This window comes from Erpetoichthys calabaricus, chromosome 3 (assembly GCF_900747795.2).
Source record: "Erpetoichthys calabaricus chromosome 3, fErpCal1.3, whole genome shotgun sequence".
Lineage (NCBI taxonomy): Eukaryota > Metazoa > Chordata > Cladistia > Polypteriformes > Polypteridae > Erpetoichthys > Erpetoichthys calabaricus.
Window position 1 is genome coordinate 259,313,843 of NC_041396.2, and position 72,089 is coordinate 259,385,931.

Here is a 72,089-nt window from a genome sequence, read left to right on the forward strand (position 1 = left end):
ATCATCGTGACAGTCGTCTAATCTCGAATCAAACGGACTGGCAACACATTTGAACCTACTGCTCTGTTTAGTAATATGAGTGAAAGTACTCGCCTCTACTCAGGGTGTGTGTGCGTTTGTGTGATTGTGTGACTGAATATGAAGATGTTGCAGAGTAATGAGGCGCTCTCGGGAGGTCGTGCTACAGATGTGTGATGCGCATGAACTGGCTGGGTTTGGAATGCCATGCTGGGCGGAGGGGCCAAGTGGGTCCCCTTGTTTATTAAAGATTTGAGGATTTGCGGGGGTCTGTCTTGCGTGGACGTTGAGCGAATTAATCTCTTTCCTTTTTGTCAGAGTCTAGCTGATGGACGCAGAGTCGCGGAACCCCGTGTCACCCCCACCGTGAGAGTATGTGTCGCCTATCCTCTTCCACTGCACTGCCCCGCAGACCATCTTACAACATCCATAAGAAGTGAAAGAAGGAGCCGCTCTTGTGCTGGCCAACCGGGTCAGGACTTGGTGCGAATCGCCACTGAGGCGTGTCAGCTGTTAGAAGAAGCTGAAACAAAAAAGAAGAAAACATTGATAGGATTCCAAGTTTATTATTTAACACGACAGTATATAGCGTTTTATTTTTAGTTGGATTATTTGACCAGCTGCCCAGACTATTCAAATAATAAAAACCAAAAACCGACTTTAAATTGAACTCTTCAGCGAAATTGCCTTTTGCATCCAAGAATTCCCGTACTGCATTTGCTATATAGTCCGAGTTACTGAAACTACCGTAGGATGTCTAATTACATCATAGGATAAGCGAAGAACCATATCTTAGATCTGCTAGTGGAGACGCATGTAGTTACAGGCACTCTGACGAATTCAAGTTATCTAGTATAAATCGTGGTGTCCCGCTGCAGTCGCTATGAGGACGTGCGCTTTCATTTTGGGACTGAAGACGCTGTGGGTTCTTCTCTTCTGTACACTTTCCAACACTCTGGCGGTCAATAACAGCGGGAGATGGTGGTGAGTAATTTATAGCAATTTCCTAATAACAATTTTGACTGCGCGTGCTGGAAAAAGGCAGCTGAAAACCAAATATTTGTAATGCATTACTGCAATAAACTGTTTTCTTTCCCCGTCTCGGATTCGTGGGTAGAGTCCCCGAGACATTAAGCACACCCTTTTTAACAATATGTTACAGCTTGGGGTCGCTTATGAGAAAAATAACGGTGTACGTGAAAAGGTGTCCTTGTGCACCTAGCCGGAGATGAACAATAAAGCGCACAAGACATCATACCAAAGGATAGCTTTGAAGGACATGTATTGGGAAATTTAAGGGTAAAAAGGTATTCTTAAAAGACAAAAGTACATTTTTTAGTTTTTGTGTGGAAATAAGGTGAACGTAATAAGCAATATCTAAAGGGTGTGTAATATTTAACACCATCCATCCATCCATCCATCCATCCATTCAACCATTCATCCAGCTATCTTCAAATCAGCTTTTCCAACTCAGGACCACAGGGAGGAGTTATTATATTATATTATATTATATTATATTATATTATATTATATTATATTATATTATATTATATTATATTATATTATAATGTCACGCCTTTCCTCTTTCTTTTCTCGCATTCATTTAGAAAAATAAATCAAATTTATATTAAAAACGATATACACATACATATTGTTTAATCCATGTCATCCGCATATATACAATTACACGTACAATTTAAATAAATGTTTGTAATATTGCAGAGAGCACGAATATGTGTATGTATTCTAATGAACTTTCCTATTTATTTTTTTGTTTTTTGATTGTACATACAGGAATCGGTTATAGATTTCTGTTACGTTGTCATGTAATTCCTTAAATTTAAAGATTACTAAATTCTTTTACTAAAAACATACTTGATGCTAACCTGGTACTCTTATATCCTTTAGATATGTTAATTTAAAAGATTCTCAGGCCACTAGTTCTGGCTAGGTGAATTCATCTGACTTACTGTATTTTTAACTTCACCCTTTTTGTCTTTATGACCATTTTTAGACCATATTGATTGCATTCGGGCAATTTCAGTTTATCGCAGTGCCAATTCGCCTTTGGCTTTGCACAAAATAATCTTTCAATCCCCTGTGAAGCGAATATGTGAAGCAAATCGAGCAATTTTAACAAGCCGGTTTTATAGAGAAACGGATGAAGGATCTGAGCATAAGCAGCTTATATCTGAGCAATGTATACCCCTCATCCCCTAGAATAAAACTGCTCGTTCTACAATATGCAGAAGTTAGAAGCCGAGGTGATAATAGCTGGAACATTTGCTTATTTATAGACGAACCTGTTTAAGTGTGGTGTCAAGCTTGCACCTGTGCGTTTGACGGCGCCGTGAACTGCTTTTCAGCACCTTCTCTTACAGTTCAGGGGGGTCGCGATGTTAAACGCACTGACTTTCATCTCTAGTGCGCTTTTCCCGATTCCACCCACCTGCTGTATTATTTGCGGTTTCGTCATGCACGCCTTTTCAGACAAACATGGCTTTGTGGTTCAGCCTCAGGCTGCTATGCCGCAATGGTGCTTGCAATCCCTACAGCGGGAGCGCTACAGTAAATCTCTCATCATGCGGACGACCACGGGCACTGAAGATATCCGCTCTCGGTACTCCTTTACTTCGGCTTGTCATTAGTGTCGTCCTTTAGATGACTTAAAACCCAATGATCAGGTCAAAAATTAAATCAAAATGTTATTGAATAACGAAATAATTTCCACATTCTATAGAAATAACATGACAGGCGAATAATAATTGTGATTTAGTGTTGTGGTACATTGAAAGAGTTTGCTGCAGTTATGGGGCATACGTAGTGGTGCTTCTTAAAGAGAAAAGTTAGTGACCGGGGAAATGGGCTCTGAGCCTCCAGTAATGATATTAGTTCAAATCAACACTTTGCTTTTTTGTGTAGATTATACAGCATCTGATAAGAATTGAGGAAAAAGTGGAAATTCCAAATCAATACTCAACTTACCATTATAACTGCTATCTATCTATCTATCTATCTATCTATCTATCTATCTATCTATCTATCTATCTATCTATCTATCCGTCTGTCTGTCTGTCTGTCTGTCTAAATATCGATTCTGTACAGTTAATGACAATATAAAGTACAAAGGTTTGATCTAATTTCCATTTTCTCATAGTTGTTTGGTTTCTTAGTTTTATTTTCTCTCCAGAAGGAAAACCTTCCTCTAACCCATTGCTAATAATATTTGATCATTGAATGTTGTCCTTATTACATAATTTGCATTAGTCCGAGTACTCTTAGAAATGAATGAGTTACATTTTGAGAACTAAAGGGTGACCTCACAGCCACAGAGTCCTGGGCTCAAATCCCAGCCCAGGTCCTATGCGTGTGCAGTTCGCATATTCTCTCTGTGTCTGCTTGGATTTTTCTCTGGGCATTCAGTTTTTCCTCTGACATCTCAAAGATGTCCTTGGTAGGGTAATTGATGATTTTAAATTGGCCTCATATAAGTGAATGTGGATTTGTAAAAGCTGAATTGATTGAGAAAGTAAATATTCATTTCTGTGTGTTTATTTCAATCACTTTTGAGATTCCAAAAGCCATATTTGTATTTGTAAATGTTGTTTGTATCCAAGAAAAATGTAAGCAGAAAATAATTCTCGCTTCACCGCCCAATGAGTTTAGGAAGGCCTTGTTTCTTTCACATATTATAAAAATCAAAATCATATGTAACAGCAAAGTTTATAGCTCTTTACATAACATCTTCGGGATCCAATAATGATACTCTTTTACTTGACTATTTATTGTATAAATTTATTATTATGGTGGCACAGTGTTCAGTGCTGCTGCCTCATTGTGAAGAATCCTGTTTTAAATTCTCTTTTCTGTATAGATTTTGATGGTCTCCCCATGTGTGTGTGGGGGTTTTCCTTTGCATGCTTTAGTTATAAGGTAATTGGCAACTCTAAACTGGTCTAGTGTATGAGTATGCCCAGCAATAGACTGGCATCCTGTCCAGGACTGGTTCCTGTTTTGAGCCCATACTACCAAAGTAAGCTTCACCTGAGGCAACCCTGAACAGGATTATAATAAGTGGATCTGAAAGTGAAGGTTCATTTGTAATTTACATGTCCACAGAACCTGAAGGAGGGATCTGCAGCTGCTTTTCACATTTTTCAGAGGATTCAGCTGCACATTACTGTATGCAACAGGTATTGCATGAAATGATCAGAAAGACCTGTGTTCCGTGTATTTCTGTTTTTGATACCTGCTTATAAGACTAAGAAAGCAGAAAATGGATTTAGTGTAAAACCTGCTAGTGGCTCACTAGAAACCAACTATGGTGTCTATAGAGCTTTCCCATTCTGCTTTGTTCATATTGATTGTTTCAAACTATTCTTGTGTCTTCTACATCCCAGTGATGTTTTAATTAGGTTACTTGGTGACTATGAAATGCTTTATCTATGGTGTATAAAATAATTCCCATATAATATGCCTTTAAAATTTGTGTTCCATTCTCCAGGGGCATTGTCAATGTGGCTTCTTCTACTAACTTACTAACTGATTCCAAAAATGTGCAACTAGTTTTGGACCCCAGTCTCCAGCTTCTGAGCCGCAAACAGAGGAAACTAATCCGACAGAATCCTGGAATCCTGCATGCCATCACCAGTGGCCTCCAGAGTGCCATGAAGGAATGCAAGTGGCAGTTTCGAAACCGGCGCTGGAATTGCCCCACTACACAGAGTCCAAATGTATTTGGGAAAATTGTTAGCAGAGGTGAGTTATGATACATCAGGCTGTCTTCAAGTTAAATCTCTAATCTTGGGTAGCAGATAAAATTATAGCTACTGTCTAGGCCCTTAAACCACAGTTAAATGTACCCCAGTTTAATATTTGTCAAGTCCACTTCACTTTCTTGTTCAGACAGCTTAAATTTACTTAGTTTTTTTTTAATTAGCATATCTCAGTTATAAGCTTGAAATTAACCTTAAACCATTTTCACACATATATTTAAATCTTCTCTTTACTCATGTATTGACTCTGTACCACTGAAAAGGGCATTACAATATTTTAAATTAACACAGTAACTTTCTGTTACTCTTTGCATCTTTTCATATTTCACTGTCTGTTCAGTTCTTCCCAATTTCTCTTTCCTCTTCTCTTACTCCAGTTGTTTACATAACTAAAAACTGATCTTTGCTGCTTTGTACTGTATAGAGAAAGGACATTTTCAAGTTGAGTACTGCTCTTCAGATAGCTAGGCTGATAAATGGCAGCATAACTAAAATTTATGACAGTAATATTTTGTAATTTTTGTAAGATATTAGCTGGATGACAGATTGAATTATCACTTTAGGTAACATCCCCCATTTGAAGTTGGCCACCTTCTCATAATCATACACACACACACACCCACACATATATGTATTTATATACACATATAGTATATACTAACCATAGTACCTGTCAACAACAAGTAATAGAATAATTAAAAAATATTTCCTATCTCGCGCTTTACATGTACCTTTAGCTCCTTTCGTCTGTATTTGTGTGTATGAACATCTCCTAACTGCCGCTCCCTCTTTCAATTACATTCCTGTAATTCTGGCTCTACAGACTCCATCATTATTTTTGAGACGCCTTTCTCACCTTCTGTCTGGTTTTATACTTGCTGTCTTTGAAGGCGACTCTCTCAGCATGCTTCATACAGTTTTACTCCTCCTCATGTGTCTCACGTCAACAAAGCCAACTGACCAATCACACCAAAGCTATATTGACCAATCAGATTGCTCAGAGGGATGGACACATAATCCTTAGTGTTTTATTATATAGTAGATATACATTGCGGTATGTACACCTAGATGTGTCTGAGCACTGCATAATGAGAGAAAGATATTGTCTTTTGTATTGTGTTTGTGGCATGTCCAGCAACTGTTACAGGTAGCACACCTTTTGTGTTTGTGAAGTTTTGCAGCTGAGTTTTGTGGCTCAGTGGCCCTTTCATGCCAAGAGTGATAAAGGAATACTCTCTCTGTTCCACTCTGTACCATGGCATATGGCTCTATTGAACCCTTTTTCACTGATTGTAGGTTTGTTCTGCTCTTAAACACTAAATATACGGTAAATCTGTTTGGCTCTTTTCTATTTCACTGCTTCTTAGTGCTGTGCAGAGCTTTCATTCATCTTACTGAACATAGCTCTATGGTGGTGCTTATCATTACACAAACCTCTGTTCGACTCTCTTCCAGGGCCTATCAGTTGATGCTCATTATCATTGTACAGATAAAACTCTTATTCTATGCACATCTTTTGCACATTCTTTTCTATTCTATTCCATACTACAGCACCAAGCTTTTTTCTACCCTTTATTGATCCCCATTATTTCTTCATGATGGCACTGCTAATGCCTCGTTTTCACTTCCTCATCAAAACTATTTTTTAATTCATCTTTATCAATACTGTTTATTAATGTGTTGTGTTCCTCTGTAGTGCACAGCTCATTTCACTAATGTTTCATCACTTTTCCTCTGACCTGTTTGTAGCTATTTATAGGTGCATTTCTCCCATGTAACAATGGATCGTTCTTTCCTTTCTATTGCTATCTTCATCCAGATATTTCAAAGTACTCTGCTCCCCATTTCATAATTCCTGACTGCAATCTAAACTTGTCCTTAATTGTTTTTTGACAGGCTGCAGAGAAACAGCATTTATCTTTGCCATCACAAGTGCAGGCATAACTCATTCCGTTGCCAGATCTTGTTCTGAAGGTTCAATTGAGTCATGCACCTGTGACTATCGCCGCAGAGGCCCTGGTGGTCCTGACTGGCACTGGGGTGGTTGCAGTGATAACATTGATTTTGGACAAGTCTTCGGAAGAGAGTTTGTGGACTCCAGTGAAAGAGGACGAGATCTCCGCTATTTGACAAATCTACACAACAATGAAGCTGGGCGAATGGTAAAGATTTTCATAAGTGCTGTTGCTAAGTCTAGAATGCATGTGTTAAATTCACTTATTTAGTATTGTGGGTAATAAAATATACTTTGGTGACAATATAACTCCATTAAGATCCTCTCTGCAAAGCTATATTCATAGTCTTTGTTTCAGATCATATTTGGCTGGACTATGTGCAATTTAGAATAATTTTTTCTTTAAGTTAGATTTTCTTAGTTGGTGTTCATTTTATCGGAAAGTTGCAGTCTATTCTGCTCTAAAATTATACACAAACTAGATGTAGACAGACAGTGTCTCCTTAACTGAAATTATTAACAGCTTTCTGTGGACTTTAAAATAATGAAATATTTTTTCACCCTTAATTAGAATGACGATCAAGAACAGCCTGTCTTCTTCATAGTCACATCTATGACTAGAGAGAGTAAGCAGCAGCAAGTGGAGAGCGGGTCATTATTTATTAGTAAACCATGCAGTGTTTTGGATTTGAGCTTCCTAACTAGGTCGACTAAGTCCTAAAATTCCAAAGGGAAATTCCATTTTAATTTCTTTCTGATGCCTATTAAGAAGTGTTATATTGACATGAACTCTACAAAGAGCTACAGTCCATGAGTTAGCAGGTGACTTCTTTACTTAAAGTTGATCTAAGTGCTAGAATGATCAGACAACCTGATTTTTCTTGAGTCAGCTTAAATGCCATTTTGAAGCCTTGCTTTTGCTAATCAAAACTGGGTCTCCTCAGTATTCAAATCAGAGACCTCAATGGGAAATTCAGTTTTCTCCTTAAAGTGGTTTTGGTGTAGGCAAGTAGGAGGTGCACTTTTCTTTTGACCAGATTACACACTATTGTCTTAGGAAAGAGAAAATGCCAATCAATGCTTTCCATATACTGTACATGAACAAATACTCATGCATGCAGACTTAAAGCCATTACTTTCAGATCTTGTTGGATCACTGTACACCTCCAAATTATTCTGTCCACACTGTCTGTACATTTGCATGTGGGATCATGATGGGGACTCATATTACAAGATGTTACTTCTTCAGATGGTGTGTTAAATTAAAGAGTTGACAAACAGACGTCTTTAAATCTTTGCACAGTATTGTTTATAGTGTATCCTAGTGGTCAATAAATTTATGTGGAAAACACTGGGTTTCAGCTATCATCAGTGTTTGTGTTTTATGCTAAATCAAATTATATAGCTTTGTTTCATATTTGTAGTGTTGGAGCATTGATAGGTGGCATGACTTGCTGAGGGTCACATAGTCAGCCAGTGGTTGGGTCTGAACAAACAACTGGTCGTTCGAGCCAAAACTCCTAATTGAAAATGTAATCCTAAGCAGTTTATCTAAATGAAATCCCAATATTGAAATATGTATTTTTGGAAAAAATACCTTGAACTCTACATGTAAAGACATTTTTCATGCTGTTCACAATGAAAGGCCCTATAAAATACTGTGTTGATTGATGAATGCATAGTAGACATCATGGATAAATTCCTACTCTGGTTTCATAGTAATCTCTTAATAGTTAAATTGGCTTTTCATCTCTCCATGAGTTCCTCATACCATCTTTATAGAGTGTATATAGATCAACACTAAGAATTTTCATTTGTATGGCAAAACAAATTGGTAGGCAGTGTCTGTAAGAAAAGCCGAATATGAGTATGTGCAAATACCACCCCTCTCAGTACCAAAGAGGCCCAAATTGTTGTGTTTAGAACTGCAATCAGAAGAAAAGCCATCTGTTTGGAAGATGTTGAGGCAGCAAATAACTTGGCTGCAGTTAAACATTAAACCTGTCTTTGTTGGCTGGGAAAAAAGAAGTTTTGATGAAATTATAAGGGACAGTGTCAGCATGTTAAGATCAGATGTGGGTCGTGGAATTTGGGATTTGCATGTTCTCAAATGCAAAGTGCATGCTGACAAAAGTAGAAAGATGGACTGATGATGCCTCTGGCCATTCAAATGTGGCTTGTTTCTTCTGAATAGTATGAGTACTTCATAGGACATCGAGGGCTAAGTCGTCTCAATGTGACTCATCAGTTCTAAGAACCCACTGAAACTCCTTTCTTATCTTATATATAAACATCTACGCGTGGAAGTGTGGGTGTCTGTCCGTCCCGGAAGTAAGAGTGAAAGGTAACGGCTCCACCTCTAAGGATACACAAGCGAGGCCAGCATGTTGGCAAAACGAAACCTCCGAAGAAAGTCACTTGCTTAGCAGCTAACACAGACGCGAGGCAAGCATATTGCCAAAATGGGATCCCTTTTACTTTTCCTCCTGTTGCTAATACACAAGCGAGGTGAGCACATCGGCAAAATGAAACCTTCGAAGAAAGACAGTCGCTTAGCCACTAATGCACAAGCAATGTCAGGACGTCAGCAAAACGAAACCTCCTAGGAGAGAGATGCCCATAGTAGTTCCTTTCAATTACCTGACATCTCTACATTTCACTGTTTTTTCTGACAATTTCAATAGTTTCTAGGACCCTGTGCTTTTCACAGCAATGGCTTACGCAGCTAGTAAATAAAAAAGTCACTGTTGTATAGATTTCAGAGTCTACACTCTTCTGCACTATACAGTATACTTTCTCTCATTTCTGCATAACACAGTATTGTTTTAAGTGCAAATGGCATACTGTAGTACCACTTGGCATGGCATTGACATTTACTTTCAGTTAATAACAGAAAGTGGCATTTTATGGTGTGCACCTGCATTTATCCATATGATAGATCATTGTAGAAATGGCATAATATGGTATTGTGTATATGTTGTATGTGACCACTTATGTTATGCAAAGTCAAACAAACATGTAATAATGGGACCTTTTGATGACATGAAGACAAATAACTTTGAGACACATCTACCACCAGTATTGATATCTTCAAGACACATACTTGAAATGCCATTGATTGCCCTTGTCTTTTTTGCATCCAAAGGATTTGCTAATAAGGGTGCCTCGTCAGTTGACTGTCTTAGAAAGGCGGCAGATGATTCATGACTTTCCTCGCCTGCACTAGATTCACTACCCCCTCTCCCAGCCTGGGGTATACTTCCTTCTTACATCAGCAGTGGCTCAAAAGGGACCAGATGAAAAAGAAAAAATATCCAACACAATTCAGCACGGCAGGTGGAAAGAAGATCTGCTGGGAGCTTGGAAGTATTTGAGATGCAAAAGTGATTGATAGATTGAGTTAAAGAAAGGGACGGAGCTATTAATCACTGGCCAACACATATACATTTTTAATTCAGTGGTAGTAGCCACAACTTACCTTATAAACAAGGTCTTATTTATGCTTTAGCATTGTAAAAACACAAACAGGTTCCAAAAAGATGTAAATTTGTTTATAAAGCATATCGAAAGATAAAGCAGTATATAAAGTATGTAGACAAATCACATCGACAGATGCCTCACACACAGACACACATCTTGTTCTTGGTCTGTATAGTTATGGCTACAAGATACCTATCAAGTGCCCTGACAATCATCAGAAATAATGGTGTAATTTTTTAGAAGTGTTTTTTTTACTCATCAGAACTCGTTTTATATAATACTTCTTAGTTTTGTAAATCGTGACTTACTCATAAGTAGGATACAGAAGTGTAAAACAGAAGGTTGCCTGTTAAATCCCTTCCACTGAGATAGTACAGTATGTGACAATGAGCAAGAGTTAAACTGCCTGTGTTCCCATTGCAAAAATGATACAATTATCATGATCCTGTTACTCACCTCGGGGAAAGCCATCAGCTGATTAAATAATAATAGTAATAACAATGTTGTAAACAAGTCAAGGTAGATTTGCCTTGGTGGTGCAATGGCTACAATTGCTACCTTATAGATCCAGCTTTCTGGATCTGAATCCTATACCTGTCTGTGGTTTGTAGAGAGTCTGCACAATCTCTCTGTGTCAGCATGTTATCTGCACTGGGTACTCTGGTTTTCCTCCTCACTGGCAAATCTAAAGTGAGTGTGAGCAGTGTACTGAAGACTTATCCCAGGCTGGTTGATTCCTACCTCCCTTGGTGTTGGGAGAGGCTTTGAATCCCTGTGCCCCTGAACTTTGATTAACCATTATTCTAAAATGGACTCACTAAAAAACTATTTTAACATACTTTACATATACATTAGACTTTTAAGTTCTAATTCTATTCTATCCATTGACAGGCAGGCAGACTCAATAACTTGATTGCGACCTTACAGCGACCCTGTGAGGAATCTGAAACTGCACTTAGTGAAGGGTGAAAAATTGTTTGAACATCAGAGCAATCAATAAAAATTAAACTCTGCATTAAGCATATGTTTAGGACTGTATATATCACTAGTATTTATATATTTACTTCTCAGAGGACAGTCTTCTGAATTTATTCTCAAATAGACAAGTGCAATATAGTAATCATACAACAAAATGGTTATGTGGGGTGTTGGAGACTATCCTAGCTAGCAGAGAGCGCAGGGCCTGAACAGTTCCTTGAAAAGGGTTCCAGTACATCACAGAATGAACACACACACACACCAGGGCCAATTTAGAGTCACCAGTTCACTTAACTGGCATGTGTGTGGACAGTGGGAGGAAACTGGAGCACCCGAAGGAAACCCACTGGAAGAATATGCTAACAATGTTTATATCTAAACATAAATATATAATAATGTTTTTCATTTTCATGCTGAGAAACACTAGAAAATAGGAAAAAATAAAGTAAGGTCAGATGAGGAAAAATCAGTTGGCAGTGGAGGCGAGGAAAAAAAATCTCTAATTGATGTAGACTAAATATGTGGAGTTTAATAGTGGTATGGAAAGGCAAATTCTGAGCCTGCCCATCAAAACTGGTGTTGTAGCTCTCATCTGGGATATTCACGTCCTTGACTGTGACTGTATTGTGTGCTGGTCTGTTGCTACATTCATCCATCCATTCTAAGGTTCTGTTCCAAAGACAGGAGAGGTATTTGGTCAAGGTAGAAAAAACAACAATATTATCAAGTAAAATTCAAAATAGGTTTAGTAAGAAGTGGTCATAATGATACCCAAAAGTTAAGTTTAGACAAAATTTACTCACAAACATTATTGCAAAATCAACAGCCTTATCAGCAGCTCTAATAGATCACAATAAAGTAATTATAGGACTAGTAAAGACAATGGTGTGTATTTAAAACTTTGTTTCTTCAAATACATACCAAATTGAACATGATGTTTAAATTCTGACTTTTGGTAACACTTAAAAATATAGTTGCATTAGTTCTTAACAAGAATAGAAGAAAAGAGTCTTCTCTCACCCTCCCAAAATCAAGAATAGAAAGTCAACACTAGAAGCATATATCGTAGCCCAATGTTAAGATTATACACATTTTCAACAGAACATTTTAATATGAAAAAATAAAATGTTGAACTCTTGAGGGAAAAATTACATGAGAATTAACTTAGTACTTCTTAATAAATATGATTATCAGATAAATCTGAGCATTTCTGTACACTCTGCACATTTTCTTAAAGATTCTCTGGAGACTTGCCAATGACATATCTTTGCGGATGCTAATCCTCCTCTAATTTCCATCCTTCTTAAATTAAATTAGTCTTTTTCTGATATATTGAACCAGTGCCACGGCTTCATTTTTATTTCTGGGAGTTAGAACTATTAACAATTATTAGTGGCTATAATAAGGCACCTGTTAGGACATTTAAAGGTTTTTTTTATGTCATTGAAAGCAAAAAAGCAAACAAAAAATATTTACTTACATTAACAACCAAGTAACACGAATGTAACATTAATTGTTAAACTTTTTATAATTTGAGCATGTTCACTAATTCACCCGTTCTCATGATTTAAGTGGGTATCATAATGCTTTGATCATCGTCCTGATTACAAGCTTTTTTGTTTCTATTAGTCTGGTCCTTTGTACAGTCGTTAAAGTTAAAGACGTTATAACTAACGACATCACACTTTAATAATTGAGCTTCCACAGACATACGATGAATGAAACTGAACAGTGTCAAAACTCTGTCATAAGCAGTAAGGGTAAGTTACATCAGGTCAGGTGTATTCAATTCATCCATATGTCGAATTGCTTAACGACAAATACAACTAAAGACGTTCTGGTCAGAACCATATGCTATCGTATCGAAACCTGAAGCAATGGTGGGATTGGTGGTTGCGTATTTTGAAAGTATTTCAGAGAGACTGCAAAAAATGCCCACGTGTAGCTCTTACTTTCAGACATATTTTAATATTTCATTATTGTATTTTGCACTGGGATATATTATTCATTTTTAAATCTTGTTGTTTTGATATTTTTTATTGTTCTGTACATTTAATAATAATAATAAAAATAATAATAATTTTGTCAAAAGTCACCTGCATCTTGTTGCTGGGGACATCGCATGTGGCTAGGCAGCATGGTGTGCAATGTACATGACATTGGCACAATCACACCTGAAAGGAATTTGCCAAGTACAGCAAAGCATCCAAAGTTGGACCCACCAAAACAAAAGACCCTGCAACAGATTAGCACTTGAGCAAACAATAAAACAAACCCCTGTTTAGGAAAGACTTCTTGTTTTCATCTAGTGTAGTCTCCATCCTTGATTTTGGTTTTGTCCTTGATTCCTCTTATCTTTCATAAATTGCTTCCCTTAAGTGATGGCACCCTAGGCAGCCGCCTATGTCACCTAATGGATTGACCGGTTCTGTATGACATCACTTTCTATCCTAGATGCATTATTTTGAATCAATTGTTGGAAGGCAATTGAGCATCATTCTATAGCACAGGGATTAGCTCTGCTACCTCTGCAGCCTGTTTACTCTCTATGTGGTGTATGCAAATTCTCTGAATTTCTATGTGGTTTTTCTCTGGCTACTTGGTGTTTCTTCTCCAAAGCAGATAAATATACATCAGGTTCATTGGTAAATCTAAATTGGTCCAGTATGAATCAGTGTGAAATGAAATGGTGTCCCATCCAATGTAGGTTTCTACTTCTTCCGATCAGATAAGAATTGTATCTGGATCCTCAACGTCCTGTAATAGAAAAAAATCAGGTTTCAAAATTAGGTGGATGTAATTATAACAATTCAAAGAGGCCTGGGTAAAGCAGTACAGTAGTCAGTTCTAGTTGCAATAAACTAATAAACTAGCTTTTGTGTGTCCTGCAAGTTCAGAAAACCATTAAACTATATGATTTTTTTGTTTGCTCTGTATTAATGGTTTTTGTTTCAGGGTCTATTTACATTTTTGGGAGGTTTTTGATATGAGGGAATCTCCCTATATGATTATTACATTTTAATTATTGTTTCTGGATATATGTTAATAATTGTTATCATTGTGTGTTTATTTTAGTGGGTTTCTATTTTGTTGATTCATGGACACCACGATTTTGAGTAGCTTTTATTGGGTGTTGATCTCTGTTGGTAGGCCATGCCACTGGAAATCATTTTGCAACACTTTAAAAACTGGTGCTGCATGTTCATTGACATCTGATACTGGTCTTGGTTATTTTCAGTGCATTTTGACTCTTCTTAATGACTTAGGATTTGTGAATTATAGTGAGCAGTTTGATAAGTTTGCCTAACATTATGGATTTACTTTCTTCATCTCCTGGGTTAGATTTTATTAAGTTTAAGATTTTGATTAATCTCCTTATCCTTTTTTGCCAGTGTATTTTTGTACTAGGGAAGTTTGAGTTTGAAAAAGCAGGGGGTTCTGACTATGCAACGACTCAGCAGTCCTACTAACTTTTCAGCCTGGCAAATATACAACTCGTACACTACAACGTGTTTTTGTAAAACGCTCTTCGCTGCATGTAGGCGCAAAGAGCTATGAACAATTCTAACTCAAGAAACAAGTGCATATTATACTAATTACTAAATACAGAATTAGAACACATCAAAGTACAGATTTGTTAAAACACACGGAGAACAAGGCAGGAAGTTATTAGACATAAATAGAAATCAAAAATATCTGTGCATTAATTAATTAATGGACTATTGCCAGTTGACAACAAAGGAAATTAAAATTGTAAAAGAGAAAGTCAGTGACAGAGTTAGACACAGACAGAATCCTGAAGGTCTCATTCAACTACCCACCTACCCATCTACCTGACATTCCATAATGGAGTCTGTGCTGTGCCATTCAATCTGATGAGAGAATCTTTCCATCTTTATCCAGAATAACTTTTCCATATGTAGGAGAGCAGTCTGGTGGTAGAGCAGTGGCACTAAGTGCCAACTCCAGATATCGAGGAGAGAAACAGACTAGAGGAGGGTTAGTAATAGTTTATAAATATTATATTACTTATATTTTTGTGCAAATACATAATGAACATATATTAAATTTGAAACTAAAATGATTTTTTTCCTCTCTCTCTTTTTTTTTCTATGTGGCAGAACATTAGCTTTGCAATTTTCCCATAAAATGGAGAAGGTCATACAGTATGTTAACAACTATCTTAAAGATCATTGTGTAATATTCTTCATGATTTAATGCTTGGTTTTATTTTTTTCTATATGATTCTTGGGGCTCTGAAAAATAATTCATACATTGTTTTTAAGGTTTTTTGAGACCCAGGGATCTACTGGTCACATTTATTTTATGTTTCACTGCATCTTTACTAAAAGTAGTTATTTTTGGGCTGTCCCACTCTGCCATCGTTTTTTTTTTTTTGGTGACTGCCATTTTTGGACTTTAATGTTGATGGTTGCTATGTTGTTTGTTAAGCGTGACATAAGGGGTTACAGACAGTCAGCCTCTTGGACTTGTTGGTTTGCTCAAGTCTGTTGATTCAACCCAAAACTCTAGTATTAATATTGTTTGTTACAAAGGGTCTCTGGTTACAAATTATTTTTGTGAATATGAGCACAGTTTTAGTCTTACATGTTGGGCCTGGTTATGTAAACTTTTGGCTACTGATCCTCTTGGTCTTGTTCTTCATTACAATTATTGTTTCAAATGCCTGGACTTTGTTCATTGAATTATTTGACTCCTGGTGTACAACCTTGGTTTTTCACAACCTTATTTTGTCTCCTGATTCTAATTCCTAAATCAACTGTCATGCCATTTTAAGTCCACTGAAACTATAATCAAATTCAATAGCACTACAATTTGATCCCTCTAATCTCAGAGTTGACAGTATTATATTGGTTTCTGCAGAATTTCCACAAATCTTTTTCCAAGATTACGGACTAGTTGTTACATTTCATCAACATTTTACTCATTGAGACAGTTAGTTAATAAAATATTGTGAAGCTTTATTGATACTCACAGTTTAAAAACAACATGCAATGAAACTGAATAGTGTGTGATATCTCCTAATGATATCTCCTAATGACAATATATAAAGAAAGAAATAGCATAAGTGGAAACCTTGAGTTTATCTAGCATCAAATGAGAATGAAAGGAGTAAAACAAGAAATTAAAATTAAAATACACAATAACAAAAACATTTAAAAATAGTGTTCAAGCTATGGTTAGCTCTAAAAGTGTAATGATTAGTATATATTAGAATATCCTTAAAGACAAAATATAAGGATGTCTATTGAATATCAAAAGCCAAACTGACAAGTTTTAAATAAGAGTAGTACTTAAGAAGACACTGGAAATGGCAGGGTTAAATTATATTCAAGGCTTTAGAAAGAAACTGTTATTTTTTACCTTTTTATAACTTTGGTGTGCTCAGATTTTAATGCGAATGTTTTAAATAAAGTTCTGACAAGACATATGTAAAGATAATAGGGATAATGGTGACCAGTTACGTCATACTAATTATGTTAAGCGCAGGTTCTGCAAGTTGTTGTAGTTAGGTCTAAGAGATGGGCTATTTGGTTTCATTTTTCAGTAATAACTGGTAAAATTTGCTGCTTTGTTATTAACTTAAAATAGTGCATGCAAGGACACATTGTGTTTAAACCTTCAATATTAATGACATGCATATATACTAGTTTTTAGATTGAACTATACAGATTTTGCTTTTTGAATATTGTTTAATGAGCATAGTCCATTTATTCAAGAAGTTCTACAATGTATGCTTGTAGCATCATTGCTTAGGTTTTCTAAAGCAGCTTGTTGCATACTATATCTAAACTATTAAAAGCCTATTCCAGTGGCATTTTGTGATTATGTGTAACTTAATCAACATTTATGGAAATCACCTTTATTACTATTTCCCAAAAGGGAAGGGACAAAGCCCCCTAGAAGACTTCTTAACTCAATGCTTAAATCAATTAATTTCTTAAAAAAACATATATAGAGAGAGAGGTTAGGAGCACACGCTGATACAGCACATTGCCGCACCCACCACGTGACAAACCAACTCAGGATCCCAGATTAGGACCTGAGTGCAGCCATGCAACGGGTGACACCTCAGCACCACACTAGCTCAGATGGAATGGAATCAGTGGTAGGTTTTATTTATGGTGGCTGGAGTGCCAATTCTGCCATCAACCCCCAGGTTTTTCCCTGCAGGTTGGAAACCTACATAACATAAACATAAAAAACTCAAACTGCCATTAATCATAAATTAAAAAAGAGAAATTAAATACTTCAATTAATGAGTAAACAAGAGAGAAATAAAGAAGGAAAACTGAATTACAAAATGAAAAGAGCTCAAAAATAAAAAGCAATGAAGAAACAATAAACAAAAACTCTAAAAAAACAAAACTGAGGAAAGAGAAAATATCAGAACCCAAAATTCAAAATCCCCTAATTAAAAAAGCTAAGCATTCCAAGCTAATTTTAATAAAAAGAGATTGCTGAACCTTCAAAGAACAGAGACAGCAGGTGTCTTAAAGAGACTTCACAGGTAAATGAGACTCTATGACTGCTGCACCTAGAAGCTACGATTCAATAAAAGCTCTCTGCCCTGCAAAAAAGGACACAATAAAGGGTAAAAGACTGGGAAAAAATACATTCACACAAAATAAAATACAAAGAGCATGAAGGTAAGAAAACAAGTGAAAAATAATAAACAAAAAATCATAAAGAGTTGCTAGGCACAGCAATAATCCTTAAAGCCTTTATTATACCATTCTGCTATTGGACTGGTTTTTAAGTTTAAAAGTTTAGGAAATTAACTTCATATCCAATTCTCTGTACATCTGCAGTGATATGCTTCAAACTCAGGGTGCAAATCTATGAGCCTGCATGATCCTGGGAACATGTGTCAGGCCTAGTTCATGTTAGAAGATGATCCTCCCAACTTCCTTGTCCTAAACTTCAGCCAATATCTAGGTTTGCCAAATTTCTGGGTTTTTTTTCTTACTCATAAACCTACATTATTTGGCAGACAATCCAAATTCTTTTGCAGACACATGTATAACATAAGGCAGTAATAGCACTCTATATTATGCATTGTATATAATCAAAACACTTTCTAAATCTGTGTCTTATTTTATTTTGACCAGTTGCAGATTTTTAGTACTTTGCTTTTCATTGCCACTGTTTCCATTATTGGAGCGAGCTTGGTGCTGCTGGCAAGACTGTAAATGAAGTGGTAGCTAATTTGACCCATGAATCAACCTTGTCTTCTGGACTCATTTGAAGTTAAACTAATATTCCTGGTTTTCAACACAAATGGATATCACTTGTATATAGAATTAGTGAATAATTGTTGACATGGGAAGATATGTGCCTTTATATCAGTGAAGAATAGCCTTTATGTTGAACCTATGATGCAGTCATCATGAAACTATTTAAATTTAAGATGAATCAGGTATAGCCAATGCAAATATGACAGAAGTCTTTCTGGTCTAAAACTTTAAATACTTAAGTTTGGGTGATGAACTTCTTATTCTTTTTTATGTCTCTGTTTTTTGATGTAGGTGGCTATGACAGTACACAACTAAATATATTTACACTCTTCACTTAGCTCTTGCACCCTGCTTAGCATAATGAAACTTAGTACCTTTTCATATTATTACCAAACAAATGGTTACCTTATACAACACCTTTCATACTGAACACTATCAAAAAGCGCTTTATAGTTGTTTCATAATGGCTAACAAATGAAATTATACAAATGGAAGACAGCAGAATTAAGTGACTTAAGTGAACAGAGGGGAAACCCTTCTAATTTTCAGTCCACTTTCTTTGTCACTAGACCAAAAGTATTCTCTAGATTACTGGGTGGATCAACAGAACATGCGAATCTCCACATTGTGTTCTTGGGTTCTCCACTTTTCATTGAAGTTGTTTCACATGCACATTGTCTCTCTCTGAGATTTACTACAGGTCTGCAAGCAGCCATTAGCCTCCCATGGTACAACTAACCCCTCCTTGATAATATGGTTCACATTACATTGTGTGCAACTATGTACCCTGTTCAATCAAGAGATCCTCATATTATACAGCATACCGTTAAAACAAATTGATATCAGCTTCAGCCTCAAAGCAAAGGAAATGTTTTCATTGGATGGATTTTTGGGAGTTTGAAATATTCAGGAGTCCACAACTTTGCTCTAGAAGCTCATTCAGCTTTGTGGTTCCTAATCTCTAGAATTCCTGACACTCTTTTATTGGTGACACTGTATTTTTGCTTTTGCTATGGTATTTAATATATTATTGACTGTATAGCAATCCATGTTTGGACTGATGTAGAACTCACTGTTCTGTTTGGTTCATATTGTATTTATGAGTTGTTTTAAACTTTTACTTACTATTGATGGTTGTAGTATGTGCTGAAGAATCATGGAGAAAAGTTGTGGCTTTTGGGCAGTGAACTGGTCAAGGTTATTTTTTATTTAGAAATAAAGTATCCAACCATCTCTTATTCTGACTCAACATTTTGCATTACAGTCCGAGCTTGTCTTGACATCAGAAATTAAAGCTACCATTCCTCTATCAAACACATGAACAACACACTAAGTCATACCTGTTTAGAGCTGGTATATACCTGTCATGCGTACCTTTGGAAAATAATATACTGTATATAATAAAAAGTAGAAAAATGTGGCAAATGAACATCCCAATACTTCTGGCCTTCCACTTCTTTAAGCCATCTCATCAAATATTGATGGGACATACAAAGCTTAATACCCTCATCTGCCCTCATCATCTTCTACCATCCTATGTCACATACTTCCACATTGTTATGTTTTTATCTGTTAGTTCATTGTTAATTAATGGTTTTTTTTTTCTACTGATTATTAGAACATTAGAAAGATTTTGATAAGAACAGGCCATTCAGCCCAACAAAGCTCACCAGTCCTATCCACTTAATCCCTCCAAAATAACAGGACTAAAGTCCTGCTGACTACCTCAACTACTCGGTACTTTATTTCATTTGTCTATCTTTGACTCGCTGTGTGAAGAAATACTTCCTAATGTTTATGTAAAATTTAACTTTAACAAGTTTCCTACTGTGTCCCCATGTTCTTGTTGAACTCATTTTAAAGTAATAGTCTTGACTCACTGTACTAATTCCTTTTAGAATTTTTAACACTTCGATCATGTCCCTCCTTAATCATCTTTTGCTTACTCTGAAGTTCTTTTAATCTTTCCTCATAACTCATCCTCTGTATCCATGGAATCAACCTGGTTGCTCTTCTCTGGACTTTTTCGAACAATTCTATATCTTTTTTTGTAGCCTGGAGAACAGAACTGCACACAGTTCCCCAAATGAGGCCTCACCAGTGCATTATAAAACATAATCTTCTTTGACTTGTACTGTATACATCATACTGTCTGTCTGGAAGTTGATAGTGATAAGTCCACTATGACTCCTATATCCTTCTCGTAAGCTGTATTTTCAAATTTTATACCTTTCATTGTGTATTCTGATCTAACATTTTGACTTCCTATGTGTAATACTTTACATTAACTTACATTATATTTAATTTGCCACAAATCTCCCCAAGCCTGTATACTGTCCAAATCCCCCTGTGATTATTCTGTGGATTCTAGATTATCTGTGATCCTATTAGTTTGGTATCATCTGCAAACTTAACCAGCTTGTTATTTATATTCCTATCCATATTATTTACATATATGTTAAAAACAGTACCAGTTCTGAAGGACATCACTCTTAATTTGTATATTAAATTATATTATTTTAATTCCCCTTTTCTACTCCTGATGGATTTCACCTCCTCCGAGACTGTTCGTTTTCTACTAAAATACTGAAAGAATCTCTTTGGGTCATCTTTTGCCTTATCTGCTAAATAAACTGCCTTTTATTTTCTCTAATATCCTTCTTAACGATTGCCATCATGTTCTCCCTACGATACACCCTACGATTCACATTGGAGTTATTAGTCTTACATGCCTTACATAGCTGTTTTTTTACTTTGCAGCTTCTTTTTCAACTCCTTAGTAAGTCTCTGCAAAAGTATTTTTTTCAAGGAGATCCATATTTTGGAAATGACCTGTCCTGCATTATATGTAAAATATTTTTAAACCCGTTCCACAGCTCCTCAACTGCCTCCACACTTAAAAGCAATCCCAGTTCATCCTTCTTAGAGTTGTCTCATCTGCTAAACTTTGCCCTACCAAAGATAAACTTAACAGTTTAGGTCTTTGCATCCAAGCTCTTCTACGTCACTGAGAACTGCATTAGATTATGGTCTCTTGACCAAAGTGGCTCAATCACATGTACACTTTCAATTCTATCATGATTATTGGAAATTGCTAAATCTAGACCGGCTTCCCTCCACGTTGGTGCTTTAACATACTGTGTTAAAAAGCAGTCATTGATTACATCTAAAAACTCCTACTGTTGAGCTTTGCTGTTTGTAAACTTAGCACAGACTATATTCGGGTAGTTAAAGTGCCCTATGACTATGTTATAACCTGTAAGCTTGCCTTTTTAATATTAATAAAAAGATGCTCATTGAAATTACTGTGTGCATTGGGGTGTCTATAGGACACTCCTAAAATAAGGCAATTTTCTCTAAAGCTTTCCAGACATCCTCACTAAGATGGGAGTCATCTTCCACTGAAGAAGACTTGCATTTAAATTCTGCTTTACAGTAAATGGCACCCCTCCCCTTTCTGTTCAGTCTATCCTTCCAAAAATGTGTACCCATGTATGTTATACTCATCACCATCTTTTTTATTCAACCAAGTTTCTGTTATTGCTATAGTATCTTAACTATGCTCAGCAACATATCACTCCAACTCATTTGTTTAATTTTTGATACTTCTAGTATTAAGGCCATCTATTTTTAATGTGTTACTCATTTTAGCTTTGCACTTAAACTTTGGGTTAGAAGTTACATTATTATGCATTTTTAGTTTTACACTATTGTTTACCTTCATGTGCAATTCTAACCCTGGCTTGTCCTAAACTACCTGCCCTCTATACCACAGTTTAAACAATCCTTGACTAACCAACTCATACGCCTCCCCAGCACATTGGTGCTCCTCTAGTTCAAATGTAACACATTGCGATGGAACAGGTTCTATTTGTTCCAAAACTAGTCCCAATGCCCCATGAACCTATACTCTTCTATCGTACACCAAGACTTGAGCTGCATGTTAAGCCTTCTGACCACCCAGTCTTACCTGGACTGGTGCATGGCACAAATAGAACTTGTAGAGAAGACTACTTTGTCAGTTTTGCCCCCACCCTGGCAGTTAACTCTTTAAATTTGGATTGCAGAGGTGATATGCTGCCCTTATGCATGCAGTTTGTTCCAACATAGACAATGACAACTGGATCCATCTCTGCTCTGGCCAAGAGCCTATCTACCATTCAAGGGAGGTCTCCCACCTGTGCACCCAGAAGTCAACACATCATGCAAGACTCTCTGTCTCTGGAGCAAACCTATACTTCAATCCCTGTAATGATCAAGTCCCTTACTATTACAACTTCTCTCATTCTGGGAGCTAGTTTTGAAATGGCCAATTGGGGCTCCCCATGCCTGCCTACCATAGTCTTCAGAGATTATCCATTCTCCGCAAGGACCTGAAAACAGTTTGACATTTCCAGTTTATGACCCTGAACAGTATGCACCCTTTACCTTGCACTTTCCAACTGGAACCCACCTATCTCTACCTGTCTTGTCTGAAGTCTCCTCCCATGCCACTATAGGGGTGAACACTATCTCTCTAAAGGTTTTCTGGGTCAGGGACACCAATCCTCTACTACAATGCAGACCAGTCAACTCCTCCTCCAGTTCAGTGAGCCTGAGCATGAGGTGCTAGATCAGCCGGCATCTCCTGTAGACATAGCCTTCAAAGAAGACTAACTCCTCCAAGCCATCCTTCATATAGTCCAACATCCAGCAGGACTTGAATTGCATTGTTCTCATTTTCAAAATATGGCTTTGGATTACTAAATTGCTCAACTGTTTTTATTAAATTTATGTGATTAAACTAAATTAATACAATGAATAAATTAATAGAATCATTATTATTTAACACCTTCTGGCTCTTTAAGCTCATGTAATACTCCCCCCTTCAACTGCATGAATGTCTTTCTTTAAAGTTATTAAACTTATTATTTTCCCTGTCTGTTTTAGTAACATCACGCCACTTGTATTACTTCCCTACTACTGAAACTCTGCACTTACACCGTTTGTACTCCTTAATATTCATGAACCGTTACACTGTTGTCATCTTAATTGTATGTTATATACACCCTGCTTCCTTTTTACTGAGAAAACATGCTTACTGATATCAGCTGGTAGTTATTTTCTTATTCATCTGGTCTGTTTCTACTACCACTTGTACCTGATCAATGTTCTTTCACTTGATGCCTGTTTATGTACTGTGGAGCCCCTCTCGTAACCACTTTGAAGTCAATATATTTGTACTTTTTTCCCAAGGAATAAATGTATATACTTGCTTTCTACTTGTCCTGCCAAAGAATGAACAGGTTAATAACCAGGAGAAATGGGTACAAAAACAAAACCAAACCAAATGAAAATAAACGTAGTTACCACATTCAGACAAGAATTGAAGTTGACAAGACAAGCAGAGAGGTCAAACTGAACAAAACTTGCAACATGCACAAAGCAAAGCTTTTTTGCTTGGCGCCCTTCCACACCATAACCTATCATCTTTGAGGGAGGAGTGAAAGCTTTAGATTAGTCAAAAGGTTCAATCTCCATCTCTGTTTTAGGGTCCCCTGATACCAAAAACATTGATATCTTGATGATGAATGTCTGTGTGTATGTGTCTGTTTGACACAGTTTCGTGAGGACAGTCTAGAGCTAAAATGGCTGGAAAGAAAAATACCAAACTCAAAACTTAAAACTGTTTTGAGATGAGATGTGCTGATTAGCTTTTGAGCCAAATTGTGCAATAGAAAGAGGCACTCTAGAGGAACCCTCAAATACCATAATTCTGCAGTTATTATTAATTCTTCTCGTCAGTTGCTATTGTAATGACCTATTTTATGATTAGAAAGATCAACATGAGAGTAGTAAATAATTACTGAAATGCAAGGAAAAGCATAGGTTCAGGTTAGGGAGCATGCACTGGTATAGTGCATTGCTGCACCCATCACATGACAAAACAGCTCGGATCCTGTTTGGCAACCCCCCAGGCAGACACGTGGTCCAGTCCCACCCTCCATAAATGACCCTCTATCTGCCACAGACAGGTGTTACAGTCACTTGGGAACAAGTAACAAGAAAAGTAATTTTCCAAACGATTCCCCAGCTACTTTTGCCCCTGTGCAGGTGAAAAAATAGCAAAATAAAACCTTCACATAGAGATTGTAAAACTTCGCAACCAATGAAGACTGTTTATCACTTTATCACATAATCCATTAGTCTTTTATCACAAAGTATTGTGAAGCATATGACACAACCGCAGTACAATGGCATTTAGTGGATGTGGGATGTGTAGGATGTGAGATCAGAAAGAAGAAGGTTAATGACAAAGACTTCCTGTACACAAAAAATAATTCACCACATGAATTTTATGAATTTTCCAGTAGGACAGCATGGCATTGTATTGTTAAACTTTTTTTATTTTAGATCTGCTGTTAAGATTTGCGACCGCATAGATTCCTCCACCAGAACACCCTTTCCAAAACTGTCAGCCCGTGCAGCAGAGCAAATCCCCCTTCCAGTACCACTTCAGGCAAAATATATAATGCACAGCTCAGTTGCTAAAAAATGGGCATGTAAAGAGAGGTTTGGACTGATGAGGCATGGGAATTTTACTTTTTCTCATGTAGCAATGTTTAGAATAAAACTAGAATACTAATTAATTCATTCTTCCTTTGGTTTGCATGCATTTCTGCATCTTCTAATTTATGATTAGCACATATAAATGTCTTGGCACACACTAAATGCAATGCAATAAGCACATTTTAGGAAGTACACAACTTGTGCTCCTCTTGAGTATCTTCCAAAGACTTTTAAGATCAGTGCCATGTCGAAAAGGGAATATGAGGGGCACTAAACATTAAACACAAAATGACATCAGGGGTTGGAGACAATCTGGCGTCATCTCCTTGCCATTAAAGTCTTGTGCAGAGGACATTGCCGGCGCATTGCGTGCAAGACGTTTGTGCCTTTCTATGCTGGGTTCAAATGTCTGAAAATAATAGCATTTTGCTTTGTTTTGTTTCTCTGCCACATGTGGCTCCTATTATTATGCACTGCATGATTTATTATTTTATAGACTAAAAGCGACAGCTATCCAATAATTTGCTAACCAATTAAACCAATATGAAGGAATTTTAATTATGAAAATGATTGGTCGTGTACTGTTTGGCAGTCGCTCTCTTATGTGGTACAAATTAATTTAAATTGATCAACAAGCTCTGCAGATTACCTTAATGTTTCAAAAGCAAACAAACAAAACCATATTGCAGGCAGCTAGACAAAGCCGTTGTGTACTTGGGGCCTGGTCTATGCATTTTTTTCTACGTGGTATGTCATTTGCTCGCTTCTGTATGTCTGGATCTTTCCTCTGAGATGCTTGCTGAGCAGTGTGCATTCATGTGGTTCTCTAAGCTCAGTTGTGCCTGCTGGGTGTGCTCAGTATGTGTGGGGTCTCTCTCTGTGACTCTTTATTAGGTCCATGAGTTATGCCCATGGCTATTTGTCCTCTTTTGACTCTCCTGGCCATGTCCCTTCAGTATATGGGGAGTTCATTTCCACAGATTCCATTGGCAAACTTTCCTTGTGTGGTGCATTTATAGAATGGGAATCACACTTTGTTTGATTGCTCTCCTACCTCCTACTGTTGGGCTATTTTAACAATTGCACCTCTCTGTGCTCATTATATACATCTGACTTACCTTGATTCATGCACTCTGCTTCTCTTGATAACCTAACACTCTCAAACCAGCTTAATCCAATTCATGGACAGGGCACTGGTTTTTTGTAGGGATTCTCCGATTGTCCTGCTCTGCCATGCAGATGTTGCTACACTGTAAAGCATGTCTTACATTCAGTATCACTTAACTCGATCACTGTTTGGGATGGTGTGAATGTGTGCACTTTTTCTGTTTGTGTAAAACTGTTGTATATTTGACTAACACCTATATTCAAGTCAAGGATATATTATAACTGTTTTCTTACTGTACAATGTTTTTTGCAGCTGGAGCACAGGCATGTATATTGCATGCATATATATCTTTGCCACTTCCTATAAAGTAAAAAAGTAAAAACTTTTAAGTTTTTAGGAAAAGCTTAAAAACTTACCAGATTTGTTCATTTTTGATCCGCACCTTCCTCGATTCTGGTGCATGTTTGTGACAATAATGGGGATCTGGGAATAATCATTTTATTGCATATTTGTGGTACTGTTGTTCTCATGGTAAAGCTATGTTTTCTATTTACTTGTGTGGCTTCTCAAATAAATACAGAAACAAAAGAAAACAAAACCAGCCATGTGGCATAAAAAGTTTACTGTGATTTGGTCTTTTAAGAGGAAACTACATGCAGGTAGGGTGAAAGGTTATTGCACAGGAAGACTAAGTGCTGAATTATAATGCACTGTTGGTCTTCTTTTAAAATGGCTGAATCTCATATTTGTGTTTTTTTTTTTTTTTATTCGAAAATGACATGTTTAAGCTATTTTACAATGTGTGTGTAATTGTACCACTGGGGTAAATACTCGACAACTGTCTTGGCTTGAAAAATGGACATATTTGGTTAAGATTTTAAGCTTTTCTTCTATACCCCATAAACTACAATGTAAAGCACCAGTGTGGGCATGATTTGTTTTTATTTATTTATAGAAAACACTTGACTTTAGAGCACAATTTCACATGACAAATGCATATATAGCATGTTTATGAAGAAATAAATTTGACTTGAAAAATACCAAACCTTTTTTAAATTAGCAGATAACTGTCTGTGTTCTGTGTCACTTCCCTCATTTCAGCCCAGTTTGTGATCTCTCTCGTTTAACCACCACTCCTGCTGGGAAAGCTCCATATACAGTCCTTGTTGTATTCAATATCACTGTTTGGTTACCACCTACTAGGCAGGCTTGTTTGACTCATGCTTCTGGGGAGGCTTCATATGTCATCTGTCTCGTATGACTGCCCAGCTCTCCCCTATGGAGTTTTACAGCTTTTGGACACACTCAGTTTTCCAGTTCTCATTCTCCCTCCATGTTGGGGCCACTCAATGTGTGTTGCATTTCTGTCTCTATCATCCAATCGCTTTGCTTCACTCACCTGTTTTCTTTTTCTGTGCAGACAGTTTTTTCGGAGATGCGCCAGGAATGTAAGTGCCATGGGATGTCAGGATCCTGCACGATCAAGACTTGCTGGATGAGACTTCCAACGTTTCGTACAGTCGGGGACTTCCTGAAGGACCGATTTGATGGGGCATCTCGAGTCATCTATGGCAACAAAGGCAGCAACCGGGCCTCCAGAATGGATGTGCGGCACCTAGAGCCGGAAAACCCAGCTCACAAGCCTCCTTCCCCACGGGATCTGGTCTATTTCGAAAAGTCTCCTAACTTCTGTACATATAGTGGGAAAACTGGCACAGTAGGCACCACAGGACGCTACTGCAACAGCTCTTCCCCAGCATTGGATGGATGTGAACTGCTTTGCTGTGGGCGCGGCTACCGGACCAGGACAGAGCAAGTCACAGAGCGGTGCAACTGCACCTTCCATTGGTGCTGCCATGTGAGCTGCCTTAATTGCACCAGCACACAGGTTTTACATGAGTGTTTGTAGGCCCAGCTCTTCCATTGTCCCTCATTCCATATTTTCACCTCCTTGGGGCAACTATATTTGCTGTGGTGAATGCCAGACAGTGCTTCCTTGGTGCTCACCTATCACCTTAATACAGTCAGCAGTCATTTGGTCTGTTAATGGAGCTTCCAGCCATGAAAAAAAGGAAAAACAAGGAAAATGGATATGATAAGATGAGAAGAGGAGACCTCCAATCACCAGACCAAGCTGCCACACTGACATCCATTAAGGGAACAGAGAAAGCACTTAACAGGGACTCAGCGTGCCAGAAGAAGTTTCTACTTTGATAGTCCCAGCATTTCCCCCAATCCCTTGTAAATTGACCAAAACCCCTTTCTGTCAATCTGCTGCTGCCTGTAATTGAAATTCTGCCAAAGATTTTCTAGTAACCCTTCAACCCATAATGCCCCCCTCCCCCACAACAACCACCCTGCTCTGCTGGCTCATTTTGGCCGTGCCACTGGGTTTTCCTCTCTGTGCCCTTTGCAACAAACATGACGATGTGGAAAGAGCCAGTGGTGAGGCTGACAGCTCCACTGAACTGTAACAAGTGCTGTGCCAAGTGCTGAGAAACCAAAAAATTTGAACACTGCTACAGACCAAATCGTAGTAACACACTTGCACACACAAGTTGATGCGGTCAACTCAGCTGACGCTGTGGCGCAAAGCTGGCGCCGCTTTTAGGTGCAGGCAAACGCTTGCAATGCTAATGATTTCAGCAGGAACTGGACGATGGAGCAGGGTGCCTTTAACTCCCCGAGAAACCCTTTCAAAAAAAAAAAAAAAGAAAAGAAAAAGCAGGCAGGGCATAGATGGAAGGGAATTCTTTTTTTTTTTTTACTTTGTGGATTTTCCAGGCGGGGCAAAAATAAAGATTTAAAAGATCTGTTTTTAGAATCGTGCTTCCCCTAACTAGATGTTAAAATGCGGATATCACATTGTTGCTTCACAGCAGCTTCATGCTTTTTACTTCTGGAAAATCTACACCTTTAACATTTTCACAAATTCTCATTTCCTACCAGGTGATGATTTCTACTTTTGCCTGAGCCTCTCAAGCTTAGTAATTCTCTGGAAGGAAAAGGGAAAAAAAGGCTTGGAAGAAATTAGTTGTGGTATATCCTGGGGCCTGGTTTAGTTCTGAAAGCGTTCAGTGTGACAAAAATTCTGGGGCATCTGAGGTCACCAAGCTGCGAGTATATTATGGCAGTTGATTCTGCCAATAAAACATCAGCGGTGAGTGGTGAAAGAGGATCCCATATTAGCCACTCCCTCCCCTGTGACACTAGGCCAGGTCACTCCACCTTCATGGGACATATGTGATTGACACTTCAAAAGTAACAGTTGGCCAAATTTTATCCCCTTGCATTATAATGTTCATTGGAATGCTACTGTTTGCTCCAGAAGGTTAAAGACTTTAAATTTTGAGTTTCCCACATTAGCTTCTATCTTCTAGTGTGACACCCTTTATAGAGCTTGTCATCTCACTGCCTCACACTCTGTGTATGCAAAGAGACTGTGCTGTTCAATATGTCAAAGACGTGAAAACCAACAGGCGCCAATTTAGCGGGTAACTACCCCTTATCCCTCTAAACTGGATCCTGTGTCCTTATTTAAAGCCCCTTAGACTCCAGAAATTAATCGCAGCTTCTGGCAGCCATGGTGGCAGTGCAATGCTAAAGGGGTGGCCCAAATCCTTTTTATGGTGGATAAGGGCCAATAAACTCTTTTGACACCTAACCTCTGGCAGCACCTCTCTTGAAGAGTGTGGGGCTCTGCTGTATATGATTCAGTAGCTGATGGCAGGCAGCTCATTCTCCTCTAATCAAATCTCTTTACCTGATTGTGCTGTGCAAAGCCGTACGGTTCAGTGAAAGATCTGGCATCATGCAGCTCCCATGCATGTCATGTCATGCCAGACTTGGTCACTCTCCCTTTTTCTGTTCAATCGAAGTGGTATGTTCTCCTGTTTAGGAAACTCCCACCATGGCCATTGACTTGTTATCTCATGTTAAAGGTGGTCTTTCCACTTCTTTGTGGTGTAGCTCATGCGGTGTAGAATTCAGAGTAAACTAATCTTACTGTATCAACATCCGTTTCATACAAATCAAACCAACTGAAACATACAACATAAGGCCATCAGCAATCATCAGTACCCAAAAGAATTGAGGTGCCTTCAAGAATGGCATAATCCAAAGGCTGATAAGTCTCCCTCCTTCTGCCCCTATGGGTGTATGTGACAGGAAACACAAAAGTAAAATTAAGATGACCATCAGTTCCAACCTTCTCTTCCCATGTACCAAGCCAAACCACTTCAAGTACTTATTTGTCCATTACAGGACACTTTTTCTTTTTTGTTTTTAAAACGTTGCCTCAGTTTCTTGTGCCCCGTGTCTACATAAAGAGTACAATGCTAAGTATGTAAAAGATATGAACTCAGAAGGCACCCAGTTCCATGATGGATTTGTTGTGTGACTATCCTACCATGCACTCCCTGATCTTCAGAGAGGAGGCCTCAAGATGCAAGGGTTTGAAAGTGGCAGCCCTGCAGCTCAGTATCTTTGAGTGCCATGTCAGAGAAAGGACACAGAAGGATTTTGCAGCTGTTTGTTAAGTGCACAGTTCACACCCTGATCTGCGTCAATAATCCTTGATAATCTGCACCACTACACACACGTCAACGCTATTTTATATTTGTAAGTCATCTTGGAAGCATGCCTCTAAAAGTCCATTATTGACTGTTTGGAATCTAGCTGACGTGCCTGGAAATTCAGGCGGACCCTTTTAATGCCAGATGTTGGTCAGATAATATGAACTCGTTTTGCTGCTGGAGAGAAGAAGCAATCATCAGTCTTCTTAAGTACAATGTACAGACAGACGGCCGATATGCATATTGTATTTCTCACCAAAGCCTCTTGTGCCAAACAAATGGATAATGAAAAAATGATTCATTAGGTTTCTGACCAGATTTGGCAATTATTTTTTTATTTTTTTTCTTCCCTGTCAGTATTGGTAAACTTCATGCACTGAAATAACAGGATTTTCATTTCTGTAAATAAAATATTTATTATTAATTTTTATATGCAAATAGAAGAAATACTTTAGTATAAACCATTTCCTTTTATTTTTTACCAAAAAGCCTATACACTGTCATTTTAGAATGTTATAGAATAATAAAGTCTATATTTTCAGTGAACTTGGAGGTCCTTCTCATATGTGTTACCACCGTCGCTGTGTCTCTGTTTTTAAAGTTCTCAAAGCAGGAGGTTTGTCAGATCCTAGGACTTGGGATTTGGAGACAATAACTGGCTCTCTGGATAGGAAGCAACATTCAGGAAAGACACTGTGACAGCAGCTGGATTAAGAAGGGGACACCAGAGGGACAAGGGAGAAATTAAAGAGTAAGTGATTTTCATCACTGCAGTGGGTTGGCACCCTGCCCAGGATTGTTTCCTGCCTTGTGCCCTGTGTTGGCTGGGACTGGCTCCTGCAGACCCCCGTGACCCTGTGTGTGGATTCAGCGGGTTGGAAAATGGATGGATGGATGGATTTTCATCATGTGTGTTTTTCACGTAATCTGTGAGGGGAAAGTGAAATTATTGTGCAACGTTTGGTGGTGGGCAGGTTAAGGGTAGGGAGGTTGTGATGCCCCAGGTTGCCCACAGCTGGAACATCATCCTATTCACAGGACATCAATAGTCATGAAACCAAAATGAACAAGTGCAGTGCAGGCACAAATAACAAAATAGGTGCAAACAGAGCTTTGTGCATTTATTTCAACAACTTTCAGTGTCCAGATAAATGAGGTGTGGTGCAGTCCTTCAATAAATAAATAAATAATGTTCTAAATAGTGTTCTTCCATGGGAGTTAAATCAAATCATTAAATAAATCCATAAGAAATGTTAAAATCAAGGATAAGACCATCACTACCTCTTTGGCATCCATAGGACAATCCCTGAAGCCAATCAGCTGCTCCTGCTCCCTCAGTGTTCAGTAGAAGTGACTTTCCCCCTGACCCCTTTTCCTCTCTCACCATGGGGCCTCTTTCCAACCATCATGCCTCCACCTATAGCACACTACCATTCCTTTAACAAGTATCCTTCTTGAGTTCTTCCATCGCTTTTCTCCCTTCTTTTTCTATTCATCTCTTTTCTGTCCTCTCATCTATCCTGCTCAGACTCCTTTTATCTCCAATGAGTGCAGGTGCAACAAATGACCTGTGGAGCTCAGATGTGGGACAGCCTTTGTGCACATTAAGATCAATTAGCAACTTCCCTCCTCAAGGTCTCTGCAGTCACACAGCTTTACAGTGGCACATACCTACACCCATCAAGCCCGAGCCAAATGTTATTTAAAAATCTTACACCACCATGGACCCCTAACCCACTGCACCACAGAAGTATAAATAGGCAAAAGCACAATAAGATGATGTATTAAAAATACAATAAATAAGAGTAGCTGTAGAGTGGCTTAATGTACATAATGCAAAACAGTGGTGGAAAAAAGTGCAAATAGCAGCACATATGTAACATACAGTAGAATTAGACATAAACCAGCAGGTGGGTACAGTACAGGGCAGGTAAGATCAGGTCACCGAGAGTTCAGTGACTTTTAGGGCCTGGAGAAGGAAGCAGACCCTAAAGCAGATGGATTGGATGGTGAGGCTCTGGTAGAAAGCAGAAGTGAAAACATGGGATAAGCTGAATGACTGGAATCAGAGATGTAGAAAGATTACAATATGCCAGCTTTCGAGGCAACTGTTACCTGAAGAAGGGGCCTGAGTTACCTCGAAAGCTTGCATATTGTAATCTTTCTAGTGAGCCAATAAAAGATGTCATTTTGTTTCACTTCTCACTACATCCAAAATGGCAAGCACACTACAACACCCTAGTACTATTGGAATCAGAGACGATAGATTCATTCCTCCTCTGACAGTGGGTGGAGTAGACAGTATAGAGCTATAGAAAGACAGCCCCGGTTGTTTTAGAAGCATTGTGGGCAGTCTTTAGGAGACAAGTCAGATTACCAAACCACGCAGTGATGCATCTGGTCAGGATATTTTCTGTAGTGCAGTGGCAGAAGTTGACTAGGATTTTGATGCCTTTGCTGAGCCTTTTTGAGGATACAGGGGGTTCTGACAGACCATGAAAAGCTGTCAGTGATCTGGACTCCAAGGAACACAAAGCTGCTAACTGAAAAGATGGGGAGACGTTGATGTGGAATGGAGCATGACTGCCATTGTTCTTCCTGAAGTCAAAAATGACCTCTTTTGTTTTGTTGACATTCAGGGTGAGGTTGTTGTCATGGCACCATACACTCTGGTCTTTTATATCCTTTTTGTGAACAGCCTAATCATCATTGCTGATGAGCTCAGTCATGGAGGTGTCATCCGCAAACTTGATGATGTTGTTGACCTCATGCTTTGCTACACAGTCATAGGTGAATTTACGGTACAGCAATGGGCTTAAGGCAGCAGCCTTACAGACCGCCAATGTTGTTGAGCAGCATAGAGAAGTTCCTGTTGCCAGTCCTCACTAACTGGAGCCTATTAGTCAGGAAGTGAAGCAACCAGCCATGGACGGAGTTGCTCAGACCAAAGTCTCTGAGCTTAAAGCACTAGGCTGCAGGGTTCAATAGTATTAAAGGCATGAATTATAAAAGGTGTAATGAGTGCAATCAAAAACACAGGTCACCAAGAAAGATTGAGACATATACAGTATAATATAACAAGCCATCTAATCTAACAGCATCGAGCACAAAGCAGGAAACAGCCCTGGACAGGGTGCCAATAGAGTGTAGGGTCCACTCCTCATATCCCCACAGTCACAATCACACTGTTCCATTTACAGCACGCAGTAGGAACAGCAGCTTTGTCACGTGTGTATGTTTTTGGATGTTTGCAGATGTGGGAAGAAAAACAGAAGATTTTAATGAAAACCGCAGAGTCATGGAGAGAACATGCAAACTGTATCCGGACAATTATCAGGCATGTGATTCAAGCCCAGCACTCTGGATCTGCACCACCAAGCCACCACAAATCAAAGGGAGACAAAGAAAACAAAGCAGCGAGTGGGCAACATGATAAAAGAGGAAATTGTAGCTATGGAAAGAAATAGATGCATTGGCAACATTTACAATGTTACATTTTTATTGCCATGCCCTCTGCTTGGAAAAAAATCCACAATTCCGTATTCAAGCAAGATTACACATGCAGGCATTATTGTGATATTGGAAAATCACTGGAAGTCTTCATTCACGTGTAATTGCTGCCCGTGGCACTACAACAGGTCTTTCTAGTTTAGGTTGTGCAACCTCTGACTTTCTTCCCAAATGCTGACTTTGGTGTCAAGAAGTTCACTTCTCATCTGGGTTATATTGTTCAGTTTACCACCCTGTAAAACTTTCATACTCTTATGATCAAAAAAGACTGAATCTTTTGCAAATACTGCATGCCAGGGTCCCATGAACATCATGGAAAGCACTGAGATAAAGGATTTTATTTTATTTTTTTAATTTTGTTTCAGTGTCATTTCTGCTTAAGGCCAGTGTGGCACAGCATCACCAGATGTTGTGCAGAAACAAAATAGGTTTCCATCATTAATATAACTTATTATTAAAATTTTTATAACAACCCTCAAGGTTGTCTTGTTAAACATTTTTGTTTTAATTTTCCATCATATGCTCAATGTAATTTGTCATAAAGAAAGATCTTACTTTTGCTGCATGCAAAATTGTATTTGTGCTGGGTGCTGCACGCTGAAGGGTTAGCTCCATTGGCATGCATGTGGAAAAACTAGACAAAAAACTTTAAAAGGAAGTTGTTGTGCTCTTATTAAGCAAAAAAATCTGCCAATGGGGTAAGCAAAATTTACTTGAAAGTAAAGTAAGCTAAATAATCTTTAATGCTATTTTTTGATAACTCAATAAATCTTACAATAAGAAAAACAAGATTTAATATCATGAAATAAATAGTTTTCCACTTGATGTATATCATTTTTTGCAGTGCTGCGTTTACCTGTGTGTGTGTATATGTGTGTGTGAATATCCATTCTGAACTCTTCAGTTTAGCGATGGGGTTTGAAGGTGAGATTCCCTTATTCATGGCATTCAAATAAGGATCACTTTTTTTTAATTTAACATTTGCACTTCATGGTTGAAACATTTCTCAGACAAGGCTGTACAGCTCAAACCAGCAAAGGTTACAAAAAATCCAGTAGCATTGCTTAAAGATAGCCTCAGTAATTAAAAAAACTGGGAAAAGCTCAAACCAGAAGTGTAAATGTCTCTCTGTTATAATAAAAAAATCTTGAGTCGAGACGTGATTTTCTCAGAGACACTTTAATGTCCTGCGAGACAAGGAAGTGAGACAAAAGGACAGCTGCTGTACAGACTTTTAAACGTTCAAAGCGAACATGTAGATCACGCAGCACGGCACAAGCAGCAGCAAGCCAGCTGATCGAGCATAGAGGAGGTAAAAAAATGTTTTTGTTTCCCGTTGTATCACCGTTTAAGAAGGGGTTTCTTAGGAGTGACCGCATCTCCTTAGCATGCGTTCACATCGCGAGAGGCAGAGATGCGAATTGGCTGGTGCATAGCGTGCCCCAAAGTGGAGGAGGGGTTTGGGGAAATAACTCATTCAATACAGCTTTATCACTGGCAAATATCAAGAAATAAAAAATGAAAGAAATAAAAATAACAATATCTTTAAATTCTATATCCGGTTAACCAAACCTGGGGATGGGCGAGCAAAGCGAGCAGGGGGTAGAGCCCCCTAGTGTAAATAAAAGAAATCATGGAAATGTAATAATAAAAAAAATTACCCTCATTTTATTGCTATGAATGAACCTTCAGGCCCCATCGCTAAACTGGAACCAGGAAGAAACTCATTCTTCTGAAGCAATCAAAAAGTTACGAAAAGTCCAGTACCACTGCTTAAAGGTAGCCACAGTAATTTGAAAAAAAAAATGAATAGCACGACCCGGAACTGCAAATGTCTAATTAAAAAAAAACAAAATCACATTCATTTTAAGGCCACAAGAAAGGAGATTCCTAACTGGAAAATGGAAGAAACTCATTCTTCTCAAGCCATTAAAGAGTTTCGAAAAGTCTAGTACCATTGCTTAAAAGCATCCAGTCATTTGAAAAAAAAAAAGAAGAAGATTGGGAAAAGTTCAAATTTGTAGTGCAAATGTGTACTAAATCATAATGAAAATGTGTAATTAAAAAAAAAAAAAAACATAATCACCCTCATTTCATTACCACGAATGAGATCTACCCTTCATGCCCCATTGTTATACAGGAAACTGGAAAAAAAACCTAATTTTTCTCAAGACAGCAAAGAGTTGCAAAAAGTCCAATACCATTGCATAGCTACAGTACCCTGAATAAGAAGAAAGAAAACAAAAAGAGATCAGTATCTGATATCTGTTGAGCAAAAGATGTTACTCTGATCAGAATGGGGCTGAGTAGCATCTTGCTCTTCACCTACACCATATTTGAATAAGCCTGACCAAAGTCAGCACTATAATGCCCCTTTTCAAGTCCTATGTCCTGTTCTGTAAAGAACAAACATATAGAAATTAATATTTTTAATTGTTTGTTGACCTTGCTTTGTACCTCAGACAGCTGTCCAACATAGTAGTCAGCACTGCTTCCAGGCAGCACCAGAGTCTTGTGATCAAGTGTGTGTAGTCTGTGTGTTGTTACCATGTTATTGTGGCTTGTGCTCTTCCACCTCAAAGCTGCTTGATTCCAAGCTTGAGATGTTGCTGTTTCAATCTAGGCAATACATACTCAATCTATTTTCCTGGGTCGCACGTGGTTGAGAGGCTCTCAGTTTACTTAACGTTTAAATCTGTATGGCAGCATTTGGACGGATGATGACAAAGTCAGAAGGTATCAGAATGTTCTGATCTCAACTAAGACACACTAGGCAATTTAATTCATTTCTTCTGAAATGAATAATGTGTGAATGTGCGTGTCTGACTAGTCATTAGTAATAAGAGGGACAGACATCATTGGGTAGGTAAGTTAACGTCAATATTAGGCAAGCCTGCACACATAAAGGAAATTTGTGCCATGGCCCCACCAGAATTTCCATGCCAAGAATGCATCTGACTTATTTTGAAACTAATTGAAATGTAATTGTGTGTGCAGTTATGTCTATTGATGCTGAAGCAAAAAGAAAGATTTTGGATTTCAATAATGCAAATGAATGGACATGTGCAACAATCCATTTGTACACAAAGACAAAATACAATTTGCAGGCATCATGTCCATCTACCTGTGGATTCAGCTGGACTCAAGTTATGTTTGTATGGTGCTCTTCACTGAGTTTGCAGGTTCTGGGCACTTGCATGCGTTGTCAGCTAGCCAATTACTAATCTATACAACATTTACATACATTAACACAGAAATAACAGTAAATACACAGTAAGAAAGAAGAATTCTCAGTGATTAAGTTAAACAAATCAGGGCGATGTAAACTCCCATTTAAAAAGCATTTTTTAAATCATGTATCTTAAAACAGACAGGTATTACTTCTGACGTTGATTAACCTACTCTTTCAAATGTACCTTAAGAGTAGTTGTTTCAACTTGTATGTTTTCCTGTTTAACATGTCCAGGGGCCACGCTTAATGGCAAAACAAGTTATTGAGAGACCAGCAGAGTCGCGCAAAGGCTGAGCACACGCCAACAGCTTACACGTGCGGGCAGACTTTAACATACTATAGATGTAATCTCTTCTTTCAAAAATGTTGTTTAAGAAATATGAGCTTATAACTAGCCATCGTCCCTCATAACCAACATCTAATAATAGGACATCAATCAATTCCGTCTATGAAGTCAATTTCAGCAATCACAGGCCTATTTGGGCTTGTTTTGTTGCTATGACATTAGAAACATGTAAAATGCTATTACAACATGCATTTTATGTACAGGACTACTATGCAATGTTATAAAATGTATTCACCATCTTTTGGAAGTTTTCACATGTTATTGTTATACAATATCAAATTACAGTGGATTTAGTTTGTCTTTTGGTGCTGATCAATAGACAATTTAAGGTCAAAGTGAAGCCACATCTCTGCAAAGTGGTATAAATTAATCATAAATATAAATCACAAAGTATTCACCCCCTTTAGTATGATGCACCTAAATAATCACTGGAGCATCCAGCTGGTTTTAAAGTCACAATATTAGTTCATAGGAGATCCTCTGTCTGTAGTCGAGGGTTTCCATTGATTGTAGTCATAAAGAACGCTCTAAGCAACTCTGTGAAATGGCGCTTGAAAAGCACAAGTTGGTAGGATTTAAGAAAATATCTAAGCCACTGAGTATCCTATGGAGTCCAGTTCAATCAATCATGAAGAAATGGAGAGTACGGCACAGCTGTAAATCTGCTAGAGCGGGCCATCCACAAAAACTGAGTGATCTTGCACAAAGAAGATTAGTGAGGGAGGTCACCAAGAGACCCATGAGAACTCTAAAGGAGTTATAAGCTACAGTGGAAGAGATTGGAGCGACTGCGCAGAGAAGAGCGGATGCCCAAGTGCTTCACCAGCTGCTGCTTTATGGAAGATTGACAAAGAGAACACAACAACACTCACATGACATCTCAGAAAGAGTTTATTAGAAGGCACTTGGGAGACTCTGGAGCCAGCTGGAAGAAGGTTCTATGGTCTGATTGATTCAAATTTTGATCTCTTTGGTCATTCGACTAAACACCATGTTTGAACACTGCATATTATCAAAAACACACCACCCCCACTGCGAAGCATGGTGGTGGCAGCAGAATGCTTCTCTACAGCAGGCTTTGGAAGGCTGGTGAGAGTAAAATGAATGCAGCAAAATATGGGGAAATTCTGAAACCCTCATACAGTCTGGAAAGAAGCCTGTGCCTTATGACAAGATTTGTTTTTCAGCAAGACAAGACCTCACCCATACAGGCAAATCTACAAAGGAATGTCTTAAAAACAACAATGTTAATGTCCTGGATTGGGCAAGACAGAGACCAGTGCCCCTATTTATCAAGTGCTTCAGAGTAGGAAAACAGTCCAAAGTGTCTCAAAAATCTTAGACTGATGCAAATTTGGCCATAGACTTAGGAGTAAAATCATTGCATCATTTTTCCTAATTTAACAAACTAATCCTAACTTCACCAGGATACAGGAGAGCGCATGAGCGCTCCTAACCTAATAGGAGCTGACAGCAGATGCCATTCAGACAAAGATCAACAGCACATCTCAGGAAAAGCAGAATGCTTTGGAAACAATGAACTCATAAAAAGGCACGGCATACGCTTCTAAAAGGTGATCGGGAAAATGCTGGAAGAGTGAAAGTCACTTATAGCCGTGGCTGTTTTCAGTGACTGTGACTTTATGAGGCGTTCCCCATGTCCATAACAGCTGAAAGCAATTCTTCTGAAAGTACAGTGGTGGATCATTCAGTGTTAAATAAATGTGCCTGTTTTCACGCTTGACTCTTTCAATGTATTATTCTTGATGTTGTTTTTATCATGTGGCAACAGTTACGTACAGATTAGCACAATATCCTGCCTTATTATGTTTCCCTTTTTCTTCTTCTTCTTCTACAGGTACTTCTTCTCCTACTATTATTATTATTATTTTTATTGTGTTGAAATCTTTGGATTAGTAGTAGAAAACTACAAAATGTCATCATGAGTGCCAGTGTACAGAAAGAGGAGCCATAAAATCATGACACCATTCATTCTCATACCAGGCCACCTCCTTCTTGCTGAGACTGGTAGTATGAAGCTTTGTAACTTCTTCTCAAGACCTATTCTGAAGTAGAACAAATTCTTATCCTAGTGAGAATTTTATTGCAATTCCAAGGAGTAACTTAGCTGCTTGATAAATACGGGCACCAAACTCAATAAATGAATGAACTTGTCATTGTAATGAGATGCAAAATAATGACATTGGAGGAGAAGAAAACTAATACTTCAGCTTACAGCTGACTGGAGAGAAAAGGCAATACTGGTGGACACATGTAGCTGTAAAAACTTAGCAGATCTGGCTGTTCTCCCTTGTCTCAGATGTCATAAATACACATGTTCAATGAACAAAATCAGATCATAATGTGCAAACCCAGAGGTTGGGAGCATGTGCTGATTACAGCACATTGCTGCACCCACCATACAACAAACCACCTGAGTGTAGTAACTGTGAAATGGATGACACCCCAGCACATTTTACAATGGCTGAAGTTTCAATCCTGCCACAATCCCCAAGTTTTCCTGTAAGTTGGAGGACCTGCTTGCAGGACTGAATGCAGGTCAACATCATACCCAGGATGAAGCAATTGCAGGTTAAAGACTTTGCTCAAGGGCCCAACAGAGTAGAGTTACTTCTGCCGTTTACAGGATTCAAACCAGCAAACCTACGATTGCCAGCACAGATCCCGAGCCTCAGAGCAACCAAACGCTGAACTGTCCCCAACATCACTTTGACTTTGCTTCATCATCCTATTGATGGTCACCTACAGGAGTGTTAGTGAATCATTGTTGTTGTATGCTGAAGCAGTCACATTCAGTCTTAATGTCTGTAAAATGATGCAGTTTTACATGAGAACTACTCACCATGACTTTTTGATCCTTTGAATCCTTTACTTTTCGACTTATAAGCTTCTCTGATAACAAGCCAAACAAATATGCACATTTATAGGGATTTTATTAGCACATACGGAAAAAATAACTGAGTGTAGCACACTTTTATTTGCCTCTATAACTTGATGCCTTTGTCATCTGCAATGATGTAGTCAGATTCTTGTAGAAAAATGTTCCCATTTGCCATTGCTTAAAAATGCACAGACAAAACTAGAAGTTTACTTAATAAATGCAAAACCCGAGTGTAAGCAGTGAGCTGAAGACAGAGTTTGAATCCTGGATGCGGTCACTGTCTGCATGGCTTGTGTCTCAGGGTACTCCAGTTCTTCCATAATCCATAGACGTGCAGGTTCGAGTAATGAGTGACTCTAAGTTATGTGTGGGTGTGTACTCCATTCTTAGATGGTTCCATTTCATCATGACCTTGATTTGGATTCAACAGATTAAGTAAATGAAAGAATGAATGAACAGTTTTAAGACAACACTACAATACCACATTGTAACAAATATGCGTTCAGCCTGCTGCACTTCTGCTTCAAGATTGTCTGCTGTGAGTTTGCTAAGCCATCAGCTTGTGTCTTCAGAGTTGACCTAAGGAGAACATGCTGAACGTAATTGACGTGAACTTCGGGGATGTGGAGTTTCAGCTATAGACAACAAAGAGAAGTTAATTGTACCTTCTGGAAACAAATCTGCAATTTGACATGTATTGATTTTTAAAATAGCTGGCACTTTTATTATTGAACCGCTGACTTTTAACTTTTGTCATTTTTTACACTTAGAATTTGCCCTATTATTTTAACACCTTTTGAAATATTAATCAGTATTATGTTTCAGCTCATGAAAGTTTACAAGTGAATTATGAGCCATTTCCTTATAGTGTTCATGCACTTATGGCCCTGATATCAAACCAGTTTTACTAATTTGATGCCTCAGCATTGGATTAAATTGTTTTGACGACAGGTTCCATGAAACAGTGTATATCAAGGAAGACAGCAGCATTTATTTTTTGCCATTTGGTTCTGACAGGATCAGGCTCCCGGCTGGAACCAATTTGGACAGTGTGCCAGTTCATCACAGGTACCAATAACTAAAGGAAACCATTCTTTTCAGTTTTTAGAGGGGTTGATTGATCCATAACAGTTCAGACTTTTCCTCTTACAGGGCCTCAATTTTATAAATGATGGAAGAAAAGTCTAAAATGGCCTAGACTGAGCAAAGGTGCCCTGTGAAGAGTTTGTGTTCCATGCAGGATTGATTCCTGCCTTACAACCAGTGCTACCAGAATAGGTTTCAGTCTTTCAAATCTTTCAATTTGGATAAACGGGAGATGAAAACACATTTTTTAGAAAAACTCTTTGTAAAAAAAAAATAATAATAACTGCATCTAAGCCTATTTCAATGCATATTTTATAGCTTTCTAAAACAAAATTTGCTGGTCATGCACACTGGACAAAGAAAACATCACAGCTTATACACTCCTATCATTCATTTACAGTATTTTGTATTCTTACTATGTCATTTATGCCTTAACTAAGTGGCAACATAGTGGCACAGTGATAGCAGAGACCTGGCTTTGCTTCCTGGTTCCTCTCAGTGTGGAGTTTGCATGTTCTCCCAGGGTTTCTTCCAGGTGCTCCAGCTACCTCCTGGTTTGGCAATACTAAATTGGTCCTAATGTGTGTGTTTGCTCTGTGATGGACTGGCGCCCTGTCCAGGGAATTGTTCCTGCCTTGTGCCCTATGCCATCAGGGATAGGCTCTGCACCCTCCCAGCGACCCTGTTCTTGAATGAGCGGGTTAGAAGAAAAAAATAATAATTTGAGTCCCACTACTTAAATTTTTTCCCCAATTCCATCCTTTACTCCAATTCCAGTCCTTGCCACTGCCACTGTGACATTGGCACGTTGTTCCTACTTGAAATTTCAATCCAGGTACTCCAGGTTCATTCCATATGAGCAAGCCTTGTGACAGCAACATTAAAATTCCCCAATATTAATGATTTGGGCTGTAAGCACACAAGATGCTACCAGGGCTCTTCCACTCTGATCAATCCTGAAATAGAATAAAGGAGAAAATTGATGGATGGCTAGAACATGACTAGGTGAAGACAAAAGGTTTCTGTATCTGTGCAGCTTTTCTCAGTGTATTTTGGTCTCCCCATTGCCCAGAAATGTGTTTTAATTTCATTGGTGACTTATTATAATATTGCTTCTGTGCTAATTATTATATTTTCAGTATTGTGGAATTGAAACATTTCCTAATGAATTTTCAGATGCTTTCCAAACTTGTTTTTTAAAGGTGAATTACACAAGTTTTGTTATCCCAAAGCGCATAAGTTTCTGAATGATGTGAAAAAAAAGTTTTCACCAAAAGTAATGCCCATCCAGTCAGTTCCTTTTGTCACTTGCAACACAGTTTTCATAACTGGTTTATTATAATTGCATAATCACCTTCCACTTCCCAGAAGACATGTCTTGCCTAGCATCAGTGGGACTGCTTCAAATTAACCTCAATACTTTTGTGGGAAGGGTTGTTCATCATAAGATCAGGAAAATGCCATTTCCAATGAGTTGGTGACACATAATTGTGGCTTCTGACAGAGAATTTCCTTTCCAGCTAAAACACAAATAACACCATAAAAGATAACCAGCAAGGCATTAGGTGGCGGGTAGAAAACAGATTAGTGGAGGCGCTGGTTTAAAACTCATCTTGAATGTTATGCTCTCTTAGGATGTGTCACCTGCGACTCACGGCTAATACAATATTCCCAAAGAGGCGATGAGAACTAAAATTCACTTCACTTTCTAGATCTTGGCATGTGGGCCAAATCCACTAAGGAGTGACTGGTAGTCATTACCATCACCAGATTTAGTACAGACACATAAAAAAACTACAGGAAAAAATGCTTGTATTGGGCTTGCAGTGCTTAAAAGGAGAGCCACAGATATCCCATCATTCTTTAGCAATTAATAATAACTATTTAAAATTATTATCTGTATATGATATAGAGTTGATGGGAAGCATATATTGAAATGTGCTTTCTACAGTACCTACAAAAAGTGTTCACCCCTTAGAAGTTTTCACACTTTATTTTTTGACACTGATCAGCAGGAAAAGACTCTTTAATATCAAACTGATATTTAATATCAAACTGTCTGGTCTAAATTAATCTCTATATATATAAAATCCAGTGTCTGTCTGTCTGTATGTTTGTCCGCTTTTAATGAGAAAACTACTTAGCGGATTTAGATTGGGTTTTTTACAATAATTCTAGTTGATATTGCGACTTACTCATAATGCTAAGAATCATAGTTCACTTGCAGGAGTGATATATTCATGTTAATCTGAGACAGAGGCCCCTGGCTGAGGGCAGGGGTAAGCATGACGTCAGGAGTGGGGAGTCGGGCAGGGTCCTCCTCACTGTCCTTTTTCACTAATACGCAGGTGGAGCCACGGGGCACGGCTAGTTATAAATATAAAACAAAAAAAAAATGACCACATACAATACAATACAATACGATTGATTTTTGTATAGCCCAAAATCACACAAGAAGTGCCACAATGGGCTTTAACAGGCCCTGCCTCTTGACAGCCCCCTAGCCTTGACTTACTAAGAAGACAAGGAAAAACTCCCAAAAAAACCAATGCAGCGAAAAAATGGAAGAAACCTGGGGAAAGGCAGTTCAAGAAGAGACCCCTTTCCAGGTAGGTTGGACGTGCAGTGGGTGTCAAAATGAAGGGGGTCAATACAGTACAATATGATACAATACACAGAACAGAACAAATCCTCAATACAGCATAAAAATAAAAATTTTACAAGTACAGAGCAGAATTTAACAGTAGATGTTATCACATAATATGATTTGGATTTGTTTAGAATCCTGGAGACCTCAGCCATCAAGCTACCTCCCCCAATTGGCCTTTCCACAGCTGAGACAGTGCTGGGCCAGCCAGTCTGATGAAAGGACCCCTCTACCCAACAATTCCAGTGATCCTCCATCAGAGATGACTTTTCCTTAGGCAGGCAAAACAACTTGGCAGATGGGCCATCATGGCTCCAAGTGCCACATTTGAGTACCGAGAAGAGAAACAGAATAGGTCAGGGTTAGTAACAAATTATAACACATGAGCATTCACCCCTTTTTCAAGACAATATTTAGCAGAAGCTCCTTTGTCAGCCATGATAGTCTTCAGTCTTTGTGCTCAGGTCTTTAGCAGCTTTGCACACTGACATTTTTCTCCATCCTTCTTTGTAAAACTGCTCAAGCCTTGTCAGGTTGCCTTTGTCAAGTCCAGCCACAGATTCTCAATTGGATTGGGATCAGAACTGTCACTTGGCCACTCCAGGACATTTATTAATTAACATTGTTGTTTTAAAGTCATTCCTGCGTAGATTTGTCTTTATGCTTGGGGTAGTTGTCTAACTGGAAAACAAATGTACTTACAGGGCACAGGTGTCTTGTAGACTTCATCAGGGTTTGCCTGTATTTTAGTGCACTCATTCTATCCTCCATGCTTAAACGTCTTCCACGGCCTGCTGCAGAGAAGCATCCCCATAGCATGATGTTAATACCACCATGCTTCATGGTAGAGATGGTGTGTTTTTAATAATGTGCAGTGTTCAAACATGGAGTTTAGTCTCATGGCCAAAAAGCTGGCTTTAGAGTCTATCATGGGCCATTCTGGAAACACTAGCCAAGATGTCATGCGTGTTTTTGGTAACACTTTAGTTTAGGTACTGCAGCAATGCATCTATTACTCACTTCTGTATCAAAACCTTAACAAAGTTTGTTCTGGTGTTAAAAACATTTATAAAACATAAGTAAAGCAGTTATTGCAACATACTAAAATGACCACTAGAGAATGGTCCAAGGTGGCTTAACTGAGACAACCTACCATCAAGATGACCTGGGTACCTACCCTGGGGCATTGGCATACAGTATGTGAGAAAAAAGTAATTCTGACATTTTTCAGTTTCAGCAGTATTTCACGCTATTCTATGCAACACAAGTACGCAATTCCACGAACAGTATTAGAAGATTACAACAATCTAGACGAGAACAGGCCATTCAGACCAACAAAGTTCGCCAGTCCTATCCACTTAATTCTTCTAAAATAACGTCAAGACGAGTTTTGAAAGCCCCTAAAGTGCAGCTTTCTATCACACCACTTGGCACCTTATTTCATGTGTCTATGGGGTATCCGTTTGTGAAGAAAGATTGACTGATCTTGACTTTGCTGACAATGCTGTGATCTTTGTGGAGTCCAGGGAGGCTCTGATCAGGGGTCTCGAGAGAGTGAGTGAGGAGTCTGAGTATCTGGGCTTGCGAGTGTCGTGGATAAAAACCAAGATCCAGGCCTTTAATGACCTCTTGGGCACAGCCATGAGCAGTGTGTCTGTTTGCGGAGAGAGTGTCAACCTTGTCGAGAGGTTTACTCATCTCTGCAGCGACATTCATTTTCTCTGGTGACTCTTCCTATGAAGTCAGTAGACGGATTGGGAGAGCATGGGGTGTCATGAGGTTGTTGGAAAGGAGTGTGTGGTGTTTCCCATATCTATGCAAAAGGACAAAGGTACAAGTGTTCAGAGTCCTGGTGCTTCCTGCCTTGCTATACGGTTGTGAGACATGGATGCTATCCAGTGACCTGAGATGAAGACTGGACTCTTTCGGTACTGTGCCACCTCAGAGAATCCTTGGGTACTGCTGGTTTGACTTTGTGTCAAATGAGCAGTTGCTAACCGAGTCCTGAATAAGGCACATTACCTGCATTGTGAGGGAGCGTCAGTTATGGCACTATGGCCATGTGGCACGATTTCCGGAGGGTGATCCAGCTGGCAGGATTCTCATTGTTGATGCCCACGTAACACCTGGCTGAGGCAGATAGATGGTCATTTCCGAAGATTGGAACTGGACTGTGTGTCTGCCTGGGAGGTTGCCAATCAGGATCCCAAGCTGTTTCATCATGTGGTGGGTGAAGTAACACACTGTACCCATCCTGACCTGACCTGAATTGTCTCTTCTTAATCTCCCTTTGCTTAAAGTTAAACGGCTTAGCTCTTTAAATCTTTCCTCATAATTCTTCCCTTGTAGCCCTGGACTCAGCCTAATCTCTCTTCTCTGGACTTTTTCTAATGCTACTATGTCCTTTTTGTAGCCTGGAGACCACAACTGCACACAGTACTCCAGATGAGGCCTTACCAGTGGGTTATAAAGCTTGGGCAGAACCTCCTTGGACTTGTGCGCTACACATCAGGGCGCCATATAACCTAACATTCTGTTTGCCTTCTTAATTGCTTCTGAACACTGTCTGGAAGTTGATAACATAGAGTCCACTATGGCTCCTAAATCCTCATAAGGTGTACTCTCGATTTTCAGACATCCCATTGTGTATTCAAACCTAAGATTTTACTTCCTACATGTAAAACTTTACATTTACTGACATTAAACTTCATCTGCCACAAATTTGCCCAAGTCTGTATGCTGTCCAAGTCCCACTGTAATGATTCAACGGATTCCAGATTATCTTGGTATCATAAGGAAACTTAACCAGCTTGTTACTTATTTCCCTATCCACATTATTGATTTATATCACCCCTTACCCCACCTTTTGGCACTGATTGGCCATGTGATTACGTTTTAGCACTACTAGTCAAACTGAAATGCAATGAACTACATCTTCTGCTAAGTGATATACAATATTTTTGCTTTGCCTTATTTACAACACACGATCATTGGGCAGGAGTGAAAATACACTACACTTTTGTATTGTGTTTTAAACAGACACAAAAATTGTGTTGCATAGTGAAACACAATCAATCATTTGCTTCATATGTTTTTAATTATGACACATTAAAACAGTGCCAAAATAAAATGCACCACATACATATACATTACATTTCTATCTAACTAATACACTGGATTGCATTTAATTTAGATCTTCCATATTTCTACCATTTTCTGTTCTTCCATAAAAGAAAAAGCAGGACGACATTTAGAAAAAGGACCTGAAGATCATAGCTAAAAATAAACAAAGCAAAGGATCAAAAAACAGAGAGATTGTGCTTAAAACCTTAAGTCAAATATCATTGTAATCAAAACCGAAATTTTAGTCTTAAATACATTAAAAAACCTAAATACTCAACCTAAATCCAAAATCTCATAATATTTTGAAGAGTCTACAATCTAGAAAGGAGTCTTCAATGAGATGCTGACTTAAATACTGTCTGCTAGATGTGACTTACGGCGCATGTCCACTAACAATCAGTCATCATGTCACAGCAACAAGGCACAATATGGTGACAAACACAAAATGTGCACTCATGTCGTAGTAATTCAAAAATAAAACCATAAACTAATATAACTACACTAACAACACAATATTGGATGAAAGTAAAAGTGAATCCAAACTCCCTGTGATTTGTAACCTCTGTAAAAAATTAATTTAAAAAACTCTTTATTAGAGAACAAAAAAACTATCTGTTTCTCAAAATATCAATTTATGACATTTTTTTTCAAAGGTTTGTGACAGCAGTTCAAACGTTGCCTTTTTTGAAGTTGAATCGATTCATTTTAGTTGTTCCTAAGTGAATTCAGTTCTCAAACTTGTTCATGACCCCTAAGAGTTCTGGAGCCAACGCAAGATGAACTCTCTCTATTACAGAATCCTAAGTCTAGACAGACTTTCTCTTCACTTGGTAGGTGGGCCTATTGAGAAATAAACCAATAATTTAATATGTCATGAACCAGAATTCAGTTTGTCTTTGTGTAGTGCTCTTCAATGAGTACAAAGTGTTTACATATTTATGATTATAAAGTACAAACAGTAAATTGCTAAGTTATGCCACATCTATATGTATAAACACACAAATTATATGAAAAAAAGAGTAAAACAGAATGAACATCAATGAGTAACATACACAAATCATGATAATATAAAGTCTTGTTAACATAATAATTAAGGAGGAGAAAAAAACAAAAACTTCATTTTATAGATTTCCTGGAGAATATAAACCCCTGGAGGTTCACCCTTGGTTATAACAGACGAAGAATTCTTGTGATCCACCCAATTTTGGATTTTCTTAGCTTATATGTTAGAAATTAAAGTCTTCCATTACTAGAACATCCTCATCTGAACCATTGTTGAATTTATTGATGGTGATAAACGTCGAGATGGAGGATAGTTGAGTTTGGCAGTCTGGGGAAGAATTTAAGGAAGTGTTAATCATTGTGGTAAAGCAGAGAAAAGCATGATGAAGCACTGTGGAGTGTATAACATGTGGAAGAAATTGATGATGCACTATATGACCTAATGGTCTAAAAAGCTGGCCCTGAAGAGGTCACTGTACCATTCCTTATATGCTACCTATAACTTTATTTAAGATGATTTATTTATGATTACATTTTCCATATACAATACATTGTGCTTGTGTATGAAGTATTTATAAGCCCTGTGAAGTGTTAAAGAGTGTTGTATATTTACATTTACATTTATTTGCTTAGCAGATGCTTTTATCCCTGACTAGAGCTGCTGAAAAGCTGTCCATACTGTGCACACTGCATCTCTGTCGTTAATCATTAGATAGATAGATAGATAGATAGATAGATAGATAGATAGATAGATAGATAGATAGATAGATAGATAGATAGATAGATAGATAGATAGATAGATAGATAGATAGATAGATAGATAGATAGATAGATACTTTATTAATCCCAATGGGAAATTCACATACTCCAGCAGCAGCATACTACATTAGTAGTAAAATGTAAGTAATATGATATTTATAAACTGTTACAACTCTTCTCTATTCTGTTTCTCTTCTCTGTACCCTCATGTGACATTTGGTGCCACTACTCTACTGGCATGTTGTTTGCCTGCCTATGTAAAAGTCATCTCAGATAAAGGAGCACTGGAATCATCATAAAGAAAGGTCCTTTCATTAGATTGGCCAGCCCAGCACTGACTCACCTTTAGAATGGCCAGCTAGGGGGAGGCGGTTTGTTGGCTGAGGTCTTTGGGACTCTGACTGTGTCTGCCTTGTGTCACACATGCACATCGGAGGAGCTCTTTATAGGTTCTGTCGAGGTATGTAATAACCCACCAGCATTAGAGGGGCCACTATCACTAACAATGTCATCTCCTTCTCTCCCCACAGTGCTGAAAAACTGCCTAGTGAGGGAAACTGACTCTGTCTCTTCTGGTTCAGCCTCCATAAAAGTACAAGCTTCTCAGAAGGAGGCGTCATTTCTGGCAAGAGCAACCCACTGGATGGAGCTCCATTACCAAAAGGACCTTGCTACTGGCTGACCAGCCATCTACTTTTTATTTTGAGCTTAAATCCTGCTTTGTGAATTCTGTGTACAACAAACAAAGCATCCCAGTTGGCACCTCAAATTTTTCCAGTTTGTGGAGCTGTCATTCCTATAACCAGCCAACTCCTTTTCTACAATCTGGCTGTGGTTCTACAATTAAATGATGGACAGATATTGCTGTTTTCATTAATAAGAATTAGTCTCTACTTTGTTTTTGATGCATTTGAACAAATCTCCATCCGTATATGTGATAGTTCTGGATTTAATGAGTAGTATAATCTATTTTTGCATTTTGCCCCGAGAGTTGTTACAGCACTTTGTGCCTGCACTTGGTTAGAAGTACTGTGCAAGACCAAAGTAATAATAATATTAACTAGGGGGCTCTATCCCCTGCTCGCTTTGCTCACCAACCCTCGGGGACGGGTGCTGGGCGCCTGCTATCTTGCTGCTGAGCCATGTAAAGAGCGGCGTTGGGGCACCCCTCCGTTAGAGAAAGCGGTTATATACAGTGGTGTGAAAAACTATTTGCCCCCTTCCTGATTTCTTATTCTTTTGCATGTTTGTCACACAAAATGTTTCTGATCATCAAACACATTTAACCATTAGTCAAATATAACACAAGTAAACACAAAATGCAGTTTGTAAATGGTGGTTTTTATTATTTAGGGAGAAAAAAAAATCCAAACCTACATGGCCCTGTGTGAAAAAGTAATTGCCCCCTGAACCTAATAACTGGTTGGGCCACCCTTAGCAGCAATAACTGCATTTAGCGTTTGCGATAACTTGCAATGAGTCTTTTACAGCGCTCTGGAGGAATTTTGGCCCACTCATCTTTGCAAAATTGTTGTAATTCAGCTTTATTTGAGGGTTTTCTAGCATGAACCGCCTTTTTAAGGTCATGCCATAGCATCTCAATTGGATTCAGGTCAGGACTTTGACTAGGCCACTCCAAAGTCTTCATTTTGTTTTTCTTCAGCCATTCAGAGGTGGATTTGCTGGTGTGTTTTGGGTCATTGTCCTGTTGCAGCACCCAAGATCGCTTCAGCTTGAGTTGACGAACAGATGGCCGGACATTCTCCTTCAGGATTTTTTGGTAGACAGTAGAATTCATGGTTCCATCTATCACAGCAAGCCTTCCAGGTCCTGAAGCAGCAAAACAACCCCAGACCATCACACTACCACCACCATATTTTACTGTTGGTATGATGTTCTTTTTCTGAAATGCTGTGTTCCTTTTACGCCAGATGTAACGGGACATTTGCCTTCCAAAAAGTTCAACTTTTGACTCATCAGTCCACAAGGTATTTTCCCAAAAGTCTTGGCAATCATTGAGATGTTTCTTAGCAAAATTGAGACAAGCCCTAATGTTCTTTTTGCTTAACAGTGGTTTGCGTCTTGGAAATCTGCCATGCAGGCCATTTTTGCCCAGTCTCTTTCTTATGGTGGAGTGGTGAACACTGACCTTAATTGAGGCAAGTGAGGCCTGCAGTTCTTTAGACGTTGTCCTGGGGTCTTTTGTGACCTCTCGGATGAGTCATCTCTGCGCTCTTGGGGTAATTTTGGTCGGCCGGCCACTCCTGGGAAGGTTCACCACTGTTCCATGTTTTTGCCATTTGTGGATAATGGCTCTCACTGTGGTTCGCTGGAGTCCCAAAGCTTTAGAAATGGCTTTATAACCTTTACCAGACTGATAGATCTCAATTACTTCTGTTCTCATTTGTTCCTGAATTTCTTTGGATCTTGGCATGATGTCTAGCTTTTGAGGTGCTTTTGGTCTACTTCTCTGTGTCAGGCAGCTCCTATTTAAGTGATTTCTTGATTGAAACAGGTGTGGCAGTAATCAGGCCTGGGGGTGGCTACGGAAATTGAACTCAGGTGTGATACACCACAGTTAGGTTATTTTTTAACAAAGGGGGCAATTACTTTTTCACACAGGGCCATGTAGATTTGGATTTTTTTTCTCCCTAAATAATAAACACCATCATTTAAAAACTGCATTTTGTGTTTACTTGTGTTATATTTGACTAATGGTTAAATGTGTTTGATGATCAGAAACATTTTGTGTGACAAACATGCAAAAGAATAAGAAATCAGGAAGGGGGCAAATAGTTTTTCACACCACTGTAGTATATAGAAGAGTGTGAGTGGCGCGGGAGGAAGATGGTTTGGTCCTTTGATATTATAGACAGAAAATCAGTTACTTGAATATTTTACTACAACTTTCTATTTTAAATACCAATAAATAATAATACATAGTAAAAAGTAAAAGTAAAAAAGTAAAACATAATAACAAAGTAAATACAAATTTAAACTACATTAATGCCTTCTCAAAAACAACATTATGAATTACTTTATCCTCTAACTTACATTCTAGAAACAATGCTTTTTTGCATTTCTGTTCGCATGTTCAGGATATTTTTCTCTTTTTCGTTTATTGGATGATTCTCTTTGTTCTTGATTTTTGTTATATGCAGCTCTTTTTTGCTCATTTTCTTTTTTTTTTGACCTTCATTATCAGCTCTTGTCACTGTTTTTGATCTAAAATTCGACGTTCTTGAATAGATAAATAGCTTTTCTGCCTTGCTATTATAACCGATTGCATTGAAAGGCGAGAATGTGTGCTGTAGGTGTAATGATTGGGCGAGTGGTGTGGAGGAGCGTGGTCAAGGCGACAACCTTTTTTAATATAATAGAGATAATTATAATTCTTTACATTTATATAGCAGTGTTCTCACTACTCAAAGCATTTTTACATAGTGAGTGGGGAGCCACTTCAACCACCACTCCACTAAGACTCCTAAATCCTCATAAGGTGTATTCTCGATTTTCAGACCTCCCATTGTGTATTTAAACCTAAAATTTTTAGTTCCTACATGTAAAAGTTTACATTGTTTACATTGTGTAGCATCCACCTGGATGATGCAGCAGGAGCCATTCTTGCACCAGTACGCTCACCACAAATTGGCTCTTAGGTTGTGAAGTGGTGAGAGAGATGATTAGGGTTGCAGAATGATTAGGTCATGGTGGGCAATTTATCCTGGACATCAAGATACTCCCTACACTTTGCAAAGGATGTCCAGAGATCTTTTATGACCACAGAGAGTCAGGGCCACAGTTTTATGCTTCATCTGAAATTGTGCATGGTGTGCCCATCACTGCAAGGGGGCATTGGGATCCACATTCAAACCAACACCTCTTCTAGCAGCAACCCAAGCTTTTCCTAAATGGTCTCCCATCCAAGTACTGGCTGAGCTTAAACATTTCTAGCTTCTGGTGGATGACTTCTTCTGAAGTGCATGTGGTATTTGCCCTGACAGTTGTCGTGGTGCTCTGTGCATGTACATGGTGAGGAGTGCTGTGCAAGACCAAAGTAGTTTGTACTGTTGTACTATATTTCTGAGGTGGCCATGATAGATTGGTCATCTAGCTCTGTGAAGTGGATTACTTGTGTTCTGTTTTGTGTGTTGTATTTAGCCCTTTTTATGACACCCATTTGTATGCCCAACCTACCTAGAAGGGGATCTCTCTTTGAATTACCCTTCCCAAGGTTTCTTCCATTACTTGTTGGCTACAAGGTATTTTTGGGAGTTTTTTCATTGTCTTCTTAGCGAGTCAAGGTTTGGAGGGCTGTCAAAAAACAGGGCCTGTTAAAGCCCATTGAGGAATTGCATTTTGGGCTATAAAAGAAATAAATTGTTGCTGTTGTTATCCAAAGCAACTTACAAAGGAGGTCAGTATGGGGACTGTTTTGGGGCAAGTGTAATAGGACACAAGTACAAAATTAACTATCACAAGTGAAGAGCGCAGACCAAAACATAAGTAAGTTAAAAGTCCTAGATTTACAAAACCAAACAATATCAATTAAAATCACTAGTAAGATATAGTATTATTATTTTTATTATTATTTTATATAAGATCAGAAATTCACCAAACAAGAGATTCTTCTTGAGAGAGTCAGACTCATTCAACCAGCCTGGAGCTACACATGAAAAGAGTCTGTACTGAGATTTGATACCATGCAAAAGTGGCATTACCAGACGCTTTGACAGTCATCTATAAAATGCTTTGAGTCTTGTATGTTTTTTTCAGAAATCTATGTAGAATGTAGTAGCACAAAGAAGGGTGTGGGAATGCATTGCCAAGTATGGTAACACAGAGAAGAATGCAGTGACAGGCTGTCGACTGGGGCCACACACATTAAAAGCAGAATTTTGCAAGAAGATGTGATTGTTTATTGCAGTTTCAGAGTGAACACATGTACCCAAGACAAAATTTAGCAATGAATGAAGGGCAAATCAAAGCAAGAATCATTTTTAATGCCTTGTCGTAGGGAACACAGGCATAGTCTTCTTCGAGTGTTCCACAGTTCTAATGCTGCCTATGCATGCTTGCTGTTTTCAGTCAAAGCAAGTAGCATCTCTCTTACTGACTGTATGTTAATATAGGGATACCCCTAAATGATGCCAATGTGATGTGGTTAAAAATGAAACAGCTACAAAGCAGCTCAAGAGTCAACGATACTGCACGCAGAATGAAAGCATTTCAGGGAGCAGCTTTGGCGTCTCCGTCCCCTGAGATGCTGGTGAAATGGCACAGCCCCCAGACTGAGGTACTTTTTCCAACAACACTGTGTGCTCCAAGACATTAAAACGTACAAAAAAAAAAAAAAAAAAAAGCTGGCACCAGAACTAAGCCACAAGAATCTGGAAGAAATCATGGACTACCCGCCACACCGCATTGTAATGTGGCATCTAAGAGTTCAGCCAAGTTCACAGCCTTCGTTGTGGCTTTACTTTCTGCAGCTTCTCAGGGCAAAGCTTACGAAGCCCTTAACTAGCTTACCGCAAGAAAAAAGAGCTTTGCTCTTCTCCCTCCAGATGCCTGCTGCCACATCGTTTGTAAATACTGCCAGCACACTTCTTGATTTTGCCCTGAGATCCACAGCCTTTGGGCTTCCAAGCCTTCACTACCTTCCGCATCATTTCCTGGAGCAAAAGCTCAGTGGCTTTACCGCTGACACTCCCAAATATCCAGTGGCTAATCCGACACACTACATACACTCTCAACTGAGGATGATAAAAGGAGCCCATGGATGGAATATGGCACCTTGCACACATGCATCTGAATATGCCAAGAAGGATGTTTATTGATACTTAAAAAAGTTAAACATGTCCCAACCCTTTCACCCTTTTGTATTTGGCTAGGATTATTGGCATGCATTTTCAAACCATTCATGATATGCTTTATCTGCTCTGTAATCACCAGATAAGCCCAAAGGTCATGTTCATGTGGACCATGGAGTTACGATTAAACACTTTCTAAAAGTACAACATACTTTCATAAGATTTCCAGGTTTCTGACTAAAGAGGGGTATTCAGGGAAATGGCTAGTGGAGGTGGATACTGCTTAGTAGTCAGCTCTGCCTGCACGTCCTATTTGCCATTTTTGTTGTTGAATACCAGAACCATGTCCTTTTCACTTTCCTGTATGAAATTTAAATACTGAATTGATTCAACAAATTAAAAGCTACAGTGAGAAGTAGACCACAACCATATTTAAAACCTGAGGATAACTGAAGTACATAAATTAAGGCTATTTCTGGTCTTTTTAATATCCAAAGTGGTATACCAATTTTAGGACTCCCTCAGTTCCACCCACCAATAAGATAATCCTAACTAGCAAAATACTTCTCTTAATAAGAACATTAAGGAATTGAATTATCTGAAGCATAATATAAATGTATATATATTTATATATCATCCAAGTTGTAACCATTCATCAGATTTTATGGGGACTGAGTTAAAGGTTAAGGAAGAGGAGGAGGTCACTTGCCTCTCACTGTCATGGTTGGACTTTAATTCTCTACTAGTAGATCACTGTGGAAGGCTGAAGCAGTACAGCCCAGAAGCACTGTCCCTTCCACCATTCTACCAACACCTGCAATAAATGGAGCAGTCTAGTCTGGATCTTTCCAGCCTCCTTAATGCATCTTTGTAGAAAAGGCGCTATATAGGCACCTGACCTAACACAGAAGGACACAGAGGCACGTATAAAACAAGGACTTTTTATGTTTCTTCTTCACCCGTGGGCACACGTCTTCCCCGTGACCCACAGGCAATACACAGTCCCAAAAGCACTCTTTTCCACACAACAACAACAGCACTCTTTTCTCCTCTCCCACCACTCCTCCGCAAGCATAGTCCTCCTCCTCCCGACCTTGGCCCTCTGAGTGGTGGTGGCTGGACCTTTTTATACCCCACCCGGAAGGGTTCCAGGTGCTTGATCACCTGGTCCTAATTGCATTTCCGGGTGGGGCTGAAGATTCGACCAGCCGGGCTGCAGACTCCATGCAGCTCCCCCTAGCGGCCGTCCGAGCCTCCAACCAGGCTGTGGAGGACTCCATCTCCCATGGAGCCATGCACCAACAACAACAACAACAACAACATTTATTTATATAGCACATTTTCATACAAAAAGTAGCTCAAAGTGCTTTACATAATGAAGAAAAGAAGAATAAAAGACAAATAAGAAATTAAAATAAGACAACATTAGTTAACATAGAAAGGAGTAAGGTCCGATGGCCAGGGTGGACAGAAAAAACAAAAAAAAACTCCAGAAGGCTGGAGAAAAAAATAAAATCTGTAGGGGTTCCAGGCCACGAGACCGCCCAGTCCCCTTTGGGCATTCTACCTAACATAAATGAAATAGTCCTCTTTGTAGTTAGGGTTCTCACGGAGTCACTTGATGCTGATGGTTATACAGACTTCTGGCTTTTAATCCATCCATCATTGTTGGAACATCATGGTGCTTTGGGTAGATGGTGGTGGCACAAGCCACCACCAATAGGACACCGGAAAAGGAAACAGAAGAGAGAGTAGGGGTTAGTACAAATTTTGAATGAATAGTTATTATAATGAATTGGATATACAGAGTGTCAGGATTAAATTACAGTGAAGTTATGAGAAGGCCATGTTAAAGTAATGCGTTTTCAGTAGTTTTTTAAAGTGCTCCACTGTATTAGCCTGGCGAATTCCTACTGGCAGGCTATTCCAGATTTTAGGTGCATAACAGCAGAAGGCCGCCTCACCACTTCTTTTAAGTTTTGCTCTTGGAATTCTAAGGAGACACTCAGTTGAGGATCTGAGGTTGCGATTTGGAATATAAGGTGTCAGACATTCCGATATATAAGACGGGGCGAGATTATTTAAAGCTTTATAAACCATAAGCAGAATTTTAAAGTCAATTCTGAATGACACAGGTAACCAGGTTGGGGAATCATCGTCCACCAGGGAGGCTGCCACCAAGCGTCCCGGGGAAGGTATTGAAGTGTCCATGGCTGCTCCCCCGGAACAGATGCAGCAGGGGTGTCCCTGCCAGGCATGGGACCCGGCTGTCCTTCACAATCTTATAAGCACTCTTTTTTTAAGAAGGGGTCACATTGAATTTGGGTTGTGCAGAGTCGTGAATCACAATATTACTGAATGGGAAAGAGTCGCAAATGATCTGAGAAATGTCTTGCGATGTGTCACTGAGAACAGCATAAGCAAAAGTCATTACCTTGCTAGGACCTGTGTCTGTGATTCCCCAAGGGAAACCCCATGGATGACGATTGCAAGAGATTCTCCAAGGGGTTACAAGATGACGCTCCATGGTGATTATGGGTCACAAAGACACAAAAAAGACAAAATTGGGTCATGAGAAAACAAACTTTAAGAGCGACTGGTACAGGGTATTAAAGATTAACTTTTGAACTCAAATGATACAGTAATAGTAAACTCCCAGGTAAGTAAAAGAGCAGGAACAAGTCAGACATGTGAACATAATGCATAAGTACATTGCATAATGGATAGAGGCAGTAATAATACCACCTGCAGCAGCCATATCTGTACTTCAGAGCAGGTAATCCACCAGAAGCTAAGCATGTTTGGGCCTAGCCAGCACTTGGATGGGAGACCATCTAGGAAAAGCCTGAGTTGCTGCTGGAAGAGGCGTTGGTAATGGCCATCAGAGGGTCACTTATTCTGTGGTCTGTGTATGGATCCCAATGCCCCAGTGCAATGACGGGGACATTGTGCTGTAAAAATTGGTGACATCCTTTGGATGAGACATCAGTCTGAGATTCTGACCCTCTGTTGTTATAAAAGATCCCTGGACATCTTTTGAAAAGAGTAAGGTATTCCCGAATGTACTGGCTAAATTGCCCACAATGGCGAATCAACCTCTGTCCCTTATTGGCTAACTACCTCTCACACCTTCATTGCATAATAGCTAATGTGTGGTGAATGTACTGGGTCAAGAATGGCTGTCGTCACATTAGAGTGGATGCCACACATTATTAGTGGTTGAAGTGGCTCCCTATTATATGATAAAAGTGCTATGTAAATGTAATTAATTATTATTAATTCTGTTATCTTAAGGAACATTGGTAATGTAATCACTTTAAATTAAGTCAAGATGTTATGCTTGCAGATAGCAAAATAAGTTTTAATTATATAAAAAAAATCCTGGGACAGGACGAGACTTTTTCAGAGAGATAATTTCAAGTCCTGCGAGACGAGACTTTGTGCAAGGAGATTTAACCACGCCCACAGTCCACTCACCTCTCATTCGTGTGAAGGCTATTGTCAGACACAGTTTCTGTGCTCTCAGCTCTTAAAAATTTTTATGTTTTCCTCATTTTCATACAAGACATACAATCTATTCATTTCCTTCGATGTAGTCCTTTTCTGGACAATAATTTTATACGTTCTAGATGAAACGTCAACAACTAAGCGAAGAAGAAAGGGAAGTGCGTCGAAAAAAGGCCAAAAAGTGTTGGAGAGAAAAGAATTCAAAAAAGAACAATAATAATCTAAGTGCAAATTCAGAAAATAAGGAAAGTTATAATCAGCCCGGACCAAGTGGAATTGAAAACCTAACAGGTCTAAGCGGGGGCGGAAATAAAAGACAGAGTAGAAGACAAAGTAGAACGTCATAAAGAAGTTAAAAAACATTGGCGCGATACACATGTAATGCAGTTTGAGATTATGAAAGTGCTAAAATTCGAAAGTCTCAAAAAACTGATAGTAAAGATTGCATTAGCTCTAACAAACGAAAATTATTACTCGGTGAAATAACGGAACAACGAAAAAAGATCGAATATATGGACATAGGTGATATGAGAGAAGTATGTAGATATTGCTTGGCTTTAAAGTTTAACTCGGAGACTTGTAGATCATCGAATTCGTGTTGCCATCAGGGAAAAGTAGTGTTTCTTCCCAATGAAGAGGTATATCCGTGAGAAATAAAAGATTTGTTATTTGGTGAAAGTGAAATCCACAAAAACTGCAGGCAAACTATCTGCATCTACAATAATCTGTTCGTGTTCACATCATTCAATGCTCAAAACGTAGATTTACACGATAGAGGACCATACGCTATGAGAATCGAAAGAGTTAAAAGATTGGACGTATTAGAAATTCTACAGCCAATAATGAATACAAATCCATACATCCAAAAGTATCACTCTTTACATGAAATGTATCTGAAAAACACGGACAAAGAAGTTTTCTTGGATTTCTATATGAATCCGAAAGATCACGCTCACATATATAATAAAGCAACATGGGACAAATTGTCAGCGATAATAGTTTCGAAAGACGGAGATATCAAAGACAGAGTTGATATTCGTGTTTATCCAAAAGCACAGCATGATTCATCGTAAGCTTCAGATCTGTTAAATGACTAGCGCACAGGGGTTGCCGAGTGAAGTGTTTTCACAGTATGGACCTCACTTCAAACCCCACATTACATCTTGTCTGTTTGTTCACCAATCCCACAAAAAATACCTGAACTGATTTTCACAAAATTTTTCATGGCAGGCAATAATGAGTATCACAATTTGTATCAGGGAAGTGGGGGTTATAATGGGGAGGTGGCAACTGAAAAATTGGTTTATTTTAAAATGGCTGAGTTTATCTGACTAACATTTTGTCTGCAGAACAAAGCTGAAGCTACTTAAAATTAGAATTTCAAAAATTTAATCAGGAAGGGTGGTTGTAATTGGGGCAAAAGAAATGCATCACTCCAAAATGGCCAATTTAAAGTGAATGACATTTTTTTCATTTTTATCTTAATTTAAGTAGAAAGAATGATCATAATAAAATACTGTGCATTGTAATGTCATTACTCAAACTGAAAGGCATTACAGTACCAGTAATTCAGTGCTCAGTCACAAAAACTTAATTTTAATGTCTCATTTACTGTTTCCGGTGTTATTATTAAATTTGAATTACACTCAGTTTGTAGAATGATATAATTTCTTACGTCAATTTTAGAAATTTGCAGGCCTGATTACATTTTTGGCCGCTGTGTTGGTGTTTTGCAACATATCTGATTTGATGTGTAAATTAAAACTATAAACATTCATAGTATTGTTCTTTTCAGGTGAATAATAAACCCACTACAACTAGATGTTCTGTTGTTTCTTCTACTGCATCCTAGCAAGGAAAAGACCAGAAACTGCAAAATGTAACAACATGGTGCGCAAAAGATATTGGGAGCACTGAAATTATATGGTGAAAGGATTTAAGCATCTTATTAGATTGCCCATCACAAACTTTAATTAATATCGTAAAATGTCAAGGAGGAGGTGGGTGGCTAGTTGGCTTAGATCTTCAGAACTGTGATTTACTTACTTTGGCTATGACTTTGAACCATAATCAACCATGGGCCCAATGAGTTTAATTCTGCTGACTGGAGTTTTTGTTAACATCTTTTCCATTGTAAACTGGTCAAATCTCAACAATAATCCATCCATCCACCCATCCATCTCATCCAGACTTCTAAATCTACTTTATCCAGAACAGGGTCATGGGGAAGCTGGAGCCTATCTCTGCAAGCATAAGGAGCAAGGTAGGAACAAGACTTGGACAGGGCACCAATCAGGTTGAGCACACAGATCAGGGATGTTCAATGATAATATTATTGAATATATACAGTAGCCTCTCTCTCTCTCTCTCTCTCTCTCTCTCTCTCTCTCTCTCTCTCTCTCTCTCTCTCTCTCTCTATATATATATATATATATATATATATATATATATAGTGTGAACCAGCCCGGACACAGACAGACGGACATCATTTTAAATCCCAACACACGTTTATTTTACAAGTATTTACAAATATTAAAGTGCACAATCCAGTGCCGCAGCACCAATCACCCCAATAGTCCAGGCCAACACACGATGCCTTTCCTCTCTTTAGGCCGCCTCTTTCCTCTCCCAGACCTTGTCCTCTTCCACCCGACTCCAGCCTTGAATGAAGGCAGATGGCCCCTTTTATGTTCCCCCAGATGTGCTCCAGGTGTGTTCAGGCAATCTTCCACCGAAACGCCCCAGTGTGGCGGAAGTGCCGGCTGCATCCCAGGTGTGGCAGAAGTGCTGAGGTCCAGGGCTGCCAATACACAACATATATAGAAACAGAAACACAACCAAATTTATTTTATAAATATCTGCTGTGAAGTAAATAACATTCATAACTTGCTTACATCTCTGACCCATGTCCACAAAGATATACATTAATATCAGTTAGGAAAAAACTGGAATAAAACTACCATAAACTGAATCTTTATTAATATGTTTCTGTTACAGGATTGCATGCAGCACACTCTTTTCTGCTTGCCTGTGTGTGTGATTGAGCCATGCAAATGACTGGTGAACTGGCGTGGGTGCTTCTTGCCTTACACACTGTACTGCTCGGATGATTTTAGTGCAGGTTGTTTTTTACTTCAATAAAATAAATATTATGTTAGGCTACTCATAAAAAGTAATCAGACTACAAAAGACATGTTACTTTTAATGCCTTATTCCCCAACACTATTCCCAAGATTGTGCTGCTGAGCTTAGCACTGTCATCAACATAAATTTAACAATTATCTATCTATCTATCTATCTATCTATCTATCTATCTATCTATCTATCTATCTATCTATCTATCTATCTATCTATCTATCTATCTATCTATCTATCTATCTATCTGTCTTCACTGCTAATTCAGGATTATAACTAAAAACTTGCAGCTGTAAGGTTACTATTGATTGCAAAGTTAATAGACATATAAAAATGTATTATTGGGTCATTTGATAGCATCTGAATGTACTCGTCATAAATATAATGTAATCATCTATGTAATATACTATTGAAATCAAAAGAACTTGTTTAACAATTTCCAGATATAGTAGGTACGAAGCGTGAACTCCTTTCTGTCTTTGGCTACTGATTTCTGTCTTGCACTTGTATTTTGGTTGCCTTTTCGTTTCCCTCTTTCAGTTACAACCTTAGCTTGCTCTATCATTACGATTCTCATCTCACGTCTGATTGACTCCTGGTTGTGTTTATTTCCCACAATAATCTTTGGATTCAGTATCAGTTCTAACAGTAACAAAGTGGTAGCACACCCATCTCATAAAGCTAGTCTTTTGGGTTTGATCGCTTTATAGGGTTATTGTCTCAATATCTGTATGGTACAGGTACTCTGTTTTTTCTCTAATATCTTTGAAGACATGGAGGTTAATTAAATTAGCCTAATATGAGTAGACCCTGGATACACTGGCACCCTACCCAATACTGCCAAGATTGACTCCAGACTCAACTCCAGACCCATGGAACCCAGAATTAGATTAGTTTGATTTTTAAATATCATGTTATGTTCTGCACTGGACTGGCAACAAATGTATGTGGCTGAATAGTTCATTTTAGCTGAATATACTTGATATATGTTAATTCACTATTTCTTCAACACTGCAAGCATGTTAATTATGTAGACTTAATTTATTATATTCCAGCATAACTTTGTAGAAATTCACTCAACATCATCATCTTATATTTACAAATACTTTATCTTTTTATAATACAGGTCTGCTAAAAGACCAAAAAAAAAAAAAAACGAGCTATGTAAAGTGGTAATAAAACCATTATGGTATTGCTCAATTATCTTGTTTCTTTTTCCAGAATCTTGTAACAAAATTATAGCCTTTTGCTTGTGACTTTTAAACCAACATTTTTATATGCTAAATATATTACTCTTACTTGTGTTACTTGTGTTATTTTGGCAGATTATAGGATGGTGATTATCACAAAAGTCTCCATAAACATCTTTCCATATTGTGTCATTTTCCATTAAAAAGTTATTACATTTGAATTTATTTGATTTAGTTGAATAGCTGATCAGTATTAAATAACAATTTATCTGTATCCATGCAAGGAGAATATTTTTTTCTCAAGTGCTGTTGCTGCTGGGAACCAAAGGTGCAAGGCAGAGAAATTGCCTAATTGTAACTTTGTTAATCTGTAGTTAGAAAAAAGAACACCTCTTAAAAATACGACTCAACAAAGGTCTAAAGCAAATGGTGTCCCAGCATTACCTAACTTAGAATTTTATTAATGGGTCTTTAATATTTGTACACTGAAACTATGACACTGTAAAAGAAACCAAGTAGCAACAAAATCACACTTGCTTAATTAATCATGGAAAGGAAATCTTGCTCAAAGTTCTCTCCATATGCTGTTCTCCACACTCCACTAATTGCTATCATGAATTTAATAGTAATTCTGTGATATATCCTTGGCTTAATATATAGCACCAATGAAGACACACTTTAAGGCGAAGATGCTAGTCTCAGTTCTTCCAACACATGATTAATACATATTGCGGTCTTCTTTAACCTTCAGTATATTTAATTCATAAAAATCACTAGGAATCTGTAGTTTTGGGATCACTATGCTATATGTGTTTCAACCCTTTGAAAACCTAATTTTCCAGGAAAACATTGTTTTTTTTCTATTTGTAATAGAAGTGAAAAGGAACTTACCCAATTTTTCTAGTCTCCCATCAATATCTACTGTTGAATCTGAGCTACACTGCACAGCTGGAATTTCCAAACTCTATCAACCTATTTCAAGGTGTAAACTCCTAGATAATCTTAGCCAATGACAGAAAAGGGACCTCTCAATTGGAATGTGAGATAAGCCATGGAATGCAGCCATACATTCACATTTTTATGAAATGCAGCACACGAGAAGGCAAAAAAGGGTGTAGGCCACCAAATACATGAAAGGCCAGACAAGTACCTCTCTATTCTGTCTGTGAACAGGCCTAACCCCAGGCAGCCTGAAACAAAGTCCATAGGCAGGCTTTAATGTGGCACTGGCTTTAAAATATTCAGCAGTGCATAAAGATGTTCTTCAAGGGAGAGGATAAATGGGAGAACCTCTGGATTGAGAAGACAAGGCCAACAAAGTTTTTTTTTAATTTTCTTATAAATAAAGGATTTACTTATATGAAAAAAAGAATAAAAGTTGCAAACCAAAGAAAAGAAAAATAATGTAAAGAGGGTTTAACAAGTCTAAATCATGTGTTTGTCAGTGACCTAGTTTGATGAATATTTTCTTGGAAATTCACCGTGCAGCCCTCTTAAGTGAACATTTTTTTTCAAAGCACGCCACGATGCTTTGTGAGGTCAGTGTGACATCACAGAACTATAACAGCCATATATAGAACTTTTCACACATGTTCTTCCCAAGAAAAATCTATGTATTTCAGACATTTACAAATGTACTGTAGTCAAGTGATCAGTTTTTATTGTGCCTTTCATAAGGCACACTACTGCAGAACTCTTACACTTTATATTTTTTTTGTCCTTTCAGTTTTTCTGTCACAGGGTACATAAAAAACATCAAAAAATTTAGCAAACTGAAGCAGTGAGGTACTATGCTGCTGCTGGAGTATGTGAATTTCCTCTTGGGATTAATAAAGTATCTATCTATCTATCTATCTATCTATCTATCTATCTATCTATCTATCTATCTATCTATCTATCTATCTATCTATCTATCTATCTATCTACAAGATGCTTAGTATCATAGAGAATACCTTGTCATATGAGAGCTCGAGAGCTCAAGAAAATCTGTCTCGTGGCTTGGTCTTCATTAGTTGCTGCTTTCAACAGAAACTGACTGTTGGGATCTTGGAAGCAGGGTTATCTCTGTGCTTAAAGCAGAGCTTTAGTATTTTGTAGTTCTCTTGCATTCTCTTGAAGTGTTTATTGGATTACTTGATTAATTTCCTAATTAGATTCTTGAACATATTCACTTCCTATTCTCACAAAATAAGTGGCCTCCTGCTTAACCTTCCCCTTATCTAATGAATGAGTGTCACTTGAATGTTGAACCTCTAGCTGTTAATTAGACACTTTATAGTAGTTAGCTTGCATCACAAACAGGGGTTTAATGTCCTCTTGGTGTCACAAATTAACATAACATATAGATGCACTAGCCCTGTAACCCTGAACTGGATAGACAGATTTAAATTGGGTAGATGAATAGCTGCATTAGGAAAAACTATTTTTAAATAAGAGCATTATAGTTAAGTGGAGCAAAAGTCAAGTACACTTAGTGTTATCTTTGGCTTCAAAGCTTCAGATAGAGTTTCTCATGATATATACAATTACAGGCTGGTCATGAAGCACATGAAAACACAACTCGCTGCCTCACATGATGCTCTGCAGTTTGTCTACTACTCCAACCGGTCTACCAAAGATTCAATAATATCTGTCCTTCACCTGTCCATGTCTCACCAGAACAAGAAAAACAGCTACATCACCTACATCATGCTGGGCTTCAGTTCTTCTCTTTGCAATGGGGTTTTGATCTGGTAGAAAGACCACAGACAATCAGCATCAGACATAACATCTCCAGCACCAGGGGGCTTGCCTTTCAACAGGAGTGAGAGCCTCAATCCAACCTGACAGAGCTTGAGAGGCTCTGCAAACCAGAATGGCGGAAAATCCCCAACTCCAGGTTTGTGAAGCTTATGGCGTCATACGTAAGAAGACTCCAAACTAAAATTGCTGCCAAAATCCCTTCAATAAAGTACTTGGTAAAGGGTCTGAATACTTCGCTCAATGTGATATTTTCTTTTTTTAATAAATTTGCAAAAATGAGTTGTTTTGTCATTCTGGGATATTGAATGTTGCTTAATGAGGGAAAAAAATGGAAATGATTTTAGTGCAAGGCTGCAACATAGCAAAACATTAAAAAGTGTGGGAGTCTGAAAACGTTCTGAATCTACTGGGTCCATAAAGTAAGTTTATTCTTCTTATTTACAAATACAGCTTTGCTGTGACAATGCTTCCTTTATAGGACCTTTTTATGCAGAAGGGTCATCGCTGGTTTGTACAGTACACCATTATGTTAGAGGGAATCAAAGGGTCACGACTGTCTAGTGCTTGAATTGTATTATATCGTGGCCTCCCAAGGATCAGTGAGGAAATTTGCACATTTATGAATTGGGATGAAAAAACTCTGTCCCCTGGGAGGTAAATGACATGGCTTCCTCGGATCATGTAACATAAAAGAAACATGTTAATCCCCTTATTTTAGTGTGTTGCCCTTCTATTATTTTGCAGCATCACCAGAACAATATGGACACAAGCCTCTTCTGTTAAGGCAGAAGAAGTCCCACTTCAGAGTGCTTTTACCCACACAAACCTTTTGAATGTGCTGTGCAGCTTTCCCTAATGTAATTATAATTAGATTACTGTTTATTTGTAAATACCCTGCATACATTAACATATCCTGAAATAAACTTAAAAGACCTTAAACTGTAACATTTTAATAACATTTTAACAACATTTTAATACATTGATGGAAAGCTGACTGTTGTCTGAGGGTTTTATTTGAGTATATACTGTAAGCATCATAATATTTGGTGATATAAGTAGTTTCCCACAACCTAATTGGTTTTCCTTAAAAGGTGCATATTGTTAAATAAAGTATATAACATTCAGTTTTTTTTTTTTACTTTAACTTCAGGATAATTGTGAGTACTATAGATTGTCCCAATTCACATTTTTTCATGTTAAAAAGGGTAAGTTCTTTTTCTGATGTCATTTACTTATGTTCTCTATTACCTGATACTTCTTATTAGACCACCTTGCAAAATGCAAATACCAAGCACACTTATTTAGACATTTGTATAAAAGTAGCACTGGCAGGATGTAATCTGATCACACAATGAGTTAGTGGTAGAGATTTAACTGTGTGGTTTATAGTCTGACATCTTTGCCACATTGGTCCTCACTATAATATGGGATACTTCTAAGAACAGATGAGAAGTCATCTGGTAAGTGTTTCTACAGTCTTGTGGCATGGCTAACTTGGTGTTATGGGATATCTGAGTGACCTATTACAACACCTACCAATTAGCACTTCTAGTGCCACACATTTACACCTGAGTCCTTTCCCCATAGTTCCCTCTGGCAATACCCAGGTACCTCAACAGGTTGTCCATCAGGACTACAGTTCCTATGGTGCCCTGCATGTGTACAAGTGGGAGCTCCCATCTGGCATACTGGGGAACTACATGGCCCCAACAGACAGTCTTTCTCTGTCCTTTCAATATATCTTCCCTTATGTCCTCCCATCCAGGTAAGGGACCACCCTCCATCCTGGTCGGGATGACAGCCCATCCACTTTAGCATCTACTCTATGAATGTCTGTCTGTCACACAATTACATATATATATATATATATATATATATACATATGGAAGCGAAGGTCTGTGATACGGTTTGCATATTAGCAGCTGGAGATCCACAAAGGGAGAAAAAAATGAATCACATATGATAAAATAGTTTTAATTCCTGAGCTTTCAGCCCCTACCAGGAGCCTTCATCAGAGGATAATGCTTAGACATACAAGAATCAAAGGCAATAAATAGAGAAATTAGGTGAGGGTGGGGGGTAGGGGGGTTGGGGGTTGCTGGGTCGGGGGGGGGGGGGGGGGGGGGGGGTATTGGTCGTAATGTTTTATTTATTGTAAATATGTTCTACTTAAGTTTGCATTTGCTGGGTTTATGTCCAAATGTCTGTTAATGGCGTTTTTGTCTAATAGCCAAGATTCAGCCACTTCTCTGGCACTTTTACTACTGGCCTTAAATCTTACTTGTACATTGTCCCAGTTAAATGTATGTCCTGTTGATTTTGTATGCGTATAGATCTGTGATCGTGAGTCCTTCCTTCTAACGGTGTTGCGATGTTCCTGTATACATGTTGCAAATCTTTTTGATGTTTGTCCTATGTATACCACTGGGCAAGAACTGCATGGAATGCTATAAACTGCATTTCGTGTTTCTGCTGTCGATTTCTTGTCTTTAGCGTTGAAAAGGACAGTGCGCAGATTGTTTGTAGGCTTGTGTGCTATTCTGATGCCTGGTTTGGCCAGGATGCATGCTGCACCTTCAGACTCACTGTGTTGATAAGGAAGTGTGTACCAGGTGGGATGGGGGGGTCTGGTTCGAGTCAATTGTTTGCTGAGTTTTTTTGGCGTCTTCTGTGTAGGCATTGCTTAATGAACGTCTTTGAGTATCCGTTTGAAGTGAAAAGATGGAAAAGATAGCGTCGTTTTCCGTAGCGTCGATATTTGTTCGTTTTTGTTTCCTTCGTATTACAATGGGTGTGGACTCTTCTGAATAAAGTTTTAACACAGCTCCATTTATGAGATAATGGGTGGTTGCTGGCGAAGTGTAATATCTTGTCTGCATAGCATTCCTTACAGTAAACACTAGTGGTCAGGGTGGCGTCGTTATTTCTTTTAATGGAGATGTCCAGGAAGCTGATGTGTTGGTTCATTTTTTTTTATCCATGGTGAATTGGATTGCAGGGAATGTTTTGTTGATATGGTTGTAGAACTCGTTCAGCTGGCTATTTTTTTAATATGACGAATGTGTCGTCTACTGGATGTTCAAACTGTTCTTTATACAGCCTCCAGTTAATCCAAAATGCGGCTGCGAGAATTATTGCAAGAACAAGAATATACGAACACATAACTCCAGTTCTTAAATCCTTACACTGGCTCCCGGTTAAGTTTAGGGCAGATTTCAAAATCCTTCTTTTAACATATAAAGCATTAAATGGTCGAGGTCCGGCTTACTTGTCTGAACTTATCATGACTTACAAACCAGAGCGCACATTAAGATCTCAAGATGCCGGTCTGCTTATGATTCCAAGGATTAATAAAATAACAGTGGGAGGTCGAGCTTTTAGTTACAGGGCCCCTAAACTGTGGAATGGTCTGCCTGCTACTATAAGAGATGTCCCTTCGGTCTCAGCTTTTAAATCCCGGCTGAAGACTCACTACTTCAGTTTAGCATATCCTGACTAGAGCTGCTGATTAACTGTACAGACTGCATCTCTGTTGTTAGTCATTAGCACTTAAACATAAGTAACATGACAGTTATAATTGTATACTAACCCTCACTTATTCTGTTTTTCTTCTCGGTACTCAAATGTGGCACTTGGTGCCATGGCCCACCTGCCAAGTTGTTTTGCCTGCTTAAGGAAAAGTCATCCCAGATGGAGGATCGCGGGAATCGTGGGAAAGAGGAGTCCTTTCATCGGATTGGCTGGCCCAGCACTGTTTCAGCCGTGGAATGGCCAAATGGGAGAGGCAGCTTGAAGGATGAGGTCTCCAGGACTCTATACAAATCCAAATCTTATTATGGGATATATCATCTACTGTTAAATTCTGCTCTGTACTTCTAAAATTTATATTTTTTATTTCTTACTATATTGAGAAATTGTTCTGTTCTGTGTACTGCATTGTATTGCATTGACCCCCTTCTTTTGACACCCACTGCACGCCCAACCTACCTGGAAAGGGGTCTCTCTTTGAACTGCCTTTCCCAAGGTTTCTTCCATTTTTCCCTACTAGGTTTTTTTTGGGAGTTTTTCCTTGTCTTCTTAGAGAGTCAAGGCTGGGGGTCTGTCAAGAGGCAGGGCCTGTTAAAGCCCATTGCGGCACTTCCTGTGTGATTTTGGGCTATACAAAAATAAACTGTATTGTATTGTATTGTATTGTACGTAGTGTATCCAAATTTTGGGTGTGAACTGGGATAGAGTGAAATTTTTGAATCGCTGCATTACCAGTTCCACTAGGAGTTCTGATAATGGTGATCTCATTGGCATGCCTTCTTTTTGAATGTAGTATTTGCCACTGAAATGAAAGTGAGTTTTTTTGGCAAAGTGATATTAGGAGCATTAGGTCTTCAGTGAACAGCTTAGTTCTTGTCTCTATAATGGGGTCACTATTCAGTCTCATTAATAGTGTTTCTGTGGCCAGATGAATTGGGATCATGGTATATAGCGACACAACATCAAACGAGACCATGACCTCGTCTTCGGTGATGGAAGCATCTTTCAAGCGTTGCAATGCCAACTAGGCGCTGTTAACCAAATATTCCGAGTCATAAGTTAAATGTTTGAGCATCTGGAAAAGTCTTTTTGACAAGTTATAACTTGGTCCACCTATTAGGCGCAACACTGGTCTGAATTTCAGTGGTGTTTTATGTATTTTTGGGAGCCCATAAAATTCGGGGCAGTTAGCATCGCTGGATTTCATTTTGTAATAATTATGTGCATCTAGGCGGTTATTATTTCGGAGTTTGGTCAGAGTGGTGTTTATTCTGTTAGGTGTGATTTTAGTTGAATCATTATTCAGCTGTTGATAAGTGTCAGTGTCAGAAAGCATTTCTTCCTTTGCTGTGGTGTATTGTTCCTTGTCTAATAAAACAGTTGTGTCTCCTTTGTCGGCTGGTGTGATAATGATACTATTATCATTCCGTAGCGATCATAGAGCTTTCTGTTCTTTTGTCGAATATATACATTCATATATATATACTGTATATATACCAGCTGTGTGAGCCTGTGCTGTAAAAAGCCCGGGGTCCTAGAAAATATTGAAATTGTCAGAAAAAAAATTAAAAGGTAGAGATATCAGGTAATTGAAAGGAACTGCTCTGGGCATCTCTGTCCTAGGAAGTTTTGTTTTGCCGATGTGCTCTCATCGCTTGTGTATTAACGGCTAAGCAAGTGACTCTTCCTTCGGAGGTTTCGTTTTATAGAGAAACATGTTTCTCTACATCAATGTTATGTTAGAATTCATTAAATAAGGCATTTTATGTAAGGGATCGTCTAGTTTTTAAATGTTTTCACAAATACAGCATGAGGAGGTAGGCCTCCATTAAATTATGCTCTTTTTACGATTTATGATCATGCAGGTCTTTCCTGGAATATTTTGCTGACAGAATAAGAAGCAGTGGGATGCCCATTAGAGTATTTTCAGATTACAATTAGGGAGAGGGGTGGCATGGTGGCACAATGATTTACTGCTGCTGTCTGACAGAGTAACAATACTGGACTCAGATTCAGTGCCTGGACATTGGCTGCATGGTGTTTGAATGTCCTCCCCAAATACATGTGGATTCATCTCAGGTACTTCTCAAATATTAGCACAAGTGAGTGAGATATGTTAATTTGTGACTCTCACCTCTGTGCTGATGTAAGCCCTGCAATGAACTGGAATCGTTGTTGGAGATGGTTATGCAGTTTTATGCACAGTGGAGATGTTCTTTCCCATTTCTTTCCAGAATTTTATGTGAATAGCTAGGCTTCTCTTCAGTTATTTTTATAGAATTTAATGATCAAGTGGGTCACTTCAAAGAGGTTTTCCCAAGTATAACAAATATCCACCAGAGATTATCTATAATAATAATTTAAGAACCCAATTATGGATATGAGGGAACTTCTTTTCATTAATATATTTCAGAATGTAGTTGAAAGACTCTTCTTTCAGTTGTTCTTGTTTTCTGACAATCTGTTGGATCACTTTAGGGTAGTATTTTAAAATATAATAAAATTATGCATAATTTGGTAAGGAAATTTTGTGTTTTCCAGAATGCTGAGAGTTCTCTTGATTTTTTTTCAGACTAAAGATCAGGTGGGGTACTTTATGCAAGTTTAGAGATTGCAATAAGATTGTAATATTGTTTCATTACAATTACAGTAAAGGAGTGAGATGCTTATGTGAATGTGAAAAGTTTGGTCTCCTTTTAAGTCTTTAAGTCTGGTGCAGTGCCTCTTCAGTTTGGTCCTGGGGGCTGCGGCTGCCTGTTTTTGCAGAAGTTTATTCCAACCAATTTCACAACCAGTGAGTTTATTTCATTTTTTACTGATCTAATTTTGTAGCTTTAGGATCACATAAACAAAGAGTAAAGTGAAACCCCTTTTC

The 72,089-nt window shown here is 38.4% G+C and overlaps 1 protein-coding gene across 1 annotated transcript; it reads left to right on the forward strand.

Moving 5' to 3' along the window:
- Positions 1 to 205: 205 nt before the first annotated feature.
- On the forward strand, positions 206 to 29,939 carry wnt1 (wingless-type MMTV integration site family, member 1). Its single transcript, XM_028798124.2, has 4 exons — positions 206 to 1,002; positions 4,523 to 4,776; positions 6,690 to 6,955; positions 27,542 to 29,939. Exons 1-4 carry the CDS (start codon positions 902 to 904, stop codon positions 28,028 to 28,030), a joined length of 1,110 nt encoding a protein of 369 aa, XP_028653957.1. The 5' UTR covers positions 206 to 901; the 3' UTR covers positions 28,031 to 29,939.
- Positions 29,940 to 72,089: the final 42,150 nt, after the last annotated feature.

What these genes read in the sequence shown, in the direction of transcription:
- wnt1 (XM_028798124.2), top strand. Translation starts at nt 902, where the DNA reads ATGAGGACGTGCGCTTTCATTTTGGGACTGAAGACGCTGTGGGTTCTT. An exon ending in AATAACAGCGGGAGATGGTG is followed by an intron (nt 1,003 to 4,522) that starts GTGAGTAATTTA and finishes TCCATTCTCCAG; the next exon opens with GGGCATTGTCAATGTGGCTT. An exon ending in TGGGAAAATTGTTAGCAGAG is followed by an intron (nt 4,777 to 6,689) that starts GTGAGTTATGAT and finishes GTTTTTTGACAG; the next exon opens with GCTGCAGAGAAACAGCATTT.